This window comes from Trematomus bernacchii, unplaced genomic scaffold (assembly GCF_902827165.1).
Source record: "Trematomus bernacchii unplaced genomic scaffold, fTreBer1.1, whole genome shotgun sequence".
NCBI classification, from domain to species: domain Eukaryota; kingdom Metazoa; phylum Chordata; class Actinopteri; order Perciformes; family Nototheniidae; genus Trematomus; species Trematomus bernacchii.
Genome location: NW_022988098.1, coordinates 7,430,902 through 7,502,990, shown reverse-complemented (window position 1 = coordinate 7,502,990; position 72,089 = coordinate 7,430,902). Strand labels below are relative to the sequence as shown.

Sequence of the window (72,089 nt, the reverse complement as noted above, 5' to 3'; positions counted from 1 at the left end):
AAGAAACTTCACCCCAAATTGTTCCTGTGGGGATTGTCAACAGTACTGAATGTATGTAAGTCGCTTGGGATAAAAGCCTCTAACAATAACATGTAATGTAATGTAAGCATTGTGGATTCAAAACAAGAAAAGGATTTATGTTTAAACTAAAGTGTGTAGCCACCTTTTTAAAGAGTGAGTATGTAGTGTCTCTACTGTGACATGTCTCCATGCTTTAATGTTCAAAAAGCTCTTTATTTTTCTCATACTGCCTGTGCTGCAGCACCCTCTTTTCACCCTCTGTCTGAAACCAGAGCCCTGTCTGCTGATTGGTTAGCTGGTCGGCTCTGCTGTGATTGGTCAACCGCTTAAAAATGTCCCCGCCCCTTAGCCTATCATGTACAATAGGGGTGTAACGGTTCACAAACATTTCGGTTCGGTACGTACCTCAGTTTTTAGGTCACGGTTCGGTACGTTTTCGGTACAGCAGAAAAATGATCACAAAACATAAAATATATATATTTTTTTTTTAATTATTATTAAACTGTGAATAATGTATTCACTCAAATAAATACAAAATATAATAAAATAAACATTAAGGTGCAGCATTTCGATGAACTGAAATCATCTGTATTTGAACTTTACTGTACTAGTACTCACAAAACATAAACTATTAGTTTTGGGTTTTTAATTATTATTAAACTGTGAATATTCACTCAAATTAATACAAAATATAATAAAATAAACATTAAGGTGCAGCATTTCGATGAACTGAAATAATCTGTATTTGAACTGTACTGTACTAGTATCTAAGCAGCCAGCTTGACATTAGGACTTGCTTGTCATTGTATTTTCATGTTTTTTTAAAGAAAAATTAACTTGTCCACATTGCTTGCCGAAAGGGCAGATCTGCTGGCACTAACAATGTCTCCTGCTGTGGAGGACACCCTCTCGCTAGGGACAGAGGTAGCAGATACAGCCAGGTAGCGCTTTGCTAACATGGCAACATAAGGATATTTGGCGTTTGTAATAGCTTTGGCTCGGTCTGAACTTTTTGCGAGTGGTGGAGGCTTAAATGCTAGTGGGAGTTGGGTTTGCACTTCAGTCTTTTTTCTTTTGGTACCGGTGATATTCACGTTCGGGTGATGCCTTTTCAAATGAGTGTGCAAGTTTGATGTATTGCCAGCCGCGTAAGCAATTTTAGTTGAAAAATGCCGACAAACAGCTTTGGTTCGGTCCACCTGTCTTTGTCCGTCATCCTTGTACGTAACTGCGAAACCAAAATGTTCCCAAACCGGAGACTTCAATGATGCTGGAGGATTTTCGAGCTCAACTTTATCTGCGTTCGCCATTTCGACAGTTCCTCAAATTACTGACTAAATTTGAACGCATCCCTGTGACCAGCTCTCATAGTATGCCTCTCGTCCAATGAAATGACTTGGTCGCTCTATGACGCGTTGAACCCAATGTGAGCAAATTACTCTGAATACTGCGACGCAGCACCTGAGATTACTTCCAAAAGGTTGTTCACGTTCTCAATTTTTTACGTTTAACGTTATAGTCGTTCGGTACACTTCGGTACACACATGTACCGAACCGAAGGGCCCGTACCGAATAATTTCGGTACGGGTACGTATACCGTTACACCCCTAATGTACAATGTGTTGGAGGGTAGAAGTGCGAGTGTTACATAGTGATGTCACTATGTACTGGAAGTAAACAAAGGAGTCCAATGGAAGGATTTTTTGGCAGGGGGGGAGAGTGTGGGAGAGAAACTCCCTCTGGAGGGGACACAGGGATTATAGCCTTTGCAGACCATTTACGTGCACAAAGAAAAGCCCAAAAAGAAGAATAGGGTCACTTTAAGGTGGACCTGATATTATCATATTAGCAACAAGCATTTGTCTCTAAGGTCTTGCTTAGCATCCCCCCACCCCACCCTATTTATTCCTGCGTTGACCTTGTTATTGAATCGTGGCCAGTTGTGCAGCTGTACTCCATCGGTTCTTGTAAGACGAAATCATACAGTGAGGTAAAAAGTCTGTTTGGGTGGTGCTCGGTGAGAAAAGCTCTGCTGGTCTGGTTTGTAAAGATCCAGGTCAACATTTTCACATGCTCTGCTGCAGGTGTGTGTGAATGTGTCTGTGTGAATGTGTTGGGTATAAGATCCAGAGAGGTCAGCCAGCAGGATGTAAACACACAGTTGGAGTGACTGCGTTCAGACCGTGCCACGTAACAGCAGTACATTGTTTTTATCGTGCCCGCTGTCAGAGCTAATCCAAAGACTTTGACCTGGCAATGACACGTCAGTCACTTGATCATTTCACAACTTATCAATTATGCATTTCCTTCCCTGACACGATGCATCTCTAAAACGGATTGCGCAACAACACGTGTGTGTGTGTGTGCTGAATATGTGGCAAAGGTTATCAAAAAGTGTCTGACGTTCATATTGGTTGGAACACAAAATGCATACCAGAGATATAAAATGGATTCTATTATTAAGTATTATTCAGATAATACGATTCCAGGCCATAAATATTGCCCAATAGTATTAAGTTAACTATTCAGCTTTTGTATATTGACTTATCAAGAACAGTATCTTCATACTCATATACTGTAAAGCAGCATGTAACTTTAAAGTGTGTTTGCTATGAAAGTATGAACAGTATAATAGCCTTCTTATCCATGTTTAACCATCATTTTAAATATATTTAGGTTTTCGACTGCTGTTGGATAACAGAAAACTCCAGGAAATCACATGTGGCATTTTCCCAGATATAGCTTCATGCCACAGAGCTTGGTTTAATTCAATCATAAAGTGATTATTTCTTGTTCACTTTGAGAGCTGGACAAATGTTCCTTCCTGTCCTTGTTTTAATTGTCTTTTAGCCCCAAGCAAGACACAGACCGGTTCCTAAAAGGATCTTTAAATGCCTTGTTCTGTGCTGTTGGGCAAAATTCGTAATTTGTAACACCTCAAAAGAATGTGTTTTAATTAGGTTGCTTTTAGGTCTCCAACACGTCGATCGCGAGCCACCGGTAGCTCGCGATCCCTCAATAAGTAGCTCGCCAAGCAAATACAAAATGTAAAACATACACAGAAAAAAAAAGAAATACAATTAAAAGAATCTACCCTATACATAAACGAAACCTCAATCATAGCTAACTCTATCTACTTACTACAACTCTATATCTATCTAACACCCCTCCTCCCACAACCCACCACAATGAATATCGACCAATCACGGTCTTGCTTGATTTGCGGGACCAGCGTTGCAGTCGGGAAGACCGTTGCAAGTTTGCCAGGCATTATACACTACACACTTTCTTGGATTTGTTAACACCATAGTCCTGACAAAATATGTGTAGAAAGGCAGGAAAATACCCAAAGCAGCTCAAAAGGGTAAAAGGTAAGCATCTAATAATGTTAAAATGTGCTAAATATATACACTGCAAAAGCAAAAAACAAAACAAAACAAAGAGGACTGAAAGTAGCTCACGACTTGTTTTATTTTTTTTAAAGTAGCTCTCATCCTAAAAATGGTTGGAGACCCCTGATGTAGACCCTCTCCTTTCACTGAAAAATCATGAATTATAAGACTTGAAATAATATGGATTTTAAGTAAAGTTACAAAATTAAACCAACAAACATTTATCTTTAATTGTAAATCACATATATCTGCATATGTGTCTGTTTGTTTTCCTTCTGTTTTGGTCTTTTTGTTTAAAACTTTATATGTTTTAATGCACATGTGTCAAACTCAAGGCCCGGGGGCCAAATCAGGCCCTTGGTGGATTTAATTTCGGCCCGCAGGATAATTTTTAATTACGATTAGATCTGGCCCGCCGGTATATTGCACGCACACCTTAGGCGCTTTCACACCGGACTACTTTTCCCGTACTTTTCCCGTTTAGTTCCGTTAGTGCCTGGAATTTTGCGTTCACACCAAAAAGAGAACTTAGTTCAGAGAACTTTTACCCCCATTTTTAGTGCCTGTTATCCTGGGGAGAAAAAGTACCAATTTCTGATTGGCTGGGCGAATTGCAAACCACGCCCCGTAAAACTCTGAAAAGTTTTGTGAAGCCGCCATTGTATTTGCTGGCATTAGCATTATTAGCATTAGCCCCGCGCACCAACGGAGAGAGAATAACTTATGGCAACACAAAAAAAAACATGTGAGCGGTGTAGATGAGGAGGTGTCGGCGTTCTGGCGATTTACTCTGAAGGCTTCAGTAGAAGCTGCTGGGAGTCCCAGCAGCTTCTACTGAAGCCAGTCCCCAACTCCGGGGATTTCCGGCCGGGGACTTCGGGTGGCAGTATACGCCGTGAAGTTGTTTGCGGCCTGCCAGTAAACCCAAAGCAGAAGAAGAAGAAGAAGAAGAAGAAGTGACGTCAGCGGCTTCATTTGCCTAATCTTCCCTCAGGGAATTTATTCCGGTGTGAACGCGATCTGTACTTAGTTCCATGGGGGAACTAAGTGCTGGCACTAAGTGCTGGGCACTAAGTACGGCAAAGTACTTGGTGTGAAAGCGGCTCTTCACTCAATCCTGAGGATCTCCTCAGCTCAGAGCCTGATCCCAAACATTGATGAACTTGCACCCAAGATGAGATCCCAAGTATCTGGCTTGAACTAGCATCACAGAGCAGCAAACTGAGTTTAATGGATGTTTTCTTGCGACAACAGGGCATGTTTATTTTTTTCTTTGAGGGAAATAGTTTTTTTGAAGCTGTTGTTGGCCTGTGGAAAAATGTAATCATAAGAAATGACTCCGGAAAAGCTGCAGATAGAGCCATAAGAAATGAATGCAACTGATTATTTAATGTTTAATGTTGTTTTTATAGGCAATAATTTAAGCTTTGTTAGTTCCAGGTTTAATATGTGCAATAAGTTCATTTCAATAAGTTTTGCAATAAACATTGAACCAGTCCGGGCCTCGACTAGTAAGCATTTTTTTATTTTGGCCCAATGTGTATTTGAGTTTCACACAATGCCACCTCTGCATATCATTTCTTCTTTTAAAACTGCATTCAGCGCACATACTTTCAAGATTTGGCTTACTTTGTGGAAACTGACATTTAGAGAAGGTCAGCCCAGCCAGTTGTGACATTTGCTCTCCAGTTTATAGACACACACAACCCTCATCTCTTTCTTTCTTTAGGAGAATAAGGAATACTATTTTAAAAAGACAGCAAAAATAACATTTTCCTAAGTACTGTGAATGCATGATGTAACTGTCTACATCACATAGCCTCCCACAGGACCGTTACACCCTAACTTCTATTTAATAGTTAGTAAACTCATTACAGTTGGCCTACGATGAAGTGGTAAGGTTTCTCAGCATGCTTCTCTCACAGTGTCCGACCCAACAGCTGTATGTTAATGTGTCTAACATTCAGACACACTAGATTAGCTGCTAGACATAATAAACTAAGCAATGCTGAATAATAGCTCCCAGTCTGAGTTCAACCAGCTATGAAACAGTCTTCAGAAGGTGTGTCTGCTTCACACACAACATTACGGACTATAACAACACTGTTTTGCAATACATATACTATGTTTCAATTCTACTACTGGCTGCTTATTCGTTTTGCATTACCCAACACCCGTAACAATGCTGTCGTAACATAAAACTGTGTAATACTTTATACTAGGAATTATAGTATTTACTACTGTCATTCTGCAGCTACTTCATTACTTTTTACTTGGTTCACTTTCTTTATAATGCAGCTACTAACCTTTTGATACTTGATATGTATAATTATTTTGTGTGAAATGCTTAATATGTGTGCTCACTTGACTAAATACTGCTTTTATGTTGTCTCCATCAGTACTGTCTCTTAGCTGTGGCTTGTAAATGTCCCCTCTGTGGGACTAATAAAGGGAGTCTGATTCTGATATTTAGCAAACTGACCACCACGTCACCTGGCGTGTACATGTTGTGTACTTTGGACCTATATGATGCTGTCTGTAATACAGTGGTCGAAAGTAATTAAGTACTAGTAAATGTCATTCACTCTAGTACTTTACTGAAGTACAATTTGGGGAACTTGTACTCTACTTGAGTATTTCAATTTTTAGCTACTTAGTACTTTTACTTCTCTTCAATTCAGAGGTAAATAGTGTACTTTTACTCCTCCACATTTATGCAGTACCTTTGCAGATATAGTGATGAACAATATGATCAACACTTAAATGAGACTTTACTTACATCTGGATTAAATTCCCAAGCTGCATCAGACAAAGGAATTCAAACTAGCTCTACATTTACTAGCTTTAATAAACACATTAATACATATATAAGAATAGTCAAAACATAAAATATGTATTATTCTTCACAATGAGTACTTTTACTTTTGGTACTTTAAGTATATTCTGTTGCCAATACTTTTGTACTTTTACTTGAGTAACCTTTTGATGCAGGACTTTTACTGTAACAGAGTATTCCTACACTCTGGTACTTCTACTTTTACTCAAGTACAACATCTGAGTACTTCTTCCACCCCCTGTCTGTATAATGAGTAATCCTCCAGCCTTTTGGGTGACTCACTGACTGGATGAGTTTGCTAACCATAACTAACTTAAAGTCTGAGAGCATCTTGCTAGCTAAGCTAACGTTTCTACATTATTTTTGACTTAAATTAACCTAGTCAGTGTATAATGTTGTGTACACGGTCCTCCTCAGAGGTACTACCTTAATGTAATGGAGTAAAAGTACACGATTTACTTCTGAATTGTAGTGGAGTATAAGTAAAAAGTAGTACAAAATGGAAATACTCAATTAAAGTACAAGTACCTCAGAACAGTAGCCTACTTGAGTAGATGTACTTCGTTACTTCCCACCTCTGTTTGCTAGCTTGGCTAACGTTTCTATATTATTTGCTACTAAGACAACCACGGAAATAAACAAATAGTCATCTTCGTTGATTATAACGAAGGTGTAAATAGAGGTGTGTCGTTTGTTGAAATAAATGAAGCTACTCAATGTTTAATGTCTCCTCGGCCCTCCTCCTCCTGTCAGTCTTAAGCTAGCCTAGCATACCAGCTAGCAGATCCCGTTACCTTGGTTTTGACCCGGTTCGCGTCCCACGCCGGTCTCAGGTCTTTAATGAGCTTCATCGCCCCTTCCGTCACGTTGTGTTCGTCCACAAAAATGGGGATTTTACGAATAAACGGCGACCCCACCGGCACATGTATCTGCGTCTCCATCCCGTTTGTCTTTACCGTTAGTCTCCTCTCCGGTAGAAACTGCAGCATACAAGAGTCGCTTGTTTTATGATCAGCTGACGCGTGTATGTTAAAGAAAGGCGGTGTATTTTTGCTTTTGTTTGCTGTTTTAGGTAATGATGAATTGAAAGCAGGGATGTGGATGATCACTCTGCCGGGTATGGATGCTCGTCGCCGGTTTTCTTGGGAGCAAACCAGCCAACTGTAGCATTTCCTCCTCCTTAGCTCCGCCCGCCCCGGATCATCCGATTGTACCGCCGGTTGAGACGACGCAGCGCAAGCCGAGCACGCCCATTCATCTCCGAGTGTTGCCGAGCACAGCCGAGTTCAGCCGAATAAAAAGACGCCGAAACAGAAACAGGTTTATTATCAGATAGATTGACACGTACGAGGAATTTGACTTGGTGTCGTGGTGCATACATAAACATACAAATAAAAAACATTTTTAAAACACAGATAGAGAACTATAATAACATACACAAATAATATACATTTTAGTCAAATGCAGTATTTACATTGAAATAGAATGGAATGAAATATGTGCAGTAATACAAAAAAACTGATATTGTGTACATTGTGTGCATTAAGGTAATGTATAACTCATCTACAAAATCTATTTGTATTACGTTTTTAATATTATTTATTTAATTCCTTTCATTATATATTTATTTTATTATTATTAATATTTATAGATTTCTACATTTTATTGGATCTATTCATTTTGTATTATTTCTTCCTTTAATTTTTCGAGAGGGATCATTATTTATTTATATTGTATTTTACTTGTATTATCATACCTTTTACCTCCTTGTGTCTCTTTAACTGTTAAACGGTTATATTATGTTGCTATGCTGCATGTTTCCAAAAATATCTTGGCGTCTGATCTGAGGTGAATGTTTTGTTCCCTGTGTTCATTTGTATTGTGTGCCAAATTTGTCAAAGCACCTGAGGCCTGTACTACGAAGCCAGTTCAACATAAACTGGATATCTGTTCCTTTGATCTCATAGAAGATAGCATTGAAACTACAATGCAGGGACATAGGGTTGTTAACAGGGCAGGCAGTTTACAAACAGTCGGGTTCTTAATTTAATATCAGATTTCTGAACTAAATACAAAAAAAAAAATGTTCTGAGCAATTCATTTTGAAATTATTTTAACTATAGTCTCAGAATCCTGACATTTTCCCCCGAACCATTCGCCTCAAGTCCCGGCGTTTCAACTCTGCCTCTACAATAAAGCGACTGGTTGACAAAAAAAAAATAGCAGAAATATAATAGAATTAATTCATAACCCTAACCAGAAAGCAATTGAAAATAACGAAGGCTTTATTAAAAAAAACAAAAAGCATTTGGAGTTTTGGTGGGAATGTCTGTCAATTGCACTGGGCTATGGAAAACCAACAGTGCCACAATACACCAGTATTTTTACTTGTTTGTTTTATCGCGTTTATTACGTGCGTTTTTCGCGCATTTAAAGGTGGGGTAGGTAAGTTTGAGAAACCGGCTCGAGATACACTTTTTGTTATATTCCATGGAATGCTCTTAACATCCCGATAGCAATGAATATCTTAAGTGCTTTGAAAAAAAATCCATACAAAAATGTCATCTGTGGAAGCCGTAGTACTGTAAAAAGCATGACCAATCATTTTAACCGGCCCGGCTAAAATAACTGGATGGCCTACCTGCCTGTCAGCCTTCCATCTGTGCACAAACTTATCTCGTGCCCTCATTGGTCATGTGCGCGTTCGTATGTGTTGGAGGAGGGGCTCTGTAAGGAAGTGGCAGATTTTCTCCGGTTGTGTATTTTCAAATTCTAGCGATCTCGAGCCGGTTTCTCAAACTTAAAAATACCGCTTTTTACAGTGCTTTAAATAAGAAATGTCATGTGTTTAAAACACTTGACTGTAGCGTAGAGGTCTGTTACGTTCCCTTATTGTCTGAAAGAAAAGGCAAGTAACAACAGATTTTTAAAAACGGGCAAAAAAGGGAAAGAGGAAACTGATTTGCAAAATTAAAATAATATATTTAAGCAATAGCTCATGACAGGCCGAACCACGCCCCTTAGCTGTGATATAATGAGCATATATCACGGCCTGAAGTGAGCTATTGCTTTTATAAAACGGTTACCAAGTGTGGCAATATGAAAGAAAAATACACACTCTAATTTAAATAGTTTTTATTAGTAAATAATGATGTTCAAAATAAAATAGTCCCTCCGTTGCCTTCTGCACGAAACATAGTGTGAGGTGGTTGCTATGCAACAACACTAACAGCTAGTGAACATATTAGACAGAGAGCGTTGATCCATTATTTGGCTATTTATTTACATTCATTTATATGTTGCCGTTTATTGTGCACCCACTGAAAAACTGTCCAGCATCAGTAGAATGGCTTACGTGGTTACTTGTATAGGTTGAGGTTGTTCTAGGCTGTTGCTTGGCGTGGCGAGAATATTGCTCCACTTTCTCCGATCCCCGAGATTCGGCTTCCAGTAGCTCTGGAGAGAGCTTTCGCACCTGTGGCCACTAACGGTCATAATTTCTCTGCTTTGTTTCAAGACCCGCATCAGAAAGCTTTTGAATGGTGCTACTTTTCCAGTTGGTCTCTACCTGCTCTTCACGTAGCTCTGCATGTCTTCGTTTAGGTGCTTTTTTTTTTCTGGAGATAGGCACTGCTCAATCCACTCCTCCATAGTAAGGCCACCCCGGAGGTCGAAGTTAACCTTAAATGTTTCCATCTTAAGCTTTGTTAGTTAGTTAGTTTCGTAACGGACGTAATGTAACGTAACGGTTGTAGCTTTTTCTCAGACGCGGAGGGATACTGACTTGTGAAAAGTAACTACAATTCTACCCGTGATATACGCTCATTATATCACGGCTAAGAACCAATCAGATTGCTTGATTTGACTTGTCCGTTTTATAATGTTTATTATAAAACGGACAAGCCAAATCAAGCAATCTGATTGGTTCTTAGCCGTGATATACTGAGCGTATACCACGGGTAGAATTGTAAGTTACTTTTCACAACAAGTCAGTATCCCTCCGCGTCTGAGAAAAACTGTATACAGTTGGGCTGAAAAGCAAACTGCCCGCAGTTTGCTTTTCAAACTGGAACAAGAAAGCAGCGGAGAAGTAACGGGGCAGAAACCCTCCTTTTTACGCAGCGGTCCAGACATAGACATCAAACGGCAAAAACATATTCAGTGTGCAGCTCCTTTGGCATTAGGGCAGGGATATCTAGATACTTTCCAAGGTTTGACATAATGAGTTGTGCTACTTTTAAAGCAAGCAACGATGTTTTCAAATCTGTAATCAAAAAGGTCCGCAAAAACGCTATCGACCAATCAGATTGCTTGATTTGACTTGTCCGTTTTATAAATATATTTACATTTCTTCCGTTACGAAACAAACTTACAGAGCATAAAATGGAAACATTTAAGATTAACTTCGACCTCCGGGGGGGTCTTATTATGGAGGAGTGGATTGAGGAGTGCCTATCTCCAGAACAAAAAGCACCTAAACGACGACATGTAGAGCTACGTGAAGAGCAGGTAGACCAACTGGAAAGGTACCACCATTCAAAAGCTTTCTGATGCGGGTCTTGAAACAAAGCAGAGAAATTATGACCGTTAGTGGCCACAGGTGCGAAAGCTCTCTCCAGAGCTACTGGAAGCCGAATCTCGGGGACCGGAGAAAGTGGAGCAATATTCTCGCCACGCCAAGCAACAGCCTAGAACAACCTCAGCCTATAACCACGTAAGCCATGCTACTGATGCTGGACAGTTTTTCAGTGGGTGCACAATAAACGGCAACATACAAATTAATGTAAATAAATAGCCAAATAATGGATCAACGCTCTCTGTCTAATATGTTCGCTAGCTGTTGTTAGTGTTGTTGCATAGCAACCACCTCGCACTATGTTTTGTGCAGAAGGCAACGGACGGACTATTTTATTTTGAACATCATTATTTAATAATAACAACTATTTAAATTAGAGTGTGTATTTTTCATTCATATTGCCACACTTGGTAACCGTTTTATAAAAGCAATAGCTCACTTCAGGCCGTGATATATGCTCATTATATCACAGTTAAGGGGGTTGTCGACCCTCCGCTTCGCGTCGGGCCGAACCACGCCCCCTTAACTGTGATATAATGGCCATATACCACGGCCTGTCGTGAGCTATTGCTTAAATATATGAAAATAAAGAGTGCTCAAAAGCCAACTTACAAAACAAACTGAAGACAAAATAAAACAACTTTCTTACAAAATAAATCGATAACAATAAACACTGTAAAAATACACAATGGAGCACATCTCCAAAAACTAACAAACACAAGCCACAACTAGTTAACACACTGAGACAAAACTGGCTGCACACTCCATATTTCATATATTTGAATATATATATATATATATTTGTATATATAATATCTGCATGTATATTTTCTATTTCGACATGTATATTTTATATTTTATTTTATTTTATTTCTATTCTTGTATATTTTGTAGTTTTGTTTTATTGTAAAATGCCTTTTATGCTGCTGTAACAAAAACAATTTCCCAATTTGGGATCAATAAAGTACGATCTAAGATCAAACCACGGGTTGACAATAGATAATTCCCTCACAACACATATTACATTGGGGCACATTACATGGCTGCAGTACCACCTCTTTGTCCAGTGGTGGCAGTATAGTGATACAAATGCTACAGTAGTGAGAGCAGTGAACACAGGGTTAAGTCTACAAGGTGCAACACCGATTTTTTTTAATCAAACTACAATATGAAATAACTTCCCTGTGATAAAGTAAATCTCTAATATTCTTCATGCTTGCAATGCTGTAGCGCATGAATGCTCCTCTGCTCACAGTTCCCCACAGTAACACAATCAACATGCCATTCTGTTTTAGCGGTTTATCTTACTCTGATGGCTTACGTATGATGGTAATTTAACATATAAAGTTCATTTAAAATGACTTTGAGAATATCTGAAGATAGAAGATGTTACCCCCGGGTGTTAAACCTGATGCCCCCACATGTAACACCAATGCTTATACCTCTAGACCACATGATATACTCTAAATATGAATGCTTATATGATGTTTTTTGGATTTAATTTGTACCTTTACCCCAACATCATAAGTAAGCCATCAGAGTAAGATAAACCGCTGAAGCAGAATGGCATGTTGATTGTGTTACTCGTGGGGAACTGTGAGCAGAGGAGCATTAATGAGCTACAGCATTGCAAGCATGACGGATATATATGAATATAGGGAGGGTGTGGCTCAGTGGGTTAGTGCGCTGATCCTTGAATCAGATGATAGCAAGTTCAAGTCCCACTGCAGTCAGCATGTCGTTGTGTCCCTGGGCAAGACACTTCACCCCAAATTGCTCCTTTGGGGATTGCCCAGAGTTCTGAATGTATGTAAGTCGCTTTGGATAAAAGCGTCTAACAAGTGACATGTAATGTAATATATAAGATATTTAACATAGAGATAATGTCAAATTTAAATTGACTGAGCATAGCCAAAGACAAAACATGTTACCTTTGTAACCCGGGCCCCCGCATGTAAAACCAACAGCGGTGTAAAGTCACTAAGCACATTCACTCAAGTACGGTACTTAAATACAATTTTAATAATAATTAAGTAATTATGTATTTTATCTTATTATTATTGTACACATATTAAATAATAGTGAATATTGTTGTGTTTTGGACTGAAAAAAATAGGACATAGAATATGAGATGTCATCTGCTCATTTATAAAAGTTTGGTAAAAAATACAATTTCACAAAATAAGGGGGGGACACTTCCATTTGGATAGTACGTCAATTTATCAGAATAAAACTTTGCAGATAAACCTTCTTTCTATAAATTGTACTTCCCCATCATGGGTTGCCGTCCAGTGTTGTGTCTTTTCTAACTAACCCTGGATTTCATGCTCATCATGACTCTGCTGCCTGTCACTAAAATCTCAAAGAGCCAAACAGCCGGTGAACAATGAGATGAATAACCGCGGATGTCCGGCCACATTAAATCTGCTCAAACTTGTTCCCTATACTGCTGGAGGCAACCCCCTCACAACTGGTGTGTATGTGCGCTAAACCGGAATACATAAACAAGTCCACAGGAAGTTTGGTAGATGTCTGTCTGCTGTGTTTATTTGGAAGCCATTATTGGGCCCACATGGATAAATCTGTTTAATCTTCCCATAATATCCTTTCTGCAGCAGCCTCATGCATTCAGGCAGTGCTGAACATATTCCTGCAGCGTCCAAAACCCTTCATTAGAGCTTACTGCACTCAATGGTTTTGGCCCCCTCAATGACTACAATCCGCTACCTGTTTTCAAACTTCACTTATTTAGGATTATGAGATAGTGTATAGGTTGGCCATTACGTTTTTAAATATGTGTGCTTTTTTCTTGACATTTTCTGACTGATTGTACTCTGTATTCATTCTAGTCTAGATGTTGCCGGATGCATTTTAATGTAGGCCCGCTGATTTCACCTGCATATAATACTGTGAATATTTACAAATTGCCTTGGTCAATATTTTCTTTTGTATGGTAGCAACATTTCATAGTGTCCCATCTTGAAACCTCCATGTCCAGCTTGTTAGAAGCCACAGCCAAACTGCCATCAAGCATTAGTTGAAAGTTGTACTCTCTGAAAAGGCTTATTGTCTTTACTAAATGTTGTGTTGTTTTTGTTCTGACGGCCACCATTATGTCACCTTTTGTGCCGAAATAGCTCAGTTGGGAGAGCGTTAGACTGAAGATCTAAAGGTCCCTGGTTCGATCCCTGGTTTCGGCAATCTGATTTGGTGCCTTTGTCTGTAGGTCAAAGGTTTACTCATGCCTGGGTGTAAAATTGTAGATATGTAAGTCAGATGCTATGTGAGAACCCGACTGCCATCTAGCTCAAGTTAAAAGATGTACTTGCTGCCACTGTCTGCTTTGAGATTTTGTGTTTTTCTTTGGTTGGGATTAAATATATATAGATCCCAGAGGTTAAGTTCCTTTGTCTGGTGGACATGTAGTTTCATTCATACCTGCAATTTAAAATGCAGAAATGCTGGTCGGATGATCAGTAACAATGTAGTGTTGTTTTCCATCCTACGGCCACCAAATGAGGCTCATTGTGTCGAAATAGCTCAGTTGGGAAAGCGTTACACTGAAGATCTAAAGGTCCCTGGTTTCGGCAGAAAAGTTACCTCAATGGTAAATGTTATGTGGATGTGTCAGTGTAACATAACATGGAGTACAGTGATACTATTGGTGATGCTTGAACTACTATGAAGATGTGCAAACAGCAAGGAATGTGTCATTTGTTTATTCCCAAAATGTTTGAGCATCTAAACTCTGTGCATGTTTGCAAATGACACTTTGTTTTCTTGTGGTGTGTGCTGTCAGTCACACCCTGATAATAATGCAGCTCTACCTGTAGCCACATGCTTCATCTCTCCCTGAACTTCGTCCTCGCTCTACACTGGCTTCCAGGAATGCAGTAGGTATTGTGTGTACTGTAAGTATGTGTGTATGTGTGTGAGTGTATGTTGGGTAGGTGTGGATGTGTAAGTGGATCATGTGAATGTGCATGCATGCGTCTCAGCCATGACCTTGTACACGGGTGGGACAGCTCAAAGGTAGAACGGTGCTCCTTGGATATCTCAGGAATGAGGAAATGTTTACATTGTCGCACTGCGGAGTGCTGTTTACAATGTGACACACACACACACACACACACACACACACACACACCATAAATCACAGCTCCATTGAAGGAGTGGACACCGAGCCTGTTTCTTGTCTAACCTAATTTCTCATGTCAAGGCTCGTGTTGACACACTCCTCGTCTATCACAGATCGCATGATTAGAATGAACTGCTTGTGTTTGGGAAGAGGCACCGTTCCATGTGAGGAGTGTTTACTTTCACACACACCTTCATAACATTTACAAAGCGGACGTGGGTTTGTTTTAAAGTTGACAGATGTGGCGGAACAATGTGTCCGGTTTATGATCTACAACAAAGTGACTGAATGGGAGTTCATTTAAGGATGTCTGGCCATCTGGACTGACAGACTTTGTTAGTTTGCCGGCTGCAATCAGTCATTGATTTCTCCTTACCAAAGATTTTGAAATACATCTAAATGCTTTTATTGTAATTGAAAACAATAGATCACATTTCCATGCAATCCATGAACTTTGAAAATGTTGACTTTCGAGTTTGTGACTGCCAGAAGAAGATAGCATTCATAGGTTTGTTTTAATATGGTAAACACAACACTTTAAATACATTTTAAATAATTGTATTTTGTATCTTTGCCTGGAATTTCAGTCGTTAAGTAAAACAGAAAATGTGATTCCTGTGTGGTTGCTTCTCTGCTTTTAGAGTCTTTTAAACTCACTGTGAGTCAGAAACCAACACTTTAAATAAAACATATAATAACCCCCCTCTCATTTTAGAGTTTTGTCAAAGATGAAAAGCAGCGATTGTCCCCCTCCAGATACTTTAGATATGTTCACCTGAGCAAACAGAGCAGTGAGGTCACCAAAGCACTGCTGACAAAAGATTGTTTGTCCTGTGACAAAATAAACTGGATTACAGGTTCAGTAACATAGGAAGCTCTTAAATATGCTATCTACACAACTAGCCTTCAAGGTAACCCCTATAATAAAGTGTAAATGTACTATCGTTGGTCATATGATTAACTTATATTGGTGAACCCCACACACTTAGAAATGCTGTGATTTGTTATCTACCCAATTGCTAGTTTGAGCCTGCTGCATTTTATTGGGGTATTTCAATGGTGCTTGGGTAGTTTTTGTTCCGCCCAGCTTCTGGTTTGTTTCAGGGTCATTCTAAATGACAGTTAAAACAATGCAGATAATACCGTCCTCCTTCTCCACCATGTGGTACCTACCTAACATCTGGGTCACCTAAACCAATCTGCTGGGTTATCTCCGGGTGGCAAACAGCTTTGTGTTGTTATCTCCTTTCCTACATCAGTCCTCTAACTTCCTTAAAGAAAAGTTTGTGTCCGTTTTTGCACTTACCAAGTCTTCACAGTGGAGTCAGCATACATACTAGCTTTACAGTGACTTTATGGAGTGAGTGAAAAACAACTCTCCTTAGTTCCATGCTAGTTTGTAGCTGTCTGATGGCGAACGTCCTCTACAGTATTGGATCCTTCATCCTGCCTCATAATTTCAGTCTGATCTGGTGTCTATCTATGTTGACTTGTACCTGAAATATAAACTGCCAAAATATAAACAATTACCATAGACACAGATTAACCACTAAGGGATGCACAATCCTGATTAAAAGACAGAAATCAACTACAAGGAAACTAAGACAGAAAAGACACAAAAAGACCTCAAAAGAACAACAAATGTCCACAGTCACGTGATGTGATTATATGCTAATCTTATCCTGTCCTGAACATGTGGCTCAGTCTTCGAACCTGCAGGCCCTGACAGGAAATGGTCACAGATCAATAAAGAAGTAAGAGGACACCCAAAACAATGGCATATAGGTCAACATGTGAGACCTTCACCTTTAGAGACCCTCACATCGCTGCAGGGTTAAACCAGGACTAGCCCTCTCATCACATCGGTCAGTGTCATCACTGTGTGTGTGTGTGTGTGTGTGTGTGTGTGTGTGTGTGTGTGTGTGTGTGTGTGTGTGTGTGTGTGTGTGTGTGTGTGTGTGTGTGTGTGTGTGTGTGTGTGAGCTCATGCATGCATGCCCGAGTGTCCTGTTGTCCACCTCTGAGAGGCGGTATCAGTATTGATAGGATCTGGGTTAAGGCTTTGTGTTGACTGCCATATGCTCCTCTGAGGGTCACCAAAAAGACAAACACACTCCCAACACACACACACACACACACACACACACACACACACACACACACACACACACACACACACACACACACACACACACACACACACACACACACACACACACACACACACACACACACACACACTGCAGACCCCCACACCTCCTCTTGATTTACAGCCCCCTCTTCTTGCTTTCTATCCTTTCCTTTTCAGATCAGGTCCTTTCACCCAGAGAGCAGCAGCTGGAGGACTGACAGCAGGACCGAGGGCGAGTCAGACATTAACCTCTCGTTACCCTGATGCAAACACACACACACAAATAAGGAGCATTTAACCTCACCAAAACACCTTTTATGTCATATTTCTAAGACATCTTGAGCTGGAACCCTGAGCTGTATCTCAAGTAAGTACATGTACTCAAGCACAGTACTTTACCCCTTGAATGGGCAAGCTCATATAAATAATTGCAATTCAATAATTGCTATTTTCTAATGTATCTAGGCTAAAATGACACATTTCGTTTTATTTAAATGTTTAAATATGACCTTTATTTTACAACTTTCATACTTAAATACATTGCCTATAGGGTATACGTTTATATTATTAAACCTATTACACTCATATAAAACCCATGTTAAACCAAAATTATTTATTTATTATTTATTTAGTTATTACACCCATTTTACACTGTTATTAGACCCTTTTTAGTTATGGAGCCTCTGGAAATGGATGTGTTGCTGCAGGTTTGACTGTTTCTGACAGCTAACAGTTAACTGTAACAACATCACCAAAGGTCATCTAAAACTCCCTGTGGGTGGGCTTTGTACAGTATGTGTGTGCAGGGTTGTACTTTAGCGCAAAACAAGCTGACTTAAACTGAAACCTTTCTTTACAGCATGACGTTTTTCCACTAAAATCAGTACAAATGTGCAGGAATCGGTAAGAATGCTATAAAAACTATACTAAACTTTACCAAACTGTGAGTTATTTCTACTACGAATCTTAAATGTTTGCTGCATGATGAACACCACAAGATGGATGTGCAGTAGTAAGCTGTACATTTTAAACCTTTTTTATGCATAAAATGAAGGAACAACATGATTACATTTCACTCGAATCGTATCTTGCATAATGACATGTGATAAAGAAGTTGATTATATGTATTTACCTGTCCATTTGTGCGTTAATAAAAAGTACCATGTGTGTAACCAGGGCAGTTACACACATGTGTGTTACACAGGGCGGTTACACACATGTATGCACTGACAAAGGTCACCTTTACTGTTCAGACTGTTCAAATCACAGATCTTTCCCCTGGCAGTCTGAAAGGAAAAACAGATCCGAGACAGATCTGAGATCTGCCTGCTCACACATGTCGCAGTCCACAGGAGATACGTGTGTTTTTTATATCATCAGGGCTCGAGAGAAGATGTGTGTTTGTTTTGGGGAAGTAGCTGTAAGTGGCTTGGACTGTACGCTCACCAATCCAAAGGTAAAAGCCCCATGAGTCAGACTGAGTGCTGCAGCTCAACCATATTCAGATTAGAGCTGCAGACCAAAACAAAGACCAAACAATACGTGATGGTTTCCCTTTGAGGGCTCATGTCATTTCAGGTGACTCATCTGCTGTAGACAGTACATTAGTGTGCAGTATGTAAAGGTGACAAAGAGGGTTCTTCATCTGTAGACATTCTTCAGTTTCGTTCATGGTCCATTTTAGTTATTCTTTAAACTCCATGTTTGTTACGGTGGAAATAGACTAACTTTTTCTCAAAAAGCTTTTTCAAGGGGTATTTTTGCTGGCACTGCTGTGGCAGTGACGACCGGATCACTATCCGTTTTCCTCAGAGCTTAGCAACTATCAACAACACAGGACACACTGCATTTAGTTTTCTACCATAACTTCGGTTGTTCCACCATCCGGCATTAGTAGGGTTAGGGTAAAGGAAAGTAAATGCAAAGAACTTGGTAGTTAGCTACATAGGCTACCGATAGCTACAAAGCACTATCCTCTTGCTGTTTTGGTTGTGCATTGGTTGATGTACTAACTATGCGCTGTAAATCCATGCATGGTGAAACTGTTCAATTAAAATGTACTGCATACTAATACGTTAAAGCAAAAGAAAACAAAAACATGTCTTCACTTTACCTGAGGTGCTTCATTCAGCTCTAATTTGATTGGAATGTTTTGTTAGTTATGTCCTTCTTCCCCAGCCTTTTTGAGACATTTTTGATCAGCAACCCAAACATCCATAGCATGCTCATCAATGTCTCAATAAATATGGGAGATTTTACTTTATTTTTAATTGTTTTTATAGTCTATCTTGTTATTCTTGAAATCATATATTGTCATTCATGTGTATTAACCTGTAAAGCCTACTGAGACAAATGTGTTTTGTGATGTTGGGCTATATAAATACAACTTGTTTTGAATACGTCATTTTTCCATTTTCTTTAATTGACAATACTATATGCACTCATTCTGATGCACTACATGTGTGTGTACTGCTATAATGAGGTGCAGCAGTGGAGTGTAATTGATGTGTGTGGGAGGGTCTCTGCATGCCTAGGTGTGTGTTACAAAGACGCTCTCTTTGTGTCGCTGTCAGGTGTGTGAGTGGTGGTCAGGGTGGGGAAAGGTATTTCCTGGAAACAAACTCATATTTGACTTCCAAGTGAAGGTGTGTGTGCTTATTCTGCAGAAGGTGCACAGTTTCAGGAGACTTGTTTTGTTGTTGCTACCAAATGAACAGTGAGTCAGATCCACTTCAGATTGGTTTAAGTAACTTAAACCCACCATGACTCACTCTGGATTGTCGCGGTTTGTTTTGTCTCTGGATGACAAGGTGCCACAAAACGTCAAATGATATCATTTACCTCACTTAAATGAAATGTGTGTTTAAATCTGATACCAAATCAGAGGAAACAAAGAAGAACTGGATCATTGTGAGAGAGATATATGACTTGCAAACTGTTTTGGCAATAGTTGAAAAGTGATCCACTTTTGTAATGGAGATCAAACAACCAGTGACACACACACACACACACACACACACACACACACACACACACACACACACACACACACACACACACACACACACACACACACACACACACACACACACACACACACACACACACTAACTCAAGTACTGTACTTATGGTATGAGGTCATTTTACTTCACTTGAGTAATTTAGTCATGCTGTTTTCTACTTGTAACTCTACGGGAGAGAATGAGGCCCCACATGTGAGATTTTTTTAGATATGACCAAAACTGTAATTGTTTTTTAATTCTGAGAAGAATATTCACAATTCTGGGATTTAGCATTTTATCAAATTATTTTAAATCAATTTACAATTTTGTCTTTTTTCTCAGAACTAAAGAAAAAAAAACTTTTGGGCAGATCTCCAAAAATATGAACATTTGAATAATAACTTTTACGTTTTTCTCTCCCTTTCTTACAACGCAAACATGGTTGCATATTCTGAAATGCAAATATTTGCTGCTTTTTCTTTTGAAGTTGGTTCTATGAATTATGATTGTATTTCTCACTACACCAAAACTAAAAATGTATTAATTGAGATAATAATAATCTAATGATATAATATCTACCTGTATAATAGTTATAATAACTTAAGTACTTTTTCTTTAGTAAAGGATTTGTGTAATTCCCACCTCTGCACAGACACACACACACACACACACACACACACACACACACACACACACACACACACACACACACACACACACACACACACACACACACACACACGCACGCACACGCACGCACACGAGCTGTCAGAGTGTGCACTCAACAGGGTGGAGTCGGTACATTGAGACTTTTTTTGTTTCCTTCCCCGAGGGGATCAGATTTACTCCGGGAAGGATTCAATAGACTCCATTTCCAGAGAATCACTCCGCGTCAGACCCATAGGTCAGACCCCACAGGGACAAGCCTCCTGCTGCACTGGAATAACATCCGATCCTAATTACCGTGGTCTGGTTTGTATCTAGTGAGATCAAGAAGACTAACTGAGGTGGTTTATGTGAAGGCATGGAGCGCACCAGAGCAGCGCGTAAAAGCGAGTGGCTTCGGAGCGCTTTGGCCCACCACCACTGCCCGGATCCCGGCGTGGAGAACGAAATCGTGGTCCTCGCTTCTGGAATAGACCAATACCTGCAGGAGGTCTTCCACCACCTGGCCGTACCCAACCGAGAGGACACGGTGTCGGCGGAGGACTTCAGCGCGCTGTGTGTCGTGCTGGGGATCCCTGGAAAGAGGAAGATCAGTGGAGAAAAAGACGAGGAAAATGAAGAGTTTGCAGAAGTTTGTTCGGTGCTTCCCAGCCAGCTGTCCTTTAAAGACTTCCACTCGAGGCTCTGTGGATATTTCCGTGTGCGCAGTGCAAGGAGAGGGGACTGCGCGTGGCGGCTGCCGGTTACCGAGGATACGGAGCTCGTGCAGCGGCAGATCAGGGTCCGGTGGCCGAGGGTGAGGAGGAGGAAATGTGTGAGTTTTGATCTGGAGAGGGATCACAACAGAGCCGAGAACAGGGGGATGAGAGGAAGAGGAGCAGAGGACAGGAGCGAGTCAGGTACAGAACCAGGAAGTCACTCTGTTATTGAAATGAAGATCACTGACAGGTTCAAGAGTGTCTTTGTTTATTTTGTATTGCACAATCACTATTACTGAAGAAGAATAGGGCCAAATGAGAATAATGTGTTGGGGTGTTACCAAAACTGAAAACAATGTTTGAGTTCTGACTTAATCTCCAAATTCTGACTTCATCTCAGACCTCAAAAAGAAAATTCACTCTGGTCAAATCTCAAACTAACAATGAATGGATGGTAACATAAAAAAACATATTACGTTACAATTTATAGTTACTGGTTGTGTAGTGTGATTTGACACCTGATTTATTCTTAACCCCTTCCATGACCTACCCAGCACCACCTGTTCTGTCATTGTTGTTACCCCCCACACACACAAACCTACACACACACAGTGTCCACTTGATTGATGTACAGTGTTAGAAGTCAAAGTAGAAATAGGAATTTCTCCATTACAAGAAGTCCTGCATTGAAAATGTTACTAGTCCAAAAGTAGTGGCATCAAAATATTCTTTCAGTACATAAAGTGAAATTCCTTATAATGTAGAATGTAATAATAGTAATACATATATTTGGTAATTAGATTTTCACTGATGTATTACTATGTTAACAGCTGGTAAAGGTGGAGCAAATCTAAGTCCTTTATAGATTAATGATAGATTGTGAATTTACTCAAGCTATAACTAAAGTCTTTAAGTTCAATGGTGTAAAAGTACCCCATAACTTAACCACACTACTGGATGAACTTAGTTACTTTCCACCACTTTCATTATATGCTCCAAATATAAAAATAATGGAGAGTGTATTCAGATCTTTTGTTACAATACTACACTGAACTAAAACTCCATTAGCAGTAGCTGCATTCAAAAGGTAACTTATTACTGGTTTTATTACTGCATGTTACTAATTGATAGACGTGGAGATTATTTAAACTATTTTATACACTGTCAGGAAGTTTAATGTCTAACAGTGCATCACATTTGATAAAGTGATTATGTTAAATATGTGACATCTTAATCAGTAAAGCAAGTGAAGCTGTCAAATACGTTTGATATTACCCTCTAAAATATGGTGTAGTGTAAGTATAAAGATGCAATAAAAGGAAATACTTAATAACATGCAAGTACCTTGAACTTAAAGTACTTGAGTGTCTTTAAAATCAGTGTGAAAAGATACATGACAATTATTATTCTGTCAAACTCTTTGAAGATACAATAGAATAGAATAGAATAGAATAGGGAGGGATGAAACCCTCTTTAATGGTCACACATGCAGAGCACACAGCACACACAGTGAAATTTGGCCTCTGCTTTTAACCCATCCTAGTACAAGGAGTCTAGTACTAGGAGCAGTACAGCAATACAATACAGCTTTATTTATGAAGCACTTTAAAACCTCCAGACCAAAGTGCTGTACAGTCAAATAAACAAACAAAACGTAAACAAATCGTACAGCTCTGCTCACACACCATAAAAAGTACAAGTAAAACAAATAGACAATTTAAAGTGGACCTATCATGCTATATTATAATAATATAGTGTAGGATCATACCTATATAAGGCATATTTATACTTTTTTTTTTCAAAATACCAAACAGATCATGCATTTTAGCCATGCCTCATTTCGCTTAATTTGCACTTATTTAGCTCTGTTTTTGCAAGGGCAGATTCAGTGAGAACAGCACCATCTACAGGCCTGGCATATGTACTACAGCGTCTCCAGCGCTTTCGAACGGCAATGGCCGTGGCTGTCTCCTCCTGATTGGTGGAGTTGGCCCAATAGCCGTAGCGCCACCGTCCTGACGTCAGGACAGTGTTCAAATCTGGATCAGTTTTTATCAGATCCGTTGCAGCCCCTTTTTTAGAGATTTGGGTATGGAGGAAAATAGAGAGGGTTGTGTTTTCTGACACTTGGTGAGTTCCCTGGAACACCGGGGACACATATTCATGTACAAAAGACGTACCAAAGTGCATTTTGCATGATAGGTCCCCTTTAAAGGAAATACAAGCGACAATCTACAAGAGGTGGGTTTTCAGAAGCGATTTAAAAACAGCCAGTGTGGAGGATCTAAGTATTTAAGAGACGACAGGGAATGTATTCCCATTGTAGCTCTCCATATCCGCATCAATATTAAGTCTCTTCTTCTTCTTCTTGTCTCTCTTCTTCTTCTCCTCCAGATGAGGTAGCAGCTCTGAGGGAGCTGGTGGAGGACCTCCGCTCGGCGCTGCAGGGGAGCGACGCTCGCTGCCTGGCCCTGGAAGTCGCCCTCCGTCGGGAGAGGACCCTCCCCCTCACCTCTCCTCCCATCTCCACCTCCACAGCTTCATCTCCAACCACCTCCATTACCCTGGTGCAGGGAAAGCTGGTACCAACACAGAGGATCAAAGGACAGTGCAGTGGTTCTGGGGGAGACGCAGCGAGGAAGGGGGCACGAAGACAGGAAATCAGGGACCCTCTTATACGTGAGCTGAAGCTGATTCGCTCGTCACGTGACGGACAGCTGGAGGAGGCCATGAAGTTCAATGAGCGCATGGAGGAGGAGCTGAGATGGGCGTACCAGGAAGTGCAGAAGCTTCACGGAGTGGAGTCTGCTCTGAGGAAGGAGAACGCTCAGATCAGGTTGGAGTTTTGTACCAGGATGATGTGGGATGGGTGGTTGGTGTTAACATTCATGTACATGTGATATCAATTTGCGTTGTAGTTTTGTTGTTCATGGCTGACAGGCAATTATATGTAAGGTTAAAGTTCATGTGCATATAAATAAAGCCACGCCTCCAATGTGAGCTCCCTGTTGAACGAAGTACTGCTGTTATCTTATCTTATCTTGGATGATGTCCACCAGGAGGAGGGCAGAAGAGGCCAGGGAGGCTCTGAGTCAGGGGCTCCAGAGGGTCCGGATGATCCAGCAGGTGGCTCAGTGTGTGCCGCAGCTTCAGACCACCATCACACAGCTGGAGACAGAGCTACAGCAGTACAGGTGCAGCACATATACTCTTATCTTTTGTCTGTTTAGAGTGGAGCAGGAATGAGTCCTGTAAGAAATTAAAATCAATGTTTAATGACGTAATTTAGTTTAAACATACAGTAAGCTTAAAACTGTTTTATTCTGAAAACATTTCCGGTTAGCATTGGCTTGTGGCTAACGTTGTTGCTAAATGAATGTACAGTTTATTTTGAAAAGCTTTATTGAAAGGGGTCTCCGTTGTCAACAGTGACGTCACTTCCGGTTTTACGTTAACAATGATTACAGCCATTAAAATGCATTAAATAAAAAGTCATGAATGAGTGTATGAGGAGAAAAGGCGTGTGGAGTTATACAATGAACAACGTCTAAATCCTCTGATTTACGCGATATCGGACACAGAAGAACACAAGGAGGGAGGTTCCCCTTTTACGTCAAGAGCCGCCATTGAGAGGAGGAGCCATGCATCAGATATAGACAGAGGTGACGAGATTTGCTCGCTCCCTCGTCTTCCCCCCATCCGACATAGCGCTGTGTTGCTGTATCACTCTGTTTGTTTCAAACCACGTTACTTAAAGGAGAGGTGTCATGCTTTTCCGGTTATTACCCGTCCCCTTGTGTGTTATGAAGGTTTTTATGCATGTAAACGGTCTGCAGAGTCACAAACCCTCAAAGTACACCCTGTAGCGAGTAAAACTCTAACACAGAAAATACCTCCCCAAAACGCCTCGTTGGAGATACGTCATTGTCCATTTGATTCTTCCGGGTACGGCATGATGTCAACCCGTACCCGGAACGAAATGGACCAATCCGTGGAGCCGTTACGTTACGTCCGCGGAGCCGTTACGTTAAGCCCCCACTGATTGGTCCAAATTGACCAATCCACGGACTTCCTCACACACACACACTCAGTGCAGGCAGCTCTGCTGATTTCTCCTCCCTGGCTGCAGGCTGATAACAGACAGTTGGGATCGCAGCAAAGTTCTCTCTGCAGACCCATTCTCACAGCGTTTATCAACCTTTTTCTTACTCAATATCAAGCCACACTTATTGTTTTTACTTCGGCTGTGACTTTGTGTGTGCTCAGGATGAGTTTGGCTGTGTTTAGCTATGTATCCTAAACAAGGAAACAACACCTCCACGGAGCTCAGCGCGATTCACAACGTCCCGACAAATCAGAGCACACTGTGCTCACAGGGAGGGTGGGGGCTGGAGCTTTGGGAGCTACAACGAGCCGTTAAAGGCAGATAGTGAAATTCAGTGAATACAAGTAGTTTACAGAGATGCTGTATGAGAAACCAATGTGAGTTTGGAAAAATGCACAGTATAAATCTATTTTAGTATACCTCAACAATGGAATTATGATCAGTGGAAATGGCCATGACACCTCTCCTTTAATTAAAGTACCCATTTGAACCTTTTCCGAGACTACATTGTCTCTTTTTTAACTTCCTCCTGGACGCGAGAACAACGAACACAAATCAACAGTCCTAAAACCCAGAAATGAGTTATAGGATTTGACCACGTTCCCTTGTCCCGAAGTCAACATGTTTGTGGCTAGAAGCCTAAGATCTGTTGTAACACAAGCCTACGAGCTTCTATGTCATAAAAACGTCTGTTGCTAACATGTGACTAACTAAACTACTAAACGTCATCACGCCACTAGCCGTTACATTAGCCGCCTTTGGCTTAGCGGTGGTGACGCGCAGCTATGTGACCGTGTTGTAGTTCCTGTATAGCCTAACGTAAGATTTCCACTGCTCGCGATTGTATTTATTTATGCTTCAAAAATCATAAAGTGGATTTAATATGTGGAGGTTATCCTATACAGTAGTTAACAAACGTATAAGAAAAACTCATTTGATAAAATGTTTAATGCAACGCAAGGAAACTTACTTTTTAAATGTAAAGAACATGAAAAAACACTTGCCTTCATTTTAATTTGATTTAGATTAATATATTGTATTATTATTATAATGAGTGTTGGATTATTATGGGTTGACGTAGTACTGCTCGTCCCTTGATCTTCGTTAAAACTATAAAAGCCCTCGCAGGATTATATTTTAATCCTTCAGCTGCTGATGGCTTTTCTACTGCTCTTAGATGCTTTTTAATTTCCCCACATCACCAGTACTGACATGTTACTGTGTTTTAAGTCAATTAATTTAACAGTACTTTGAATTCACTCCTGCTGAGGTTCTTTTTCTTCTTCTTGTGAAATGTTTTGGCAGCATCTCACCAATTCTTGCAGATTATTTGCACAACCCCTGCCCTTAAATAGTGTTAAGGTGGTGTTACCTATGCTAATAATTAACAATTGGCCACACACCTCCCCTTTATGATCAAATGGGATGCATCATTCAGCAATCCTGAAGGAAGTGCATAAATGGATGTTGCTGTATAAGGAGTGTGTGTGTAACTATTTACACATCATTTGCCTTTGTGCTCTACTGATTTGAAATTCAATTCACTGATGCCAGCAGCTTAAGTTACACACAAGTCACACTCAGTCTGAATAAGAGTGCTGTGTAAAAATGGATAGGGTTAACTTTTAACAAACGCCACTGCATTCATGTTTTATTTGCACCCACCACGAACTAGAGATACTTCAAACCTGCTGTGTGTGACTTCATCTCCACAGCATGAAGGCAACGTTTGTTTAAAGCTAATAAGATGCTTTGACAGTGAGAGAGACAAATCAAGAGGGTATCTCCTATACTGAAAGTTAGCCTTTTTAGTACAAACTCTTTGTGAAATGCCTCTACTTTTGCCACCCTTAGATCCCGCTGCACCTGCATCCCTAATCCAAATCAACACATGTACCCAATTGGTGAAGATGACGCCTGTGACAAGACAGGTGAGTGGCTGGAAAACAGATTGATCACTGAGGGATTAGGTATCAGGAATGCTTTCTAACTGAACTCTTAAAGAGGCCCTATCATGCTTTTAAGGCCCGGACACACCAAGCCGATTTTGGCCGTCGATGAGCGTTGACACGCCCTACTCAGATTGGTGTGTCCCGCACCGTTGTGTCTTTTCAGCCGTGCCGACACCTTTTCAGCCGAAAACCCACCAATTCGACATGTTGAATCGGTGGGCAGTCGGCCAAAGGCTGTCGGCCAAAGAAATCACTCTGATTGGCTGTTCAGCTAGCGAATCAGTGCATGAGAAGCGAAACGGAAGTGAGGGACCCAAACAAACTATTAAGAAGGGAAATCTGAGATTTCATTTAACTCCAGCTCTCGACACAGGTTCGGGAAAGCCCCATGAGCTTCTCGCTGTAGAGTGAAAATGGAACGCACACCCTATTTGTTGTTTGTTTGTATCACGCAGTCTGTTCTTCTTCTCTCGGTTATCACGCAGTCTGTCTTCCGGTTGTTGCCTCTTTTGAATGACGAATACACACTACCGCCGCCTGCTGGTAAGGAGAGTTATTGCCACTCACGCATGCGCAGTTCGTACGTGCTTCTTGGCCGTCGGCTGAAGTCTTTGCGGTGTGTTCCAGTGTTCCAGTGACTGTTGGCCAAGACGCAGAGACGTGAGGCGACACAACAGTCGGGGGTCCGTCTGTGTCAGTTCTTTGGTGTCAGCTTGGTGTGTCCGGGCCTTTAGGGGTTTTTCCCTTTTCCTGTAGTGTGTTTTATACTGTAGGTTGGTGTGCATGTAAATGGTCTGAAAAAGGCTTCAAACCCAAAGTGAAATGGTATTAAGAAAGTAAAGTACCAGCTTCTACTGTTTTCAGAGGCGGGGTGTCTGCAGAGAGCAGTGGAAGGGAAAGATGCCTCTGATGAAGAGGAGGATGACAGAGGGATGAGAGAGGAAGGACAGGGCTGCCTGTTGGAGGTGAAGAAGAGCCGACTGCACAGCTGTGGAAAAGGGTTAGCTAACATCTAACATGCACCGCCACTGTGGACACATTTTCCATATAACATGTCTGACTTTTCCTTTCCTTTCTCCCTGCAGATGTCAGAGCCATATGGGTTCTCAGAGTCACCTGCATGATAGAAACTTCATCAGCACTTTTAAGGACAGCAGGGGGCGCTACAACCAGAAAGGACAAAACCAAGAGCAGCCAGAGGGAGGCAGCTTTGAAAAAGAAAAGGTGGGGAGAGAGAAACGCAGTTGATAATTTCATTTAAAACATAATGGATCAAATGCAGCCTAAGAGCTATTACAAACAGGTTTAAAGCTCTAGAACAGGGTGGTCCAAACTACGGCCCGGGGGACAAAATGCGTCCCGCGGACCATTTTGAATCGGCCCTCAGCTAATTCAAAAAGCATAATGTAATATGGCCCACAAATGAAATGTGTGCTTTTCTTATATTGTACTTCTTAAATATAAATGTAAACATATATTACACAGTAGTATTCATGTGTTAATGAGACCACTTTTCAAATAAATGCAGTCAATTAAAGTTGGAAACATTTTCTAACAAATCTAAGTTGATAAGAATGACTTATTTACATAACAAGCTTGAAATATACCCTTCATATTCCTCCTTATTATAATCAATCTGAGGCTTCTGTTTTAAGGTACGAGCTCCCAACCCTCACACGCATCATGTACCTACATTTGATTGATTGTGCTAACTTATAACTGAACTTATGAGGCAATATACCTCTAGAGAGTGGCCCTGCCCTTCGTATATGTTTCTGTATGTGGCCCTCGGTGAAAAAAGTTTGGACACCCCTGCTCTAGAACCAAGTTGTCAAAATGAGGTATGGGAAAAAGAGAATTACCTGTGGACTAGTCTGTAGTGGAAGAGAAATGTAAGAAGAAAGAAGTCAAGTTGATACTGTGTTGTGTTTGCCAGAGGCCTAAAGAAGAAGAGGACAAGACGAGGCCGGAGGAGAAGACACGTCTGTCTCTGCTGGAGGAGAAACTCACTGATGCTCTTACACTGCTGCTGCAGCTACGCAACAAGGTTCACACACACACACACGCACACACACACACACACACACACACGCACACGCACACGCACACACACACACACACACACACACACACACACACACACACACACACACACACGCACACGCACACGCACACACACACACACACACACACACACACACACACACGCACACACACGCACACGCACACACTCACACTCACACTTTCTCTCTCTACTGCCATCTAGTGTTTATTCCATCCTAATGGACGTGCATAGAGCTTTCAATATTAACTGTACATGTCTAGAACATATTTTACACAGCAATAATTAACATATTTTTTGTTTTTTTTAAGAGAAGTGTATTGAAGCTTAGTGGGTATGGTGAAACGCTTTAACTGCAAGGCATTTCTATGTCCAAATAAGAATTGAATTGTTCCTTTTTATGTCCTCAAGTGTTACAAGATGTGTGAAATTGTTTTATTGAATATCATTTTTATTTGAGTTTGGAAAAAAAGTCCAGATTTTATTTCATAATGTCATAATGATGATTAACTTTATCTCAATACAGTGGTCCTATGACATATGACCCCTTGAAATAGAAAGGGGTATCATGACATATGACATTATGTAATACAAGGTGGAGTGAAATCAAAGTGTGATTGGGTACCATGCCATTATGAAATATTTTTTTTTATAAAAAAGTCATATAAAATACAGAAAACCGTTTATTCAATATCGAACAATACTGTATGGTTCCCCACTCTAACTGTGGTATTACACCTGACAATAATATGTTGTGCATGTTGATATGAAGCTGTGTTTGTTTTTACTGTATGTTTGTTTCAGTGAATAAATCTAAAAAGACAATCTCTCACTGTACCTGCAGAACGTGTCCCGCAGGACCCTGGGGAAGATAGTGATGGATACTCTGGATGTGTGCAGGACTGGAGATGGTAGGTGTGTTTAAGTATTCAGAAAATATAAAAAACAAATTAGTTTTAATTTCAGAGGATGAGCATCATAGGAGGAAATAACACTTTAAACATCAGTTTGCACGTACTACTTTAAAGCAGATGTGTGTCTCTGTAGTCGGCGTAAAGAAGTGGAATTCTTTGCCGAATGATTTAAAGGGCTGTAAGAAATGTTGTATGTTTAAAAAAATGTATAAAGAAAGCGTAATTAGACAGTTGACTTTTGATTGTGTTCTGGTTTTATGTTTCAGTAATTATAAGCAACTGTGACTGAAAGAATATTGCTTTTATTTGACTATTTATGGTTATTTCATTTTTTTTTTAAGAAGTGGCAGGTAAAATAAGATCTTCTCCCTGCTCATTTCCACCATGCGCTATAAAAACAAAAACTGAAAAACCAGTAGTGTACATGTTTTGTAAAGTGTACATGTTTTGTTTTAAAATAACTGCCATGTGTGGAATAAACAAATACATTAATTAATTTGTTCGTTGTTGGAATTGTAATTGGTACATTTTCCCCGTACAGGTCCCTGTCAGGTTCTGCAGGTCGCTGACGCTCTCTGTCTCCGGCTGTCCTCCAGGGATCTGCTGGGAATCGGAGGGGATGATGAAGGAGGAGAGAGCAGAGAGAAAGGCCTGGTTTCATCTTCAGGGTGTCAAACCAGCAGCGGAAACCCTCTGCTCATCTCCTGTTAGATAAAGATCTGATATTCAACTTTAAAGGTCACCTATTACACTGTTTTTCATCAATAGGTCTCAGATATATACAAAACATGTCTCTGAAGTGTTTGGCTCCAAACACCAAACAGATCATTGCAGCATCCCATAATCCCCTCTGTTTCAGCCCTGTTTCCAAAGTGCTGATTCTCTGTCTGTTGCTTTAGATGAAAATAAGGAGCCACTCCCCACGCCCCTCTGAGAGAGATTTGGTTAAAAATAACACAATGGTGCTCTAGGAGGAGATTCAGGTGATAAGGTGGGGGGGGGGGGTTACCTTGGTTGGTGATTGGCTAATGGTTACACAAGCCAAAACATCGTTATGACATCATAAAGTGGCCAAAATCAGATCAGCTCATTTTCAGACAGGTTTTTATATAAATGGATCAGGACAAAAAGAGAGAGAATCTTTGTTCCTGAAACGTTCAGAGTCTCTTTACACAGAGGGGACACATGCTGATGTAGAAGAGACATGAAGAAGAGGGGACACGTGTTGATGTAGAAAAGACAGGAAAAAGTAAATTCTGCATAATAGGTGACCTTTAAGAAAATTATTGTAAATATGACTCCGGTGGCTATTAAGTAAACTAAAGTCAGCATACTGGTGCTAGCGCTCCTGTTCCGGTATCATGTTGATATAATGCTGTAAAATACATTACAATTATATGTATATAACGTTTTTATCGGTACATTTTATTTGGACCATTGGTTCGAATCGATGAATGACTGGCACACAAAACATGAGTCTGAATATGATTTTGGATTTAGCTAGCTGATGTAAGCTAATGTTAGCTTTCTTTCTAACGTAGACAGATAGCTAGCTAGTTAATTCTACAAAAATAGTTCGCTAATTCATCCAGACTCCAGGGGCTGAACTGTCTGCTATATTGGCTAGCTTGCTGTTTGTAAATTGCTTCATTAACGTTACAAAGCAACCAATACCAGATATATCTGCATAGCTAAGTTACAGCTATCTGACTGTTGAACACTGTTAGCATGGAGTTAGCATTACACATCATTCTTTTGCTAACTCAGAAAAACAGGCTGTGGCTAACAATAAAGACAGGAACGTTCTGCACTAAGTTAGATTACAATCCAATAACACATTGGCAATAAAAAAGCTATTAACTCAAGAGTAAAAAGTGACTTGCAAAACCTTTACATTATTCACTATTGTAGTACTTATCCTTCCTCTCTCATATATTTGGCTTGTTTGCACACATGTCAGTTTGCGTTTTTTAACCACATATTTTATACTGGTTCAATGTATTTAAAGATGAATTGTATTTTTATCTCTTTGTGTAATGATTTGTATCTATTTAATTTCAATTATTAAATGTTTTATCCAAAGCATTTGTTTGCAGTGTAAGAGTTTTTCATTTAAACATTGTTGGTGGAAGTTAATATATATATATTTTTCACTGCATTGCCTTACAATTAAACAGTATCTGGTATTTTACTGTTGGCTCGGGACATATTCATATTCACGAGTCATTATTTAATACTAACTTCTGGTGAATAAGGGGATTTTTTGGGGATAAATGCCAGAGTAGCAAAAAAAAAAAGGTTTTTGCAGTCTTTCATTTTTTTGCAGGTTTTCAGTAAATGTAAAAAAGAAAAACAGATCATCCAGATAGCCCTCGGATGACAGTTTAGCTCTCGTGTTAAATATGTTACACATTTCTTATCAGTGGCAGGGCAGCTAAGAGAGAAACAAATGACCACAGAAGCCCACATGTGGCTCAGATCATTAGCTTAGCATGAGGATCATCCCTTCTTCTAAACATGTGTACTGACAAAAACAGACAATAAGACGTAGGAATGGTATGAAATAATATAGTCCTTTATTTCCAGCAATTTACAAATTCCTGCAGGGAGAGAGAGCCTTCCTCCAGCCTCAGAGAAAGAGAGGGCTTTTACAAGAACAACATACAGAAATTGCAAAGACCTCAGCCCCATGAGACTGTTTTTCTCAGAGCTGAAGTCTGAATCAAAGGCTCCATCGTGATGTGGATGTTTGCTCCCAGGGGCTCGGTGGTTTGAAGCACTAAGGTGAACAAGGCAGTAGGGTTTTTAAGGCTGAATATGGGGGGAACCATCTGGAATCATAAGGAGAAATTATGTGTGCCTTTTTTCTTGTTGCACGTCAGGTTTTCTGCCTAGTTTGTGGATTAAAATCTTCCCCTTTTCTAATTTTTTTGTGAACAAAAGCTGCAAACAGCCCTCCTCTCCACTGCTGTGTCATCAGTATTACATTACATCATAATCAACTCACTGTACATCTTATATTAATCAAAGCTAATTAAAGAAATGCTACTCTGTGGCGAACCTAGCTCCTGATTGGTTACTCTGAGATGAGCTCGGCTCTGATAGGTTAAGGTCATTCTATATAAGTATGCTTTCCCTGTGTGTGTGTGTGTGTGTGTGTGTGTGTGTGTGTGTGTGTGTGTGTGTGTGTGTGTGTGTGTGTGTGTGTGTGTGTGTGTGTGTGTGTGTGTGTGTGTGTGTGTGTGTGTGTGTGTGTGTGTGTGTAACAGGGTGTGTGTGTGTGTGTGCGTACAGTATGTGTTTGAAAAGACTGGTAGTATTAGGCACTGTGCTATTCATTAGCCTCACCGCCTTTACTACTGCGGCGAGCATCAAGAAGCTCTACTGGCCTTTTGCAAAAGAAAAATAAAGAGAAAAGTGACATCAACATTAAGAAACGGAGCCCAAATGAAATGACAAAATAAACAACCTTATATATAGAATAAATATAATATGTACAATTTGCTTTGTGTGCATCTAAAAATAAATAGACAAAGCATTACTTGCCCTCTTATAGAAGTATTCACAACTTTCCATTGACGCAGAGGCAGAACGCTGGTCAGTGAGAGAGTGGAGGATACAGACTGACAGTGAACAGATGGAGGATGCAACTTTTACAATAAGTCAAAAGAAACATCACTCCTTGTGGACAAGTGTGAATCCAGAGGACACAGAGACACATTGAAAAGTTATAAGAGAATCCCTGCGCTGCCCTCTGGTGTCCGCTCTGCAGATTACAGTACTTTGTGCCTTTGACCAGACGTCGCTTCATCTTTACAGTGGTTGTTTTTTGCTCGATAAGATTTATGACACAAAACAATAATCACAAAGAGTTAAAGAGATTAGGGAAAGGAATAGAATTTTTTTTTTTGTTTAAATGGACACGTGAAAAAAAATCAGTCAGATCAAAATAAAAGATTTTTAAAAGATAAAATAATCAAGTTTTGCACATTCACATTATGTGCCCTTTTTGCTGGCCCCTGGGAAACAGCACAGAAGTCTGACAATCGGTGGATAAAGTCAAGAAACACATGCAGGTTTCTCGTAAGACTTTGCCTCAAAATGGCTCACAACTTCCTGTTTCATTCTCCTCGTCACCTGTAAGCCCTCAAAGAAAGAGTCAGCTCAGGGCAGCTGAGACTCACAGTCTGTGTGTGTTCAAGGGTTGGGGCACTGAGGTTAATCTGATTTTCCCCTTAGATTAAACATTATTTAGTCAGTCATTCACTCACTAAAGGTCAGGCTCCTGACCAAAGAGATTATTATTAGTTATCTCAATGATATGTGTGTAAAGAGGTTTGACTCTAACCTTATTAATAGAAAAAGAGGAAAGTGGACATTTGCTGTGGTCATTTCGTTAGCTGAGACTCACTAGATTGAGAATTGGTTTGGGTCCACGTTGAGCTAAAGATTCCTATTGTTTTTCATGAACAAAAATAAATGAAATCTACCCCTGTGACTAGTCACACCGCAAGCTAGCACAGCATAATACGTGTGTGTGTGTCCTTGACAGAGGGGGAAAGTAGCAAGCCGCAAAAGTAGCAAGCCGCAAACAAGCTAACGCTAATCAATCAAGATAGCTCCTTTTGAGTTTTTTTTTCTATTTTCTCTATACTGTACTTTTACTTTACCAGGCATTTTGTTCTCGAGATTGTAAAACATTTATTTTTACAAACAGTTACTACAATGGGGATAAAAGTTCTCAAAGCTAACAAGACTTGCTAACTGAGAGCAAGCCCTATTAGCTTAGATAACTTCTGGTCAACAGAGGAGAGATAGCTAGCTAGTTAGCTAGATCGGATAGCTAGCTAGCTAGCTAGATAAGATCTCTATCTCTTCTCTTAATGATCAGGACAGTCCAGAACTGTTGCTATTGGTTAATTTCTCCTAAGTTTAACTCAATAAGTATGTCAACTAGTGAGAGAATCCACTACTTGCTGTGATTTCATTGTTCATTTATACATGCTGGTGTGACCGGGCCTTTATCAGCGCTGGTTTGACTGGAACCTCGGACAGCTCAAAGAACTACACTGATCTTAAAGCTACAGCTAAAACCTATACAAAATACCAAACTAAAGAAATATTGGTCTGTCTTTCATTGGAAAGATTCAGATTCAATTTTGATTCCCAAAAGGCATTTGAAATAGTTTGTTAAAATTAAAGATATCAAACATTCACATACAAAATCTGAACTTTTCATCCGGTATGAGAGACTGCTGAACCTGAGTTAGCACATCCTGGCTAAGGCACTTCAGCACACTCTGTACTATTTGTGAATACAGCAACGTACAGTTAGCTCTGCAGGTTGTTTCCAGTGCGTTGCAGCATGTTATCATTACAATAGGCCGAGCGTGAGCAACATCAACAACTAGCTCGTTTTAGTAGAGAGTTAGACAATAAGTTTAGGATGGGGAACTGATGCTATCCTGTTGTGGAAAATGAAAACCTCTCTGACCTCTTGGCATCCACAAAAGGCCAAAAACTTTACTGTGTAAGGTGTACCGACAAATCCCTTACTGACACTTGTCTGGCCATTTTCTACGTTCTGTTTTCCACTGTTTCTGTGTGTTTGCTCAAACAAAGAAGAAGTGTACTCTGGGCAGTTTTAAGTACATTTGGCCAAAAAGGGAAGCACCTCTATGGACCTAATTTAACCGAAACTTTGAAATTGATTAGGTGTTTCATAACTGCTAACAGGTAAATCATTTTGTGTTCTAGCAGTTGTTGTTATGCGAATTACGTCTCAAATTTGATTCAAATTAGATTTGTTGATTTAAATTAGTTTATCAGCCGATAGGAAGGACGCCAGGGATCTAGTCTGTTAAGTTTGTGGTCCATTACCCTGCTATAAAAAAAACCCCAATCCTCTTTCCTACTGTCACGAGGCCAGGGTAAAAGAGAGCCTATGGTACTTGACTAAATCAGAAATTAGACACATATTAAATTAATAAAATACATATGACAAAGCACTTGGTGATTAAGCATTCAAGGCTTGTTTGGACATATTTTTTTTGCTGTCTTGGTTTTAAAACTTGATCTTTAAAAACAGGAGGGGCTAACGTCCCCATTGAAAATAATGAGGACTGGCCCTGCACATGTCGATTCATAGCAAACGATAACAATCATTGTCAACGGTAAAATAAGAACAAAAGTAGTAAGACTCAGTTATTAAGATTTAGCAGGAGCAGTGTAGTTTATAGAGTTGTGTTCAATGGTTGAGGTGGAGATGTGTGTTTCTAAAGTGAAGCACAGATTCTGTCTGCTGTGCTGCAGATATCCTGAAGATGAAACACTACTGCCCTACGAGCGCTACCCCATCAATCGGAGAAAAGCCCTTTCAGAGTTGAAAATGTCCGCTTCCACACAGACTGGTAGCGTTCAGCGCTGTCCGAGCGTGGTGCGTAGCGAGGATCCGGATTTTCTTTGTTGTGCTTGTGTCCGTGCATGCATTCAGTTCCCCAAGCTCGAGTCTTTATCCCCTATAAACCATCGCATGTGAAAACAGAGCGCCAGGAAGCCGGTCCCCAGCAGATCCCCCAGGGCCGTCAGGTAGGGGATGGAGAAGTTGTCGGGGTCCATGCCTCGGCCCCACATCCAGTGAACCATCCAGTCTGCCAGGTAGAGGAGGATCAACACCTGGAGGAAGATGAGGAATACAGATTTTTATTAAGAAGTATACACCCTAAGAATTCATGAAAATGTATTAATTTCCATTATTACACGACTTAGTGGAATACTTGATTATGATTTGGACATTTAAGAGCTTTGCTATTTTTCGGTAACAGACCACTGCTAAGGAGAACAGACCGTTGCTAAGGAGAACAGACCGTTACTAAGGAGAATCAAGGGACTATGTACAGTCATATTAATCCGCAGACAGAAGTCCGGTCAATTTAACAAAAAATGTTGTTTGCTTCGTGAGAAAACACCCAGGAATACATTTGAATATTTATTTTGTATATTTTTGTGGAGAACACTTTGGATATACAGTATGATGGCTAAATTGTCTCCAGTAAAGAAAAGAGAAAGAGTGACGAGAAGGAAAGCTTCGGTATCCGGCTCACCCTGTTGGTGTTCTTTTAGCATTAATGACCGACTCGCTGTACATTATCCTTTACTTAAAACATGCTGCATTTTTGTTAGATCTCATCTCATAAATGTGAACTATGCGTGCCAATATGGTCTGATTTATGGTTTTGCCGGTTTAGTCCGGTGTTTTATGGAAACCGGCTGAACCAGCATTTTCATTGTTATAGGTTCTTGCCAAATAGTTTGTTTAATATCAAACCGGTGTGAACATTTTTACACAGGCACAACCTTTAGATGAGAAAATACTTTATTATCTAAATTAAACTCTAAGCAAAATGTAAAAAATAACATTGTGCGTCTGTTCCTTTTACTCTTCCATAACATAACAATTTGCGTTTTCCCATTATTCCCCTCTTCTCAGCAGCAGCTAAAAAGTGAAGTGTGTGTGTGTGTGTGTGTGTGTGTGTGTGTGTGTGTGTGTGTGTGTGTGTGTGTGTGTGTGTGTGTGTGTGTGTGTGTGTGTGTGTGTTTACCTGTAGTAGTGCAGCAACCATGTAGAACGAAACAAAGACAGCTGTCAGCATGGTGTGCCCCCCCCTCAGGGAGTTGATGGTGTAGAGGAAGGCGAGGTGACCCGGGGCGACCAGGAGGAAAAGGACCCGGGCGGAGCGAGAGTTCACAGCTGGAAAATAAAAAAATAGTCACATACTGATGAGGTGTAACTTGTTTTATCCTGCATTAAAAATACTAAAGGTGTGCCCTATAGGAACGGATACTGGAACTAAACCTCCAAATACATCAGAGGGGTGGGGGGCAGTTGGAAATCATGGAAAGATGTGTTTTAATGAGATAAATCAAGGTGGGGAACAGCGAAACGTTCCACAGCCACCCGTTGACTTACAGGAGCCGAAGAAGGTGGCGCAGGGTGTGGGGCACTTCCTGGGGGTGGGGTTGGGATCACCCATCGGGAGACCGTTCATGTGCAGATAGGTGGAGATCCGACTGGCCTGAACTGCCACCAGGTTACCTCCCACACCTGACACACAAGGCAAGGCAAGGCAAGTTTATTTATATAGCACTTTTCAACACAAGGCAATTCAAAGTGCTTTACAAAAACGAAAGACATTAAGAGCATAAAGAAACATTAAACACAGGTACATGAATAAAAGTTACAGTGCAGTGTGAGATGTGAATAGTTCAATTAAAAGCAGCGGCAAAAAGAAAGTCTTCAGCCTGGATTTAAAAGTAGTCAGAGGTTTCTGGGAGTTTGTTCCAGATATTTGACAATACCCCTAACCAAATTCTCACATTCCTCTACCCCTAGTCTTCCCGTGAAATTATAGTTCTTTGGACACTTTTCTAACCTTTTTATATTCCTTTCATCCTTCTCTTCCAATCATTGTGCATCCACAGACAACACCTGTTCCTGTTTTACTGTTACCTGAACCCATCCTTGCCCTTTAAAACCACTTTTATTTTCAATTCCCAGAATTAGGATATATTTAAACCTTAAACACACGCACACACACACACACACACACACACACACACACACACACACACACACACACACACACACACACACACACACACACACACACACACACACACACACACACACACACACACACACACACACACCACACACACACACACCACACACACACACACACACACACACACACACACACACACACACCACACACACACACACACACACACACACACACACACACACACACACACACACCCACACACACACACACACACACACACACACACACACACACACACACACACACACACACACACACACACACACACACACACACACACACACACACACACAGGGTGAGAACATAGAAACAGAACACAACAGTCTCAACATTTGAACCGTAACAAAAAAGTTGGCATACCACTGATAATCATTATCATTTACGTTTTGAGGGATACACATTTTCTCCCACAGTTTATAAAGTTTTCAACAAGGTTCAAATTCAAATGCAACTATTAAAGGTGGGGTAGGTAAGTTTGAGAAACCGGCTCGAGATACACTTTTTGTTATATTCCATGGAATGCTCTTAACATCCCAATAGCAATGAATATCTTAAGTGCTTTGACAAAAAATCCATAAAAAAATGTCATCTGTGGAAGCCGTAGTACTGTAAAAAGCACGACCAATCATTTTAGCCGGCCCGGCTAAAATAACTGGATGGCCTACCTGCCTGTCAGCCTTCCATCTATGCACAAACTTATCTCGTGCCCTCATTGGTCATGTGCGCGTTCGTGTGTGTTGGAGGAGGGGCTCTGTGAGGAAGTGGCAGATTTTTTCCGGCTGTGTATTTTCAAATTCTAGCACACTCGAGCTGGTTTCTCCAAAATTACCGACCCCACCTTTAAGTTAGGTGCTCTGCAGGGTTGAAGTAATGTGTGTTTGTATACAGATTATGACTACAAACGTATTTGTGATGCGCCATAAAGAAATCTAATGCTTCCCTCGTACCGTTATAATCAATCGACAGTCATTGTAATGTCATTTTTAGGAGACGCATAAAGAACTACAGCTGTCAATGTTTAAGATCTTCAATAATCTGTAAACCTTATCGCGTTAGAAATGAACCTGTAGTTCCAGTAAAAAGTGGAGAAATCAGCACAAGAGACATGCATTGAATTGAGACCACTGGACATTAAGCGACTTCACGCCTAATCCAAATGGCATCCTTGTTTTGTTTGATTGATTGATGTTTTACTTGTGAGCGTATTGACTGGTCTACAACACATTCATTTTCCTTTCTCTACTACCACTTTCCCCAAAAGAATGATTCAAGTTTTTCGACTTCTTACCGTTGATGACCGGGGTGAAGACGGCAATGCCGGCAAAGTTTGGGTGGGTGACGGTCTTGTCGAGGATCAACCCTCCAACACTGAAAGATACACAGGAGGGATTAACTGAGGGCTCATAGTCAGAGATGGCAAAAGTACACACATCCTTTACTCAAGTAGAAGTACAGATACTCGTGTTTAAAAATACTCTGGTAAGTAGTACTTAAAAGTAAAGAAGTATGGGCTTCGAAATGTACTTAAGTAAAAAGTACCCATAACTGTGTGTCCTTTGGCAAGACACTTCACCCTGATTTGCTGTAATCACTGTTACATGTCTGATATGTGTAATATGAAATGTAAAGCGCTTTGAGCATTCGGAATAGTGCTCTAATAAACACAGATTCAAACTAAAGGAACCAGCCTGTTTTGAAAATGTAAGAAGTAGAAAGTTCAGGTGTTAAAAATGTAAGAAGTAAAAGTAAAAAGTAGTATAAAATAAGTAGTGGAGTAAAGTACTGATACCAGAAAAATGTACTGACAGTAAGTACAGTAACCAAGTATTTGTACTTCCCACCTCTGCTCATAGTGAATAAAATACATAAAAGGTCCCACAGCTAAGAATCTGGGTCGTGCAATAGGCTGTAAATAATGATGAGAAAATTTTGACTTAAAGTGGACCTATCATGCTATATTTGAATAATATAGTGTAGGACCATACCTATATAAGGCATATTTATACTTTTTTTTTTCAAAATACCAAACAGATCATGCATTTTAGCCATGCCTCATTTTGCTCAATTTGAAAATGTTTAGCTCTGTTTTTGCAAGGGCAGATTCTGTGAGAACAGCACCATCTACAGGCCTGGCATATGTACTACAGCGTCTCCAGCGCTTTCGAACAGCAATGGCCGTGGCTGTCTCCTCCTGATTGGTGGAGTTGGCCCAATAGCCGTAGCGCCACTGTCCTGACAGTGTTCAAATCTGGATCAGTTTTTATCAGATCCATTGCAGCCCTGTTTCCAAAGTGCTGATTCTCTGTCTGTTACTTTAGATGAAAATAAGGAGCCCCTCCCCACGCCCCTCTGAGAGATATCTGGTTAAAAATAACTCAATGGGCTCTAGGAGGAGATTCAGGTGATAAGGTGGGGGGGGGTTACCTTGGTTGGTGATTGGCTAATGGTTACACAAGCCAAGACATCGTTATGACATCATAAAGTGGCCACAATCTGATCAGCTCATTTTCAGACAGGTTTTTATATAAATGGATCAGGACAAAAAGAGAGAGAATCTTTGTTCCTGAAACTTTCAGAATCTCTTTACACAGAGGGGACACATGTTGATGTAGAAGAGACATGAAGAAGAGGGGACACATGGTGATGTAGAAGAGACATGAAGAAGAGGGGACACATGTTGATGTAGAAGAGACATGAAGAAGAGGGGACACATGGTGATGTAGAAGAGACATGAAGAAGAGGGGACACATGTTGATGTAGAAGAGACATGAGGAAGAGGGGACACATGTTGATGTAGAAGAGACATGAGGAAGAGGGGACACATGTTGATGTAGAAGAGACATGAAGAAGAGGGGACACATGTTGATGTAGAAGAGACATGAGGAAGAGGGGACACATGTTGATGTAGAAGAGACATGAAGAAGAGGGGACACATGTTGATGTAGAAGAGACATGAGGAAGAGGGGACACATGTTGATGTAGAAGAGACATGAGGAAGAGGGGACACATGTTGATGTAGAAGAGACATGAAGAAGAGGGGACACATGTTGATGTAGAAGAGACATGAGGAAGAGGGGACACATGTTGATGTAGAAGAGACATGAAGAAGTGGATTTTGCACAATAGGTGACCTTTAAATGAATTGTCAATTGCGATGTTTTGACACCAACATCATTGATTTGGATAATTACTGTTAAATATGGCGATAAGCTTGGGAATAGGTTTTTAAAAACTAAAAACCCCCCTACCTGCTGATGGCCATGGCGATGATGACGGGCTCCCAGCCGGAGTACAGCAGCTCTCTGGTGGACGGGATCCTCCGAGCGATCAGCACCCACAGAGGGCACAGAGCCACGAACACAGCACACACCAGAGGGTTGGCGTAGTTGTTATCTGAGGGGAGTAAGAGGAGGAGGAGGAGGAGGAGGAGGAGGAGGAGGGACGAGGGAGGAGTAATAATAAAAATAATAAAAAATATAGTAAAATATAGCAGTATTTACATAGAAATAGAATGGAATAATATGGAATAAAATATGGAATACAATTCGGCAGTAATACAAAAAAAACAGATATAATAATAGTAATAATCTATTTGATTTATAAGTGCACTTTTCATTCGAGTAAACAAAACTCAAAGTGCTACAGAGTAAAAAGGGTGAAACAAAACAACAAAAACAATTAAAACAATTAAAACAACATTTACATTTATGCCGGCATGGCAAAATGTGGGGGTTTTAAAGATCTAGTAAAAGGCTATTCTAGAAAGATGCGTTTTTTTGGCCTTTTTCAAAAGCATCCACAGTCTGTGGTGTCCTCAGCTGGTTTGGGAGGGCAGTCTCGGAGCAGCGGAGCAGAAGGCTCGGTCTCCCATGGTTTTCAGTTTGGTCCTGGGGGGAAGGAGGAGGTTTGCCTTTTCTGATCGTAGGTTCCTCGTGGAGGTTTGTGGGGTGAGGTATTGTTGTACATTGTGTGCACACTGTAGAGTCTATGCTGTGGCTGAGGTAAAGTGTCACTGTCACTGTTGGAGGAGCCTGTGACCTAAGATTTCCATTGACATATCTACACTGTAGCTGTGCACACATGACAATAAAAGCCTTGAATCTTGAATCTAATCTGTGGGTCGTTTCTTTAGGCAAGATGATGTCCGTGAACACAGAGATCGTCTCTCCCGACAGGCCTCTTTTATCCTCACAACAATTGCTTTTATACGTAGCTTTGGATATACCTTCCTCTTTTGATCCGATCTTTCCCCCTAACCGAGACATTTAGGACAACATGTAAGAGGTTTTCTTTTTAACTGGTTTAGTGGATAGTAGGAGTATTTTAAAAAGAAAAGTGTTTTAATTAATTACACGTTTGACTTTGTGTCTGGTTTGTATTTTGTGCATATAATACGATATTGCCATTCTTCTTCCCAATAAATGATTTTGTTTTTGTTTTCACTTTTTCTTGACTTTCTCTGCTGTTACAAGCGAACGTCCACCTGTGCGAAGTTCTTCATTTTATTTTATTTTATAAGAAAGTTGTTTAACAGTTTTTGAAAAAGTGCTTCAAATTGCATACTATCCAAGTAATGCTTCAAACCTTTCAGAAATTCAACAAAAATGGACTTTTAACATTTAGCTGATAATATAATTAATAGATATGTCGTGAGGATGAAGCAGGACTGTATGTGTGGGGACAGTCATTCCCTGTGTTGTCTCCAGGAGGCAGTGTTACACACTACCAGTACCATTTAAAGGGAGCACATTTGAAGAGCTATAAATAAAATGTGGATTTCCCGTGATAAAACACAGCGAGGTGATGTGTGGGCGGCTTCTGCTTTTATTTCCTGCGCAGCTTGACGCTCAGTCGCATTTCTACACATGCTGCTCCCTTTCATCAAAACATCTTCAAAGGCAACAGAGGAGTTTCTGGTTGTATCACATATGTAGCATTTCCTCTATTGCCTCTCTATTGTTGTGTTTGTTGCAACTGTTTTTTTTCTTTCTCCTGCCATGAGGAAACAAATTAATCTGACGTCTGAACAAAGCTGTAACGACAACAATACTTCAGTACGCGTGTGCTTTGACTTAAAGGTGGGGTAGGTAAGTTTGAGAAACCGGCTCGAGATACACTTTTTATTATATTCCATGTAATGCTCTTAACATCCCGAGAGCAATGAATATCTTAAGTGCTTTGACAAAAAATCCATTCAAAAATGTCATCTGTGGAAGCCGTAATACTGTAAAAAGCACGACCAATCATCTGAGCCGGCCCGGATAAAATAACTGGATGGCCTACCTGCCTGTCAGCCTTCCATCTGTGCACAAACTTATCTCGTGCCCTCATTGGTCATGTGTGCGTTCGTGTGTGTTGGAGGAGGGGCTCTGTGAGGAAGTGGCAGATTTTTTCCAGTTGTGTATTTTCAAATTCTAGCGCACTCGAGCTGGTTTCTCCAAAATTACCTACCCCACCTTTAATGAAATACAAGTTTTTACATTCCATCTCCTCCATACAAGTGTTTCCGACACTGTTAAAATTAAATGATGTTGACACAAATTGCATGTTTGATGGTTAATGTGGCTAGTTAAGTAATTAAAGAGGCCCTATTATGCTTTTTGTGGGTTTTCCCTTTCCTGTTATATAGGTGTTAGTGCATGTAAATGGTCTGCAAAGGCTAAAATCCCTGTGTGAGTTTCTCTCCCACTGCCGGAAACGCCTCCATTGGATTCCCTTGTTTACTTCCTGAACATAGTGACATCACTATGTAACACTAGCACTTCTATTGGCTAGCGCTCCAACACACTGTACGTGATAGGCTAAGGGGCGGGACATCTCTAAGCTGGTTGACCAATCACAACAGAGCCGGCCAGCTAACCAATCAGAGCTGGGCTCTGGTTTCAGACAGAGGGTGAAAAGAGGTGCTGCAGCACAGGCAGTATGAGAAAAATAAAGAGCTTTTTGAACATTAAAGCATGGAGACATGTCACAGTAGAGACACTACATACTGATATACACCTGAACATCAGCAGGAGAGGACTCTTTAAAGTAAAGACACTATATACTGATATACACCTGAACATCAGCAGGAGAGGACTCTTTAAAGTAGAGACACTACATACTGATATACACCTGAACATCAGCAGGAGAGGACTCTTTAAAGTAGAGACACTATATACTGATATACACCTGAACATCAGCAGGAGAGGACTCTTTAAAGTAGAGACACTACATACTGATATACACCTGAACATCAGCAGGAGAGGACTCTTTAAAGTAGAAACACTACATACTGATATACACCTGAACATCAGCAGGAGAGGACTCTTTAAAGTAGAGACACTACATACTGATATACACCTGAACATCAGCAGGAGAGGACTCTTTAAAGTAGAGACACTACATACTGATATACACCTGAACATCAGCAGGAGAGGACTCTTTAAAGTAGAGACACTACATACTGATATACACCTGAACATCAGCAGGAGAGGACTCTTTAAAGTAGAGACACTACATGCTGATATACACCTGACCATCAGCAGGAGAGGACTCTTTAAAGTAGAGACATTACATACTGATATACACCTGAACATCAGCAGGAGAGGACTCTTTAAAGTAGAGACACTACATACTGATATACACCTGAACATCAGCAGGAGAGGACTCTTTAAAGTAGAGACACTACATACTGATATACACCTGAACATCAGCAGGAGAGGACTCTTTAAAGTAGAGACACTACATGCTGATATACACCTGACCATCAGCAGGAGAGGACTCTTTAAAGTAGAGACACTACATGCTGATATACACCTGAACATCAGCAGGAGAGGACTCTTTAAAGTAGAGACACTACATACTGAATATGTCCCCTTTAATTAAAGGATCTGCGTTCTCTGCCTTCAGAACATCACTTGTTGTTGTACTTCGCCGTCGTCCATTAATAAATTAGCATTACGTGTTTTTGACAGAGGGTGAATACTAAATGTTTCCCATGTATTATGAAACCTGTGAGTGTGTGTGTGTGTGTGTGTGTGTGTGTGTGTGTGTGTGTGTGTGTGTGTGTGTGTACCTAGCTCCTTGTACAGTCCCGTGGAGATGCCTGCCAGCAGCGACAGAGTGATCAGATCTCCCAGCGACGCAGCGATGGGCGTGGCCACGTTGTCGGGGTTTATGCCGACCTTCCTGGCCGCGATGATCACACCTATCATGATGAGCCCTGTGGGATTGTGGGTCAGAGATTACACAACATGGAAGACACCTGAGAGACTGTCACACATGTCAATATTTTATAGTCTATGTAAGTAAGTAAGTATGTAAGTAAAATGTATTTATAAAGTGCTTTTCCCAGGCATAGTCACAAAGTGCTTGACAAAGCATTAAAACATCATACGAATCATAAAAGATTAAATGACCACACAAGCCACGTGTTAATAAGTGCTAAAAACACAATACATTGTGAAAAACACAATACACAATAAAAAAGCACGTGATGTTCTGAGTAACCTTCCATCACCAGGGGGCTCATTGACTTCAAACAAGTGTGGTGAGCAAAAACACAGAGGAGAACATGTTGTCTTTAAGGGCGTAACAAGAGGGGGGTTTTTTCCCCCAGAAAAAGGATTGGGATTCTCTTGTTTTCCACGAGGAAAGTTGGCAAAAACAAAACGGTGTGGAGGTTTTAGTGTTAAAGTGAGATGACCAGGACAACAGGGCAGGTGACCAGAAAGGAGGCTGAAGGCTTTAAGATATTTACAAATTAAAAGACCTGTTTGAATTTGTTTTTTATACCTACACTCCAGGAACAGGAACAATTGAGTTTCTTACAACAGGAAACTAATCCACTCAAATATGGCTGTCTCGAAGAAGCGAGCATCTACTCAGCTAACGGACGCCGCTAATGTTTACATCTCGCGCTGTCAATGCTGCTTGTTAATAGGAAGATGGACTCCTGCGTATTGGTGGGTGTAGTTTGGTCGAAAGAAATAGTTCCTACATAAAACTGCTCTCAACAAGGTCTTATTGAACAGGGACAGCGCACGTTAAAGGATTTTTAATTTCTGAAAATGCACCAAGAAGCGTCTCTTTTTCATCATCATCCATAGTGATTAGATGTTGATGTTTCAGAGCCACCATAAAGGTATATTAAAGTATTTTAAAGAATGTTAACATAATCATTAATGAGGCCCTATTATGCTTTTTGAGGTTTTCCCAGTCCTGTAGTATCTTATATAGGAAACGCCTCCAATTGTCTCCTTTGCTTACTTCCAGATCATAGTGACATCACTATGGATCACTCGCGCTTCTATTGGCTAGGGCTCCAACACATTGTACATGATAGGTCAACGTGACGGGATAAGCAGTTGACCAATCACAACAGAGAGAGAAAAATAAAGAGCTTTTTGAACATTAAAGCAGGTAAACATGTCCCAGTAGAGACACTAAATACAAATATGAACCTTAAAATGAGCAACATATGTCCTCTTTAAACAGGCTGTTATTGAGAATGTTTGCAACCGATGGACTAAAGGAGTTCTTACACTTGTTAGATTGATAAATACGGCTACCTACCTAGAATGAGCGAGGCGATGAAGGCGGTGGCCACGCTGGAGGCACACAGCAGCACGGCGTGGTCCAGCCTGAAGTGGCCCTCTGGGATCCAGCCGAAGATCACAGCCGCGATGGAGGCCAGGAAGCCCACCACTGTGGCCTGGACCTGAGCACACACACACACACACACACACACACACACACACACACACACACACACACACACACACACACACACACACACACACACACACACACACACACACACACACACACACACACACACACACACACACACACACACACACACACACACACACACACACACACACACACCACACACACACACACACACACACACACACACACACACACACACACACACACACACACACACACAAGATTCAAGGCTGTTATTGTCATTCGGGCATAGCTACCTGTACTGACTTTAACTCATTCTCTTATGGTGCAAATCAATTCATATTAAGCAAGTCATGCGAACATTAATTACACTGTAATCTGAGTTTTTCAAATGTAACTGTGTTGTATTATTTTATTGACCTGTACTCAAATCATGTTTTATAATAGTTTGTGTGATAGAAATTATGCAATGTGTGTAGTGTTTGTTGATTGTTACAGGATGTAACACCTGAGGACCGCAGATGGAAATGAGCTATTAGCTCAAATCTGGCATAATTCATCTCTTCTCGTTACTGAGATTAATGTATTTGTATGCATGGTCCTTGTTGAAATAAATACATAATATAACAGCTACAGTGTAGTTATGTCGATGAAAATCTTAGGTCACAGGCTCCTCCAGCAGTGCAACACAATAACACAGATCAAATAGTGCACGTAAATACAAATATAATATAATAGAAATAGTGCAATAAGTAATTGGAATATGATATATTAGAGAGATAATTTGTAAGTTGCAAACAGGTGAATGTTATGGATGTCCGTGTTCACCAACACGGTTAATGGGGTCTCCATTACAGCCAACATGTAAACTCCAGATGTATGTTCGGCTATCTTGTTACAGTGGAGCAGCTTTTAGAAACGGACACACTGTACGAGCTCACCCAGCACTTATACACATGCTTTTATTAATAGATATTTGATAACACCTTATTCCATCACATACAGAGTTTTCTATCCATGGGGAAGACTATCCCTTACACTTATACCACTATTAAAATAGACAGAATCTCCATTTGTGGAGCAGCAGAGTGACCCAGTGCACCCTGGCCCTCTTTACAGGAGGTTGTGTCAGCACCGGTTTCAAGTGTTCCAGGAATTTTGGGATCACCAAACATTACATAACCACAACTTCAAATGGCAGACCCTATAGGAGAGGTCAGAGAAGAGGTCGTGTTTTGGTAGAAGTCTGTTTATGGCAGGCTTGGGAAGTAGCAGATTACATGTAGCAGGATTACGTAATCAGGATACAATAAAAACTGTATTCCCTTACAGTTACATTAAAACAGACTACTGTAACGTCTCAAAAAATGGTGGATCACTATCAGGATACAATGTTAGTAAAACAGCTAAAAAGAGCATATAGTGTTTGTTCTCTCTTCTCTGTGAGCTCTACTGTTCTGGATAATACTTTAAGTGTGAATCTCTACTTCTACTGACTGAATTTGCTTTATGGTTTTCACTTTCTTTGCTTCATTTGTTCTGTTTTTAATTCAGCAGGTGAACCTATATGTTCATAAAATAGTGTGTGTGAGCTTAACTGTGTGTATTAAACTAAAACGGAGCATTTTCTGTCATCTCAGACTTCATTTCTTCTTTTTTAAACTGTCTTATGTGCGCATGTGTTTCAGTGTTGGTGTATAGGGAATACAGCTACCTTTTTTTTGTATCCTGATTAGGTAATTTTGCCATATTAAGCAATAATTGTACATGTTCCTGGTCCACTTTGGCCCCTTAGGGTTGGTTAGTTTGTATTATTGTAATTTCCTTTCCTCTGGATGCACTTTTGTCACAGCAACATACTAATCCATGATCTTTATCATGCACAAAAACATTAAAAAACAAATTTCTGTCCATTTGTGTACAAATAATCAGGATTCTCTTGATGCCCTGACCTGAACCCAGTTTATCCTTTACATGACATTTCAGGAATCAAATTACTGCCAAACCTAAGACCAGTCTGTTTCTTTGTAAGTGCACAGTGTGTACAGTAAACACAGTGACTAACTATTACTGAACACACCAGTAACTCCAGTGTGACAGCTGCTGAACACTGGCTCTGATCATACAAAAAGTGACGCACAATGAGGTTGAAAGCACCCTCTTTTAGCCCCTACACACCCAGAATACAGCACCACATTGTGTCCATGTATTGTCTGATCCGACCACACCTTCAGGATTTTAAAGGTTACAGTTCTTCAGCTCACAGGTTACACTTAATTGTCGGGAGAGGCTTATTATCTGCTGCTTGGATCACTACTGTGAGCTGTTACTGTACATAACAGAGGATATAAACAGTAGATTTACCAGAATTAAAGATCTGATTTCTCTATTTTGCATTTGATCCTAGATTGTGAAGCACTTTGTATGAAGACCACATCCATAGTGCATTATGAATGCTTTCAGAGGGAATTATAATAGTGCTTTGAGATTACACAAGTGATTTTTGATGCACTAAATAAACATGATGTGAATTATAATGAAAGATCTATGTCTTGTGATTTGCTTTGAACTAGTTATGAAGAAAAGGTGGACTGATGATACTCAGATAAGGTAAATTATTACATTTTCTTTCATGTAATTATTAATTGTACATGGATACCTTTTTAAAGTAACCCTCCTAACCCTGACTCATACAACCCCACAAAAAAGGACAAACTAACCCTTCCAACTCAATGAAATGCTTGCATGGGAATTGAGTCTCAGAGCAAATTGACGGTCAAATTGAACGGCACGTAAACTCATTATCTGACTTCTCAGCTTAACCCGATTTCTCCCGGTAACATGGTTAGTTTAGGGGATGTACGAGATGCTCCATGACACATGACAAGTGTTAAAGTTACCTGGATGAGGGCCAAGTTCCCCATTATCATCTTCCACATGTTCTTGGCGTTGTCCATCTGACCAATATTAGCCTGAAAGAGAGCAGAAAAACACACAATGTCAACACATTATTATCTGTGTGTGTGTGTGTGTGTGTGTGTGTGTGTGTGTGTGTGTGTGTGTGTGCACAGTACATGCTGTTGCCTCTTGGTCCCAACAAAACAATCAGATGCCAGTTCTCTAGACAAAGACACTCTGATCTGATCCCCCACCCTGTGGCCGATTCCACTTATCTCATCTCCACTTTTTAGCACACACACACACACACACACACACACACACACACACACACACACACACACACACACACACACACACACACACAGAGACACACACTACACCTAAGACAGTGAATTAGTACAATGTTTGTTATTATCTAACGCATCCACAGTGAGAGACGCTGACAGAGGATCTCCTCTTCCTTCCTCTCCTCTCACATTTACATATGCAGAGGGAAACATCTGGTGGCATGAAAACACATACAGATGTGCAGGGAGAAGTCAAATCAATCAATCAATATTAGTATTGACTGGCTTTGAATGTTTGGAGGATATTTACATTTGGAAAGACAATAGCTCGCTGTTTCTTTAGATGAAGCTAGTTTGTGTGTGTGTGTTATGTGTGGCCTAGCATTACTAGTGGGGACCTAAATCTGTTTACAGTCACGTGTGGGGACTCACCTCCCAAAATGGAGGTCCCCATGAGGGGAATCATTAATTTTAGGGTGAAGACTTGGTTAGGTTTAGACATGTGTTGGTTATGGTTAAGGTTAGGATAAGTCTCCAGGAAATGCATGTAAGTCAATGTAATGTCCCCTGAAGTGATGTATACATGGTATGTGTGTGTGTGTGTGTGTGTGTGTGTGTGTGTGTGTGTGTGTGTGTGTGTGTGTGTGTGTGTGTGTGTGTGTGTGTGTGTGTGTGTGTGTGTGTGTGTGTGTGGGATCATCACAGAGATGTCGCAGGGTGTATGTTGTAAAAAAGTGATTCACGGATTTTATAAAAAAAACGAGAGGCTAAAAAACACTTCAGTTGAATAATCCAAAAAAACAATTCAACTGAAAGCTGTTGTTTACGAGGTCGGATCAAGCATGAATGGAGTGAGACTTCAAATACACAGAAAGAGGGTAAATAAGGATTATGAAGTGGTGGTAATCCCTGATTATAGTGTGGAAGCATTTGCAATGGAGCTACTGCTAAACTCTAGTAATCTCCCAAATATTATTACTATCCAAATAAGTACACAATCTAACATAATAGACACATTTTCTTTTAAAGGAACACATATAAATAAACTATAAACTACTAGATTAGGTGAAACATAAAAGGTAAGTCATGCTATTATGCTAAAGGAACATGACAAAGTTACAATCCACAAAAACCTATATAACACTGTACAGGAAAGGGAACACCCAACAAGCTGAATAGGGCCACTTTAAGGCTTGAATGGGACATTTTAACAAACTTAAAACTTTTATGACTAAACATTAGGAGAATTTAATGTTAAAAGCCTGACTGAATACAAAATAGAATGACAGACTAGGGGTTAAAAAGACCAAAGGAGAATAAAGGAATTCTTTATTCATGTGATCATGTGATTTGAAGACTCTTACAGACAGCCAGTGCGGGGGATTACATTATTTTTTCACTAATAAGCGCATTAGGAAATTTACAGTGGTCTTAATCTGCTCATAATTAGCGACGGCATGGAAAGAGACGAGGTCCTGCTGGGCCGGCCAGCCAGGGCTGACAGTAATGTCTCAGGACAGAGTCACATACTTTCTGATGAGGAGAAGCTCGGCAAACAGGGCTGAAAACAGTTTGTAAAAATGGCTTAAAATGAAGTTGAAATCCCATTTATTTCAAAGACAAGTTATGGCAAAAAATGTCCTTGTAAAACGAGTGAATCAAATCATAATAGAACGTCTGCTACTTCTTAGTTTTACTGTTTAATACTCTAACAAAAATGTATAAAACAATGTAACTTCTACTGTTATCTGAATGCTACCACACTACTTCCTACATCTTATTTTGTTATAATACTGCAACTTGAATGTGGACTTTTGTAATTTGTAATTGTGTATTCAAGTTATTGTGGTTGCTTTTTAAAAGAAACACACACGCTCCGGATTGAATATCAAAGCCAGGTAACGACAAACATTTAAAATAGATTTAATCAGCTCGGAAACATTGGTGAAACATTGTTGAATTCCCCAATCTGTCATTGATTCACTTTTACTGCACCATGAATGAACATGAAAGATAAACAACCACCAAAAAAACACCTTTTTTTACAGGAACTAGTTATTGTAACAGAATACACATTTCTTAAGTAACCCTCCAAACCCTGTATTTGAGTTAAATGTCTATAAAACAAAACGTATAGCAACATAACACTGGCATGCTAATGGACATGATGACTTATCAATGACATATTATTGGTTTTAAAGTGTAAATGCGGACAATGCCAACTTGCTAATAATCATGCAACAATACGACAAATATAATGTTGGTTGTATTTCTGCTACTCAATATAGTTGATACTTTAAGGATTTGGAAATTCGGTAGCACATTTTTAGTAGTTTTCAGCTATATTGATAAGCACTCTATAGAGGGAAAACATGATGAGGCATTCAAAAACTGTCCCACTAACAGAGGTGATGGGAAGTTACTTTTTACTACATTTACTCAAGGACTGTACTAAAGTACAATTTGGAGGTACTTGTACTTTACTTGAGTAGTTCCATGTTATTCTACTTTGTACTTTTACTCCACTACATGTATTTAATACCTTTAGTTACTTCACAGATGTGGATGAATGATGTGAAATATAATCAAGTGTTAAATCAGACTTTAGTTCCACCTGGAGTAAATTCACAAGCTACCCTGCAGTATACAAAGTCATTCAAACTAGCTGCACCTTTACCAGCTTTGAGAACACTTTCATGATCAATCATTATAAAACATATCATATATATTATTCTGAAATGGACCAATCTGCACAATGACTACTTTTACTGTCGCTACTTTAACTATATTTTGATGATAATACTTTTCTACTTTTACTTGAGGAACATTTTGAATGCAGGACTTTTACTTGTAACAGAGTATTCCTACACTCTGGTACTTGTACTTTTACTCAAGTACAAGATCTGAGTATTTCTCCCACCTCTGCACACTAATTTGAAGTCTTGTTATTGTGTCTGACTTGATCTCTCCGTGCTAGGAGGCCGCTGTTAGCAATGCTAATCATCTCCGTCACCAGTGGAAAGAATGTGAGGATTGGTGAGGCTAATTCTTCTTTGCCTCCACAACTGTAGAGAGTGCTGCTAACCTCTGATGGACGCTGTTGGGTCAATGACCCGTCAGCTAACAATGGAGCGTGTCAGTGGAGCCTCAGACAATAGACGTAGCGTTAGCATCAAACCCTGTGGCCTGAGCAAAGAAGCATATAACTCAAATGATGGCTAGCTAGTTACAATCTGTCTATAAAACACCACAGAATACTACAGAAACACACAGCTTTGGGACTATAGCTCTGTACTGTGCATGACATGTTCTAGTAACTTCATACTGTGACTAAAAATATGACTTCTAAAAACAACACAGCTCATTTTTTTAATTTCAATCTTTTTATAGCTATTTATATTCTGACGTTTGCAACAACCATACCAATACAGGTATAATAATATAATACAGAAATTAAAGGATTTTTTAAATTTTTTTTTAATGTAAATAAAAACCATGATGCCTTCTCCTTCAGGCCTTCTTAGACCGTCAGTGTCCCATTCCCTTTGTTTTGGCTAAACCAGAATGAAAGTGACAAAGCTACTTCCCACTGTACATTTTACATTAATATTTAATTTAATATGCCATTCGTGCACACAAAATGTAAATCATATCCTACTTTTATATTGTGTTAGATGTAATTTGGCACTTCAATAGTGTTTTATTTGTCAGATAATTTACAGATTTGTACTCACTTCAACTATTTTAATTTTTTTAGTTTAGTTTTATTTTCTATTTAGAGATGTTTATATTGTATATTTGTTTATTTTCTACCCTTCTAATTATGTGCAATACTTTGTTTTACATCCTGCTGCAACGAAAATGTTTCCCATTTTGCGACCAATAAAGTATATCTTATCTTATTTGAATTACTAGTTCCGATCAATACAAACAACATATATATATATTGGTTTAATGATTTCTTGCTACTCAGCGGATGTTACAGATGAACAACACATTCAGATGAAAACTGTGTTGATGTTTTGCAAGGCCATTGAAAAGGTAAAACCAAATAAAGGGACAGGAATGTTGCTATCAGTTTGTCGGAATCTCAGGTCAACTTTAACAATATGACCTTCCACCCAAAGACAATAAGCTTTTAAGGGTCAACAAAAGGGGAAGGGGTCAACGAGAGACAGGTACAAAAAATTCCCAAAATGCTTAAATTGGACCAGGACAAGAGTGCAAAAACATTTCTAGGCATAGCTAATGATTTATTATATTGTATAGAAAAATGCACATGGACAATCAGATTTTCACTAGAGGCTTAAAATGGTCAAGAATAATTATCAAGGAACATTTGGGGGGGGGGGGGAATAAGTCAAGTTGACAGTCACTAACCGCTACTTTAAAGATTGAATAAAATGCCCCTCTTTTCTTTGGCAAATGACATTCAAATTGGGAGAGTAAAGAGTGGTCAACAGTCATTAACCGCTCATTGTAACTCCCAAAACACAAAGATTTCTCACCGCTGTTGAAAGTCTGGAGGCCAGCGTCATCTCCAGGTTGCCTTTGAGTCCCAGCAGTGCAGGAACCAGGATGAACACCTCGTTCACCTCCTTGAACACCGTCCAGTGCTGCAACGACCAAAAAGTCATACTGTATGAGTAACAAAACATCAACATAAAGAACACACTGCCATATTAAAACAGGACCTATCAGATTTACAACGGTACATTGTCACCTAGAAAGGAATCCTATTTGGGATGTGACCTTGTTTTTGAAGAAGCTTAAGGTGCTTTTTGGGGTTTTCCCTTTCCTGTAGTGTATTATATAGGTTTTGGTGCATGTAAATGGTCTGTAAAGGCTAAAATACCAAAGTTCCCTCCAGAAGGAGTTTCTCCAGCAAATTCTACAAGACATACATAGACAAAGCCACTAATATAAACACTAAAATGTGTATTTCAGATATTTTCCTAGCACTTTCCTGAAAGAAGACATGTTTTAGAAGCAAAATAGCCTAAACCTTGCCTTGTATTGTCTCTCCTGAAACACATACTAACGTTTCTGTCAATGCACATGGTTGATCTTCACAATATCTTCTGAAATGTAAACAGCATGGCATTCCCTCTGCAAACTAAAAAGCGAATTAGTTTGAGCAGTTTGGCGGGGAGGACCCTTAGTGATGCTACCAGTGAGTGTTGTACTTTTATCGCCATGTTGTACTTTTATCGCCATGTGCAGATCGTCCTTCTCACTCTCTGCTACTGGCTGTCAGATTGATGGTGACAAGCTCAATCAGACACAGTGTGAGAGCAAGAATCTTCCAGTTGGCATTCAATAATAAAAGGAAAGAGGGCAAAGCTCTTTCTTACAAAAGTCGTAGTTTGTTGTCAATATATTGTTATGAAAGTGGGAGCGAATAAGACGATATGTGGAAATGAGTGCTTTAGATCTGACCCTCGGTAACCCCTGTGAGTGTCTGGGCTTGTCACTGTAGTAAAGGTTCTCCCTCTGCTGTGCCTCCATTAGAGTTTATGCAGTGAGAGCAGGTTGAGGCCCTACTGTGGTCAGATTTAAGCTTTTGCCGAAGACGAGGCCATTGATCTATCCTTAGTAAAAGTGCTTATCTATGGGTACAATCCCAAAGGCTCCCAGCACTTACAGTCCATTCTGCCCAGATCTGATCAATACTCGCCGAGGCTAACTCAGAAAAAGAACAGAGACGGGGAGAAGAAAGACGAGGGGAGGGAAATAGAGGAGTAGCTGACATCAAGGCTACATACAAACACAGTTGGCTACATTTCTGTTTTACTACGCTGCTCCCACTGTGCATCCAGCTGTACGGGACAGATACGGGGGTGTCAGTGGGTGTGGCAGAAAAACTCAAAGAAAAACTGTGGGTTAAACTCCCTCAAACTGGAGAAAATGCTGCTCCAAAAACAAGTTAAATGATAATGAAAACAAGCTGTTTTCACTTGAAATAAGTACAAAAATCTGCCAATAGAACAAGTGAAAATGTGCTTGGTAAGATTCCTTGAAGATGGGATATCTAGATGAATCAGATCTTGTAATTAGCTGGGAGAACTTATTTTGAACTATATTTGACCAGAATCAGTAATGTTGTGTTACCATATAGGCCGCAAATGCTCAAAAGTTTTCTGTTTTCTGATGTTAGTTGGTATTTTCCAATAAATATGTAAAACAATATGTGTTTCATCTGAGATACAACTCAAAATAGGTCCCATGTCATGCTTTTCCGGTTATTACCCGTCCCCTTGTGTGTTATGTAGCTTTTTATGCATGTAAACGGTCTGCAGAGTCACAAACCCTCAAAGTACACCCTGTAGGGAGTAAAACTCTAACACAGAAAAGACCTGTCTATGCTGCCCCAGAACGCCTCGTTGGACATTTCTCTTTTTCTTCCTGGGTATGGTGACGTGCCCATACCCAAATGGACCCATTGGTCAAATGGACAAATGGACCAATCCGTGGAGCTCCTCACACACACACACTCTCTTCAGCGAACTGTGACGCGCTGGGGGGGGGGGTGCTAGTGGAGCCTCGAAGATGGGGGTGCTGCAGCCCCCTCAGCACCCCCCCCCCCTTCCCGCGTCCATTCGCAATGTCTCGCTGTCTCGCTGACACCACGCAGCAAGCAGGAAATGAACCCAGCTCACACTGTGCGCTCCTCGCAGCAGCGAGCCGCGCAACGTCCCGCGCAACGTCCCGCCAACACGGCACCCAGACCCCACGCAGCATTCTCATCTGTTTGTCATTACTGGTGTCATTTTCTGGTTCCTAACGCCATTGTAACACATACTGTAATCACTGATGTTCCACTGTAACGGTCGTGATCTCATCAGAACAGAGTGGGCGAGCTGATCAGAACAGAGTGGGCGAGCTGACCAGCAGGAGCTCCAACAAGCCGTTTAGGACAGAGAGTGAATACACATACTATACAGAGATGCTGTATGAGAAACCAATGTGAGTTTGGAACATTGAACAATATAAATATATTCTAGTAGAACTCAACAATGGAATTATGATCAGTAGAAATGGCCATGACATGGGACCTTTAACAAGATGATGCATTGTCTAAAAACAACACCCGATATCTCACTGCACTGAAGTTATTATGTCTTATAGCAAGTGTAAAGACATATTCTGACTAGATATTAGACAAATATACTGGGGAAGATTTTGAGTTTTTGCAGCGCAGTCTCTCCTCTCGCTGTTACCAAGCCAAGCAGAACTCCTTTCCAACAGCAAGTCCCTTTAGCTTGGCGCACTGCCTTCTGCCAACCCTAGCCGCCTTGCTAGCTCCTCCGAGAGCAACCCCTCTCTTATTTCACAGCCGCATGTTTTCAAGCTATTCCCCCTCTCTCTGTACTTCTGTCTCAATCCCCTTATCCCCCTCTTTACCTCCCCTGTGGTGATATATGTTGTTGTCTCCATGGAACGCTGGCTCGAAGCCAAGCGAGCCCCCCGGTTCTAAGAACTCTACTGGACAGCCCCAGAACCTCTGTGTACAGACCTATAGGAGCTCTGGTATGCAAACCTCACAAGGGGTCGCGTTGCCCAGTTGAGTCACATGGCCCCCCGATTTGATCTGCGACCACTGTACTCTCTGTACTCTGAGCAGGAGGCTGAACATCGCACGCAATGTCAATGCAACACTGGCAGCGTCACAGAAACGACATCAGGTGGTGTCTGTTTCCATGAGGGTAAACAGGTCCTATGCAGACACACACCATGAAGGGTAAAATTAACATTGCTGTGGCTACAAATATGGGGCACACTGGAATTGAACCTGCAGGTTGAATGTCAGCAATGCAGCAAGAAGCCAATGGCAAAAAAAGAGTTCTTGAATTCTTAACGAAAACTTTGTCAACATCCGTTTTCAAACTCTCCCAAGATTTGTGCACTCTTACGCTAATCTGTTCCCCAACACACACATTATTTCCCACAACTTTACCAATTATGACCCTCCAAAGTGTAATAAATGCAAAGCACTGAGCATGTTAAACACATTAACCTCCATTAACTTCACTTCGTCAAGACTTTTCTTGTTTGTTGAATCTTCGTTGTCAGACAAAGAAAATGTGCTCCAAGTATTCAAGGTAACCCAGGGTGATACTTTCAACACAAATGGTCAATTTGTGCAAGAAGAAAGAAGAAATGTACTAGTGATACACATACTTATGAGTTATAGGCACACAGTTGTCATAAGAATCACTAAATCACAATTCAAGCTAAGTCCTATAGATACCTGACATTTGGACTCCTCAGATTCATGCAGTCTTAAGTAAAAACATTTCCCCAACAATTTTTTATTTCCTACAAACGTACAAATGATGACCCTCCAGAAAGTCTCAAATGCAAATGACTGAGCATGACATTAACCCCTATAAGCTTCAGTTCATCAAGACTTTTCATGTGTTTTGATTCTTTACTCACCGTTGTCGGACAACAAAACGTATTCCAGGTAACCCAGGGTGAGTACTCTAAACACAATTGGTCAATTTGTGTTTGAACAAAAAGGAAATGTACTAGTGACACACATACTAATGAGTTTTCAGGCACACAGTTGTCATAACAAGCACTAAATCACAACCAAGCTAAGTCCTATAGGAACCTGACATGTGGACAGTTGACGTCCAGGGACCAGATGGAGGTTGGTGCAGGGTGAAGCCTAAAAATATCTGACTAGGGGGGGTGCAAATAAGCAACCTGGGACCCTCCAAGGACCCCCGATGGATCCTGGACAGAGTGAAAGATTAGCCAGGGTTTGGTGCAACACAAAAGCTTTCTAACCTTCTAATCCTTTTAATCTCACCAAGTAGCTGCCTGGGATGTTGTCAAGCAAATAGCTGAGAGCTGATATGTTGTTAATGATCATCAGGACATTAAATCTTTGGCAGACAGGAAATGACTGAGCAATATGAGAACAAGCTGTTGCAATATGAAATGCAAATGGCCATTTAGGGAATGTTTCCTGACTGATTCAAGTGCCTTTAGAAATACATTTTAATCCTTATATCTTAGATTGTGGAGGTCTTGTTAACGATGTTTAATTGTCAAATCATAAGGATGCATACATTTAAGCATACACTTTTTACATTGTACAGAGCCAGGGTTGGAAGACAGAATGATAATTAAGTTTTAGGGAATAATCCCACGCTCGTTTCCTGTGTGAAAACAGGAAAGTGGATGTGGTCGGAACAAAATGGTGTCTACTGGGCAGCAAGGGCTTGGCTGTTATTAAACCATTGAGTCAACTCTAATTTCCTGTTTACTGGTGCCTGTATCTTTAGACTCTTTGTTTTTCAGACCGAAGCAGTGTCCAAATGTTTGATTTATGTTGCTGTCAGAGGACATACAGCAGGACACTGAGGCACACACACACACTGAACAATCTTAAACATGTTGTCTTGTGACTGATAGCAAATCACCTGTTTGACCTTTGAGAAAGGCATTGCTACCAAAACTATCTCTACATGACCTTTACAAAGGAGCAGGTTATCTTCAAGATAAGAGATCAACTCAAGTCACATCGAGGCTATACGAAACCCACTTTAGACAGCCAAATGATGAATAGAGTATCACTGCCCATCAACAGAATAATCGGACTATAATAACTTAAGCTTACTTAAATATCTTATAATGACTCCAGACATAAGTGACATAAGCAAAGTAATTCAGAGCATGCGAACAGTCTGTTTCACTTATTCACTTGGTCACAAAGTATCACATCATTTATTCACTTATCTGTGTCAGCTTCTTGAGCCAAATGTTGGTGTGCAACACGACAGAGTAGTGCAAAATGTGCATTTTAAGTGTTATTTGCTACAGGTTACATACTTTATGTTTCCACTAAGTTGTATTAAGATATGAAAAACACTTTACCATAGCTCACACATCCAGACAACAGGTGCTGGACAGAATAACAAGTAAAAGGAAAAATGTAATCTTCACTTTCAATTATGCTTAGAGGACCTTTAAATAAAATCATCTTTAAGATATAAAAGTACATTTTGGGAAAGAATAAAGTAGCCTATATCTTCTACTCTATTGCTATGTAATTCAAGTATGTATTAAGTTGATTAAACACATACATATAACTAAAGTCAGATCCACTCATGAGGGGCAGTGGTATTATTAATCTGTTCATTTAGGACCAGTTCCACCTGTTCTTCCTGCACTTGGCATGTTGCTTTCAGCCCGGATTATGTGTTTAACTCATAGATGTATAAGGTTTAACTTCTTCGTATTTGTTTGATATTTAAGTTCAATCTTCATTTTTGTCACTACGATGAAAGTATGTTTGTAATTGGTAAAAGGTTGCTAACTCTGCCCTTTTTATGTGAACGGGCTCATAGCCAAACTGAGAAACCTGGGTTGACTTAGAGATTCGATAGCCAGCATCGAAGGACCGTTTAGCAGAATTGTGTTTGTTAGGGTTAGTCAAACCAGAACACAAAAAGATATTCAGGGTTGGTTGAACTCGTAGTACAGGCCTCAGAGTCCTAAGCTTTTAGCCCTGGCAAAGAACCTGTAGGTGATTCTGCTGCCAGGTCACTAAGCAGAACTATGCAGACGACTCCCTCCTCTATACCAGCCTGGACCGTCCTTTCTGAGAGTCCAACTCGAGTGGGAATGAGGCCATGAGCTCTGTGTGTGTGCTGTACATACTCAAAGTGACCAACTTTAAAGAGGCCACATTTCAAAGAAGCCTGATTTTGGGTTGAGAGCGATGCAAAGCGCCAAGTCATGCTCCGATCCAAGCCAAAACGACTCAACTCAGGCCAGGCAGACACATCAAATAAAGGCTCTAGCATGTTCTGGTTTTCAAGCTCACTTTTAGCAAAGAGCTTGTGCCTTTGGACTGAAACAGAGAGAGAGGGAGGCTTAGAGAGAGTTAGACAATTACCTTCCTGCAAGGACAGGAGGGATTAGCTGAGTTAGCGTTCAACAGTTTCAAGGACTGGGAATTAGGCACCTGTTAGATGCCGAGCCTTGCAAGTATATTCTTCAGCCAGAGGCACAATCATGCCTTATAATAAATGAACAATAAGTCACTGTACCATCTACAATATGTCTCCTCTCTCCCAGCCTCACCTCCGAAGGAATGGTGCTCTGAGTGTTTTGGAAACTAGAGAGACTGCAGCAGCATGGTGCAGGCAGCATGAAAACTGTTTTGACCTAAGGCAGCATGAAAACTTTTGTGACCTCAAACCTCTGCATTCCTGGTTCCAGCGAGAATACCTAACCACACGGTAATAGAGGCTGTCACACTGCATTGTGTTTTTTGTTTTCCCTCGAGCTCGACTGAAGTGTGCTGCCATTGCAGGTGCTCAAAGAAACTCTTATTTCCTTGCTTCTTCCCCTCCTCTCTGTGCTGAGTTCCTGGGGACCCCAGCCACCATGTTGGCATCAGTATGCGTGTACACAATGTGCCGGACTGGTCTCCTGGCAGCCTGACCCCTCAGTTTTATCTGCATCACAGGCTGACTTTAAAGAAATATATGACCAGCATGACTTTGGCCTGTAATTCTTCACTGAAAAAAAATAGACAATGCTCCCAGTAAGATATGTTTATTACTATTTTGTTCATGGGAGCATTGTCTGGTAGTGTGCAGACTTTTTACAGTTTTTTACTTTTTGTTCTGTCTATAACCTAGTATTTAACATTGTTTAAATGCTATTTTGCATTTCTACAGTGCATGTAAACACTGATTTACTAGGAGCTGTACTTCCCTAAGTGCACTGCCTTGTGGTACACTGAACACTGTGAACACTCTGAGTGAAGTGTGTGAATGTTGACTGGATAACATTGTCTCAAATCGTACACAACATCTATGCCTTCACTGGAAGTCAAACCAGCACGGTGTTAGCTAGCTAGCTACATTATGGTTCACAATAGAGTAATGGATCGTTGAGAGTGAGCACTGAATTGTTTTACTGTTATGTTGACCGTTCTTGGCAGTAGTTCATACAGCCATACTAAGCTTTGGAACGCACATAATATGCTCAAAGAAGCAAATGTAATTACAGTACGCAAATTCAGACACAGATTGAGACTTTTGGGAGGCCCTGGCTACACACTGCACTACAATTAGCACCTTCTATTTGTGTTTCTATTCTGTAAAACTAAGTCATACTTAAAGCAGAAGGATGTGTGACATTAGAAGATTAAAGACCTACTTGTTCTCCCGTGCTGTTGCAGACCACGTATAAGATGTATCAGTCTGGTTTTTTTAAATTGTTGTTTTTCTATTTTGTTCTGTTTAAAAATGGTTTTACATTGTGTATGAGAGTTTTTCAGTCTGTGGCTATAAGAATGGTTTTATTGTCTCGTGCTTTTACGTTTGTTTTTTTGTCCTATCGGTTTTGTCTAAATGTATTTATGCTGCTTTTTATATATTTATTGATGTACAACACTCTGTTGTTTTTAAATATGCTATATCAATTAAATTGGATTGGATCAAGAGTGTAACAGTATGAGCCGGCACTAAGGACAGACAGGCTGTCCTGGGGGTGAGACAGGTTATGTAAATCACCCCTATGGTGTGTGATGACCCGTCCCCAAACAGATGCCACCAGACAGCACGATGACAGACACATGCCAAGGTGAGCGAGGCCAGTTAAACCAGTTAACTCAAATGCTCCGGGGGCCCATCCCATAGTATGACTCTGCAAACACGCCTGGAAACATCAAAAACATTACAATGACGCATTATACAAACTTAAATATAGCTCATGATGTCTATCCCAGGTAACTGGATCGTGAGAATGGGACTAAAGTGGAGTTCACGTCATGAACAAGGATCATGATGCTGTATGAAAAAAAGTAGAGTGCTTTACTGGGTGAGGAAACTGTGTGTTGGTGGTGATGTAATAACATCTGATCATTTTGAAGGATATGGCAGTGGTTGGCAGTCCTAGGAAACAAGGCAATCTAATTGTAAATGAAAATCCTTTATTTGAAAATGTTTTAATCAATAAATCAAATTATGTATTGTCTATGTACACTTTTTTCATTGTTTTTGTCCTTAGTACTCTCTTTTGTTGCCATAATGTGTGAATATTATAGAATATGATAGTAATTTTTTCATTTAACATTTGATATCTGTCTTTTTAGATATGCCAATTCATATATTCTATCTATCGTAGGTGTCAATTGGGCCGCATTTGTGTGCAATGTGACACATGTTTTATTTTGAGCACATGTCCTCAACACTTTGTAGCACCTTATGAAGACGTGTTAAGTTGAAAAGCATCAGTGATCCATGGATTAATAAAGGAGTTTAAATTTACAATCAGTTTATATGCTTTTCAGACTGACAACCAATACCAAGGACTTACATTATAAAGATGTTCCCCACTTCCACTTTCTCACAGTCCCCGACATATTCCCATTAGCATCACTAGATCTTTAAGCTTGGACAATAGTCTCCAGTTTGGATGGACCAGTTTCTAAGTATGATCAGAACCCATTTCTTCTGAATAAATGCTGCATGCTCACTGTGCGCCGTATAGTTTAGTTTAAAGTTACCAGTTATTAGTATCTCTAATCTGTGTGAATCTGTGCTGTCCTGTTTTTCATTCTTACCCTGTTTTCCCCACAGGGATTAATAAGGGTCCATCTTATCTTATCTTATCTTAGAATAGGTCTAGATTTCCTCGCATTAGTAGCACACAGTATGTCGAGTAGCATTAATGCCTTAGAATGTCTTGTATATGTTTATTTTGTTGTTATTATTATTATTTATTTTATTGTATTTCAATGTTGTTTTTTGTGGTTACGGTCTGTTTGTTTTTTTTGGTATTGTTGACCCTGATAGAATGGTCTCTTCTACTCCCTTTATTGTACATGTAAGGGTCTATGTATGTATGCTTTCTGTGTTTGACAATGTCACAAATAAATCATATATATATATAAAAAAAAAATAATAGGTCTGGATCTCTCACCTGGACGAGGTCTAGCACCATCCCGGCTGCCACGGTCCCGAACCCGGCCAGCAGGAAGGGGAAGACCACCTGCAGGCCGATGGTGAAGGAGGTCTCTTTGAGGGGCGCCGGTGGTTCTGGGCTCTGGTCGGTGCTCGTTTCATCGCTCTCGTTGCTCTGGCTGGCGTTCTCCAGCAGAGCGTCTTCCTCTCGCTGACCTTTGGCGTTCGCCCGGCAGTCCGTCGCCACCACGATCTCCGACCTCTCCACATCGTCCGCGGCGTCTCCGTTCGGGACCTCTGTGAGCTCGAGGTTGTTCCCGCTCCCCAGGATCTCCTCCTCGGGGCCCTTTGAGAGGATCACTGGGGGGACCGAGCAGTTGGAGTTGAGTAGGGCCGGGGTCAGGGGGCCGCCCTCCTTCGTCCCCTCAATGTCCCCGGAGGACATGTCGATGTCGGGGAGTTTGTCTTGTTCTTTCGACCAAAGTACCATGCGGAAGCCTTTTGAAAACACTGGGCTTGACAAGAAAAAACAGGTCAGCTTGCCTCGGCCTGTCAGTTCTTTTTTGGGGGAAGTCCAAATGGAATTGGCCACCTGATCTGATCCAATTGATTTATCCCATTAAAGAGGCTTAAAGTGAGTTGGGGTCGCTACTAAAGACCAGGAGAAAACCTGCAGCAAGGCACATGCAGTCGTGCGCCTGCAGAGCCCGTGTTCCTGTCGGTGCTTCGGGAGCAGAACCAGTATGTTCTCCATTCACTGCAAGGTCCTCAGGGTGCACAGTCCAAAAGAAGAAGAGAGCGTACTGGACTAAAACAGAAGAGGAAGTAAAACAATAGACGTGGGGGCTCGCCACAGAAATCCCCTGCAGTCACTCGTAAACAGTCCTTTTAGAGTTCAGTATAAGCTAAAGAAAGAATGAATTGAAGGTTCTGAAGTGGCAGCGATGGGTCCGGCTCGCCCACTGATCACCAGATTGGTGGGTGAATGTCTCACTTTACACCACGTGGCTGCTGGTAGAGAGATATTTAAAGGTCTGCAGTATGAAGATTGAGTTACCGTCTGCAGAGAAGCACCTCTCCTCGAGAGCGGACAGTCACCTGGGAAAAAATAAACAAAGTCATTAATTATTCAGTAAATGAATGTAAACATCTTCAACCACATTCCAGATTTGCTAAGGAATATCAAAAGCTGTTTCCTGACTATTGATTCATATAAATAAAAATACCATTATAAAACAACAACATACAGCCTTAATACAGGGTTTATAAAACTTCAACCTTAAAAAATACTAGTTAAGAGCAATTTTAATATCACAGAATAGAAAACCATGACCAATGTGCACACTGTATAACAAACAAATTAATGTAACAGGAATATTATATAAATAGAAAAACCCAAAACTCACCAAAATCAAATACTTCTAGAGCCTTGATAACAAATATTAAAACTTGTTAACTACACTTGCTGTGTAATCCCTTGAAACAAACACTAGTATATTAATCCGAACAAAAGGAGCCTCACTCTCAGCTGACGGTTATCACAGCAGATGTGAGGAAAGACCAGCAGCTAAAAAAAAAAGTTTCATTCAGGGCCAAACTTCCTCCCGGCATCTAAAAATATTCTGGCATTAACGGAGGAGCTGCGTATCCCATATCCACTGAAACACAGTCAACCGCGGTCAACGATAACACATCACTTCCGGTTCTTCAAAAATAAAATAAAAAATGCAGCAGTGGCATAAGAGGTTTAGTAAATCAAACTGGTATTCTGACTTCTTCCTTTGTATTTATTTTGTATTCTATTAATGTTGTACTGTATTGAATCAAATGTCAAATGAATACAGAGTTTTTACGAAAACGGAAACAGATGTTGGAAGATATAAAACGTTCATTTACTCAAATACAATTTTGAGGTACTTGTACTTAAGTATTTCCATTTTCTGTTACGTTATAATTCTACTTCAGAAAATATTGTATGCTAACTTTTGACTACTCCTGGTTTGATAACTTTGGTAATATGGTCGATTCAGAGTATTTATACAAAAACACAGATTGAAATGTTATTGTCCTTTACCAGCTCCAACATTAACGTGATGAATGAATCAGTAATTATAATCCAACATAATATGTTTTATTGTAAAGTGGGTCGTTCTGCAGAATGACGACCCTAGTATACGTGTTGCTGCTTTTAGTTCCTTTAGTTGCTATAGCATTTGCATTTTATGTAAGAACCAAAGTATTTCAACAATGTAGGTAGTATTAGTCAAAGTAGGAGTCTCACATAGTGGTGCTAAATCTGACTCACATGTTTTTCCTGTTTCCACTCTCAATGGATAGACAGGTAACCACACACACTCCCAAATGTTACGTCAACAATTAACGACAAAAAGCCTGCGTAGAGGATGGTAGTCTGGTGATCTCTGGAGCTACATTACATGATATAATACCGTAAAGCAAATTATCTAATAACACAATTTAAGCACACAACCGAATACATCCAGACTCTTATTTTGAAGGCCCTGTTTCCTGTTTCTCCTCGTTTTGCTGCTGTCTTGTTGCGACATCACAGTCTTTGGCTTTGAAACAATCCTGTTTAGTAGTCAAGACCTACACCACCCGAACCCAACATGGCAAAGGCGTAAATTAGTGCTCCCCTGGTCAGCGATGAATAGCCGAGCCTCCTATTCTCTTCCACTGCTCATTTAACAGGGGGGAGTGGGGGGGGGGGTTCTGCTCCAAAACCGAGTGTAAAACTCATTAAAATGAATCTACCATTTCCCATTCTTCATCCCCACTACATAAACGCGTAAATAATTTCACAAGCTGCGATTTGGAGCTCTCCAAAATGCCACATTCCGTTGGATAAAGCTGTGAGGACCGGCAGCTGAAATGTCCAGCAGGTGGTCTCGGTATTATAAAAAGCTGCTTACCTTTCAGTGCAGTGATGATCAGATACTCGCAGTGTGTGGATGCATCCTCCAGCTTGTGGTTACGCGCTCTGGTTGAGGCGTGGACGCCGGTGCGCACGCCTTATGTACCGCACAGCTGGTTAATGCGGGTTAATGGTTAAACCCTCCCTCCCTACATCCCTCCCTCCAGTGTGGCCCAGTCTTCACTCCCGACCCCGTCACTTTGCACCCCGTCCTCCGGCCCCCGCCGCCCGGCTGCTTGGATGAGCATCCATAATACATCCATAATACATCCAAAATACATCCAAAATGCACCCGTCCGCTGCGGGGGGCCAGGAAACTATACAAGGCAGGACACACTCTGAGACTTGGGCAGTTCTAGGGGGGGTAGGGGGGCCAATGCCCGTTTTATACTGTGCTTGGACCCCCTGTGGCCCCTCTCAAAAATTACTCGGAGTTGGAAGAAGCACTGAGATCTTGTACTTGAGTAAAAGTAGAAGTACTCAGATCTTGTACTTGAGTAAAAGTAGAAGTACACAGATCTTGTACTTCAGTAAAAGTATAAGTGCTCAGATCCTGTACTTGAGTAAAAGTAGAAGTACACAGATCTTGTACTTGAGTAAAAGTATAAATATTCAGATCTTATACTTGAGTAAAAGTAGAAGTACTCAGATCTTGTACTTGAGTAAAAGTAGAAGTACACAGATCTTGTACTTGAGTAAAAGTAGAAGTACTGAGATCTTGTACTTGAGTTAAAGTAGAAGTGCTCAGATCGTGTACTTGAGTAAAAGTAGAAGTACTGAGATCTTGTACTTGAGTTAAAGTAGAAGTGCTCAGATCGTGTACTTGAGTAAAAGTAGAAGTACTGAGATCTTGTACTTGAGTGCAGCTAGTTTGAATGACTTTGTATACTGCATGGGTAGCTTGTGAATTTACTCCAGGTGGAACTAAAGTCTGATTTAAGACTTGATTATATTTCACATCATTAATCCAAATCTCTAATTTAACTGAAGGTATTAAATACATGTAAAGTATAAGTACCTCAAAATTGTGCTTAAGTGCAGCACTTGAGTAACCACCATTATTTTGTCAGTAATGTAATGTAATAAATTGAAACTAAGTTATTGAAAAAATTCTGTTACTAAAATAAACACAAAAAAATATTAAGAAATAAAATAAAAACAAGGTTTGGCTCCATAAATAATGTTTGTATACCCCAAACTGCATTTATGTTAATATTAAAGTAAGTTACTAAACTAAAATTGTAAGTTATTGATGCAAAACTGTAATTAAAACAAAACCCAATTATGGTATTTAAGGTTTTTTTTGTGCACTAGACTTTATACTGAACTGAAAAGGTGTACTTGTCCCCCTTGTCCTGCATTCAATTGGTCTTGAACCCTTCACTCCCCCCCACCCCCACTGAGTGGAAAGTTGTGCCCATGCGATGCCAGTTTCCTCCACAAGTCTTACTAATTTACTACCAGATAGAAGTTTAAATGTAACAATAGGCCTGCTTGAATGCATGGGCACTCACGCAAACTAACTGAGTGGGAAGACTTTTGTCAATGATCCATCGAGACGGAAAATAAATACACGCAAGTCTTACATAAGGAATGGCAGCAAAGTGACCCGAAACCACACCAGATGAACACAGACCTCTGACTGATTTTGATCTACACATTTTTATATAATTCATGGACAGAGAAAGAGAGAAACCCACTTGAATAAAATCACTTTATTCTAAAAAATACTCTTTATTTTTTTAAATGATTATCCCTTACAGTTACTTCACATACAAAAGAGAAAATAAGAGAAATATCAAACAACAATATAATGGCTACGCGTTTTTCTTCTCTCCCACCAAGTCCTATGATCTCAACATCTTGAAAAAAAATCCAAGAAGAAACTCATAGAGACCAACTTACCCGACTACAATCCTCTTGTATGGTATTTTATTTCTATTTTCTAGAGTATATGTGTGTGTGTGTGTGTGTGTGTGTGTGTGTGTGTGTGTGTGTGTGTGTGTGTGTGTGTGTGTGTGTATATATGTATGTGTGTGCGTGTTATCTAACAGTCTGTAGCACCGTGCCTCAGCCTCCTGACACTGTTCCCGAGGACCTGCAGCTTTGTTGTGCCGTATTCCTGTTGCTATCGAACACTTTGTGCTCAGCGTCAGCATCATCTCCCCCCCCCAGACCCCCAACTCCCAACCCCCTCATCAAATATCCAGAGATTAAAGTCCATCACACTGTGGTGTCTGGAAGAGTTTGATTCTTTTAGCCTAAACTTGTAGGTGAACAGGAAGTTGTGACTTGAATTTGTCTATCTGCAATCAAGCTTTCTACTAAACTATATAAAACGATGCTTTATCATTGCACTTCAGGACTTTTTGCCACATTATCTGTATTTTTTAAACTATGATTTTATCTCTTTCAAGAGTTGTCTTTTTGTTTTTAAATGTTATGTGGTAATGCCAAAGCACTTTTAATTGCCTTTGTGTCTGAAATGTGCTATTTAAATAAATAACCTTAATCTTAAAGGTGGGATAGGTAATTTTGGAGAAACCAGCTCGAGTGCGCTAGAATTTGAAAATACACAGCCGGAAAAAATCTGCCACTTCCTTACAGAGCCCCTCCTCCAACACACACGAACGCGCACATGACCAATGAGGGCACGAGATGGGAGCACGAGATGGATGGCTGACAGGCAGGTAGGCCATCCAGTTATTTTAGCCGGGCCGGCTCAGATGATTGGTCGTGCTTTTTACAGCGCCACGGCTTCCACAGATGACATGTTTTAATGTATTTATTGTCAAAGCATTTAATATATTCATTGCTATCGGGATGTTAAGAGCATTCCATGGAATATAACAAAAAGTGTTTCTGAAATAAATTACATACCCCACCTTTAACCTTGTATTTCTTTGGATTTGTTTCTTACTTATTACATCATTTTACAAACATTTCATTTAAGGGACTCGAGTGAGTTCAACAATGGAGAATCAAACTTAAAGTGGACCTATCATGCTATATTTGAATAATATAGTGTAGGACCATACCTATATAAGGCATATTTATACTTTTTTTTTTTCAAAATACCAAACAGATCATGCATTTTAGCCATGCCTCATTTTGCTCAATTTGACAATTTCTAGCTCTGTTTTTGCAAGGGCTGATTCTGTGAGAACAGCACCATCTACTGGCCTGGCATATGTACTACAGCGTCTCCAGCGCTTTCGAACTGCAATGGCCGTGGCTGTCTCCTCCTGATTGGTGGAGTTGGCCCAATAGCCGTAGCGCCACTGTCCTGACGTCAGGACAGTGTTCAAATCTGGATCAGTTTTTATCAGATCCGTTGCAGCCCCTTTTTTAGAGATTTGGGTATGGAGGAAAATAGAGAGGGTTGTGTTTTCTGACACTTGTTCCCTGGAACACCGGGGACACATATTCATGTATAAAAGACGTACAAAAGTGCATTTTGCATGATAGGTCCCCTTTAAAAAAGACAAAATCTATATCTGCAAAGCAACAGTGATTGAAGGTTTAAAGGTCCCATGTCATGCTTTTCTGGTTATTACCCGTCTCCTTGTGTGTTATGTAGCTTTTTCTGCATGTAAACGGTCTGCAGAGTCAAAAACCCTCAAAGTACACCCTGTAGTGAGTAAAACTCTAACACAGAAAATACCTGTATGCTGCCCCAGAACGCCTCGTTGGAGATTTCTCTTTTTCCATTTGTTTCTTCCAAACCGAACCAAAATGGACCAATCCGTGGAGCTCCTCACACACCAGGATCCCTTGGCGTCACTATCTTACGCAGTGAGGACCTTTAGCGTAAATTGTCAACTAAAAGGGAGTCCCATTGACTTGCATAGAGCTCCCTGGTTGGTAATAGACGAGTTGGGATCGCAGAGAAATGCTCTCCGCAGACCCATTCTCACAGCGTTTATAAACCTTTTTTTTACTCAATATCAAGCCACACTTATTGTTTTTACTTCGGCTGTGAGTGTTTGTGTGTGCTCAGGATGAGTTTCGCGCTGTCTCGCTGTATCGCCGAGCACACTGGGCTCACAGGGAGGGGGGGGCAGGAGCTCCAACAAGCCGTTTAGGACAGAGAGTGAATACACATACTTTACAGAGATGCTGTATGAGAAACCAATGTGAGTTTGGAAAATTGCACAATATAAATCTATTCTAGTAGACCTCAACAATGGAATTATGATCAGTAGAAATGACCATGACATGGGACCTTTAAAATAAATTCAG

At 40.4% G+C, this 72,089-nt stretch overlaps 3 protein-coding genes, 1 long non-coding RNA gene and 1 other non-coding gene across 7 annotated transcripts in view; 3 read left to right on the top strand and 2 right to left on the bottom strand.

The window, feature by feature from the left end:
* Window positions 1-5, top strand: part of LOC117475529 — a 947-nt gene extending 942 nt beyond the window's left edge. Inside the window, exon 3 of the long non-coding RNA XR_004555179.1 lies at window positions 1-5. This exon is cut by the window's left edge and continues 236 nt beyond it. This is a non-coding gene — a long non-coding RNA (uncharacterized LOC117475529).
* Window positions 1-7,429, bottom strand: part of etnk2 (ethanolamine kinase 2) — a 31,159-nt gene extending 23,730 nt beyond the window's left edge. The window contains exon 1 of the mRNA XM_034121773.1: window positions 7,044-7,429. Within this exon, the coding sequence (XP_033977664.1) occupies window positions 7,044-7,238 (195 nt within the window). The 5' untranslated portion in view covers window positions 7,239-7,429. The remainder of the gene's footprint in view (window positions 1-7,043) is intronic.
* A 6,523-nt stretch (window positions 7,430-13,952) lies between these two features.
* trnaf-gaa lies at window positions 13,953-14,025 on the top strand. Its single transcript has one exon. It is a non-coding gene; the product is annotated as a tRNA-Phe (tRNA).
* A 6,880-nt stretch (window positions 14,026-20,905) lies between these two features.
* Window positions 20,906-31,293, top strand: si:ch211-112f3.4 (EF-hand and coiled-coil domain-containing protein 1). 2 transcript variants are annotated; one of them, XM_034121540.1, is made up of 9 exons: window positions 20,906-21,661; window positions 23,855-24,296; window positions 24,520-24,654; window positions 27,420-27,496; window positions 28,382-28,517; window positions 28,603-28,741; window positions 29,454-29,564; window positions 30,424-30,490; window positions 31,035-31,293. In XM_034121540.1, the coding sequence occupies exons 1-9, from the start codon at window positions 21,121-21,123 to the stop codon at window positions 31,202-31,204; spliced, it is 1,818 nt and encodes a 605-aa protein (XP_033977431.1). In that variant the 5' UTR covers window positions 20,906-21,120; the 3' UTR covers window positions 31,205-31,293. The 2 variants fall into 2 exon arrangements, with proteins under 2 accessions (XP_033977431.1, XP_033977432.1); XM_034121541.1 differs by having other exon boundaries at window positions 30,424-30,494; window positions 31,035-31,162.
* A 2,433-nt stretch (window positions 31,294-33,726) lies between these two features.
* Window positions 33,727-67,935, bottom strand: slc41a1 (solute carrier family 41 member 1). Of its 2 annotated transcripts, none has more exons than XM_034121870.1 (11): window positions 67,846-67,935; window positions 64,935-66,013; window positions 55,490-55,597; window positions 50,694-50,765; window positions 47,674-47,818; window positions 46,175-46,321; window positions 42,366-42,510; window positions 40,406-40,485; window positions 38,463-38,597; window positions 38,095-38,243; window positions 33,727-37,168 (listed from the first exon to the last, which is right to left on the bottom strand). In XM_034121870.1, the coding sequence occupies exons 2-11, from the start codon at window positions 65,403-65,405 to the stop codon at window positions 36,983-36,985; spliced, it is 1,638 nt and encodes a 545-aa protein (XP_033977761.1). In that variant the 5' UTR covers window positions 65,406-66,013; window positions 67,846-67,935; the 3' UTR covers window positions 33,727-36,982. The 2 variants fall into 2 exon arrangements, with proteins under 2 accessions (XP_033977761.1, XP_033977762.1); XM_034121871.1 differs by lacking the exon at window positions 67,846-67,935 and adding an exon at window positions 66,322-66,522.
* Between the last annotated feature and the right edge of the window lie 4,154 nt (window positions 67,936-72,089).

Bases quoted from the DNA above. Each gene is read 5' to 3' on its own strand.
- si:ch211-112f3.4 (XM_034121540.1), top strand. From the start codon at position 21,121: ATGGAGCGCACCAGAGCAGCGCGTAAAAGCGAGTGGCTTCGGAGCGCT. The intron at 21,662-23,854 runs GTACAGAACCAG...CTTCTCCTCCAG, and splicing joins AGAGGACAGGAGCGAGTCAG to ATGAGGTAGCAGCTCTGAGG. The intron at 30,491-31,034 runs GTAGGTGTGTTT...TTCCCCGTACAG, and splicing joins TGTGTGCAGGACTGGAGATG to GTCCCTGTCAGGTTCTGCAG.
- slc41a1 (XM_034121870.1), bottom strand. From the start codon at position 65,405: ATGGTACTTTGGTCGAAAGAACAAGACAAACTCCCCGACATCGACATG. The intron at 46,322-47,673 runs GTAGGTAGCCGT...ACAATCCCACAG, and splicing joins CATCGCCTCGCTCATTCTAG to GGCTCATCATGATAGGTGTG. The intron at 42,511-46,174 runs GTACACACACAC...TACTCCCCTCAG, and splicing joins GGGACTGTACAAGGAGCTAG to ATAACAACTACGCCAACCCT.